Genomic DNA, 63460 nt, shown 5'->3' on the forward strand with positions numbered 1-63460 from the left:
TTTTCACCTGTCTGACCTCTTGGATGATGACGAGTTTCTCACACGACTGGCCTATCTGGGTCATGTTTTTCACCTGTCTGACCTCTTGGATGATGACGAGTTTCTCACACGACTGGCCTATCTGGGTGATGTTTTTCACCTGTCTGACCTCTTGGATGATGATGAGTTTCTCACACGACTGGCCTATCTGGGTGATGTTTTTCACCTGTCTGACCTCTTGGATGATGACGAGATTCTCACACGACTGGCCTGTCTGGGTGATGTTTTTTCTTGCCTGAATGATCTGAATCTAGGATTACAGGGACTCTCCGCAACTATATTCAATGTGTGGGACAAAATTGAGGCTATGATTAAGAAGTTGGAGAAGTTTTTCTGTCTGCATTAAAACAAGGACAACACACAGGTCTTTCCATCATTGTATGATTTTTGTGTGTGCAAATGAACTCAAGCTTACAGACAATGTCAAATGTGATATAGCGAAGCACCTGAGTGACCTGGGTACGCATTTACGCAGGTACTTTCCCGAAATGGACGACAAAAACAACTGGATTCGTTATCCCTTTCATGCCCCGTCTCCAGTCGACTTACCGATATCTGAACAAGAGAGCCTCATCGAAATTGCAACAAGCGGTTCTGTGAAAATGTCATTTTAAATCAGAAGCCACTGGCAGATTTCTGGATTGGGCAGAGTATCCTCAGAGTTTCTTGCCTTGGCAAATCGTGCTGTTAAGACACTGATGCCCTTTGCAACCACGTACCAATGTGAGAGTGGATTCTCGGCCCTCACTAGCATGAAAACTAAATACAGGCACTAATATATATATATATATTTTACACTCAACTCCCACTCCTCTATTTTTTATATATACACATATAACCCTCAACTCCCACTCTTCTATATTCTCCTCACCATCTCTTCCCTAGAGTGAGTATCATAAGTATTCACTTCCCTTGTATCAAAAAATAAACATTTGCATCACAAAGTGGGGAAATTAAATAACTCAAATATAGTTTCTGCATAAGAATTCCACCTCCTTGTTCAGGCAAACATAAATTAGGTCAGGAGTCAAATTTGGTTGAACAAATTACATAATATATGTTACACGGACTAGAGGTGGGAAAGGTTATAATCGAATGGACATTAGTATTCAATTACATGGGAGAGTTTTTCCTTTTTTTTTTTAAATAGATGTTTTTTAAAAAAAAGGTCAGAGGTTCCATGTGTAGCAAGTGAAGTGAGAGATGTATAAATCAGTGCAAAATGGAATTAAATGTACAGAATTAAGTTGGCTAAATGAGAAGGAGTATACGACAATGATCAACCAACAGGAAGGCTGTTGTTTCATTTCACAAGTTGCCTACAGGGAGCATAGCAAAATAGCCTCAATTAGCCTTGCTACTTTAGCTAGCTTATTAAGAGAGCTACCGTAGCCAGCTAGCTTATTAAGAGAGCTACCGTAGCCAGCTAGCTTATTAAAGACAGCTACCGTAGCCAGCTAGCTTATTAAGAGAGCTACCGTAGCCAGCTAGCTTATTAAAGACAGCTACCGTAGCCAGCTAGCTTATTAAAGACAGCTACCGTAGCCAGCTAGCTTATTAAGAGAGCTACCGTAGCCAGCTAGCTTATTAAGAGAGCTACCGTAGCCAGCTAGCTTATTAAAGACAGCTACCGTAGCCAGCTAGCTTATTAAGACAGCTCCCATTGCCAGCTAGACAGGCACTACCAGATGTTATGACCTACGGCAACAACAAGTTTGTCTAACTAGTACGAGTTAGTTTGTTAGTTAGGCTTTCTCTCTCGCCCCTCCCCCTCCCCCTCTAGCCCCTCCCGCTCTCTCACCCCTCCCCCTCTCTCGCCCCTCCCCCTCTCTCGCCCCTCCCCCTCTCTCGCCCCTCCCCCTCTCTCGCCCCTCCCCCTCTCTCGCCCCTCCCCACCCTTCTGCTGGAACAGAGAAGTGCAGTACACCGGTTCGGGTGAGGCTCCATTGACGTATTTAAAATAAAAAAATAACAATTATATTTTAAATTGTTAAACAAAGCTCTACTACTCCTTTAAACCACACTTATTTCAGCTATCTGAAAAACATGGACTTACTTTGTGTGAATAATAGGGATTGACATGATTTTTGAATGACAAGGCTACCCCTTCCTCAGTCCTGCATAGATACAACATCTGTAAGGTCCCCAAGTATTGAATTAATTTGAAGCACAGATTCAACTACAAAAGACCTGGAAGCTTTTTTGAAAGTCTCATAAAGAAGGCCAGTGATTGGTAGTTGGGTAACAATAACAAAATCAGACCATGAATAAGCACGGTCTAGTTAATAACGATGCTGTGGGTGATGTATTAAACCCCCCCAGACACAACAAAGATACAGTCGTTCTTCTGAAATTAACTGCGGGACTGGAAGGAAACTGTTCAGGGAGTTCACCATGAGGTCATTGGTGATATTAAATAAGCTACAGAGTTTAATGACTGTGATGGGAGAAAACTGAGGCTGGATCAACAACATTGTAGCTACTCCACAATAACGACCTAAATTACAAAAATAATACAAAATATTCCTATACATGGATCCTGTTTGAAACAAGGAACTTAAGTTAAACTGCAAGAAAACACATCAAATAAAATACACTTTTTGGCCTGAATGCAAAGCTTTATGTTTGGGGCAAATCGAACACATCTCCTTATATGGTAAATCACTGCATCACGATATGGGTGGTTATGCTTGACATCAGCAAACGACTGTGGATTGTCAGGATAAACAGAAAGGGGACAGAGCTAAGCACAGGCAAAATGCTATAGGACAACCTGCTTCAGTCTGCTTTCCACCAGACACTGGGAGAGGAATTCCCCTTTCAGCAGGACAATAACCTACAACACAAGGCCAAATCTACACTGGAGTCGCTTACCAAGAAGACAGCGAATGTCTTACAATTTATTTATTTAAAAAAAAAAAAAAATTTAAATGGACAAATATTTCACAATCCAGGTGTACAAAGCTCTTAGAGACTCAATACCAAAACGTTGTTTCTAACATCAAATATCATTTTATTTGTCACGTTTCATAAACAACAGGTGTAGACCAATAGTGAAATGCTTACTTACCAGTCCATTTCCTTTGACGGTGATCAGTCCCCACCAGCCGTGGGTGAACAGAGACTAACCACATATCCCTGAGGGGCCCCTACGTTGAGGGTCAGCATGACAGAGGTGTTGTTGCCTACCCTCATCACCTGGGGGCAGCCCGTCAGGAAGTCCAGGATCCAGTTGCAGAGGGAGGTGTTTAGTCTCAGGGTTCTGAGCAAAAGTCAAAGAACAGCATTCTTACATAGGTATTCCTTTTGTCCATGTGGGTGAGGGCAGTGTGGATGCAATAGAGATTGTTTAATGTGTATCTGTTGGGACAGTTGGAGTGGGTCCAGGGTGTCTAGGATGATGAGCCATGACCACCATTTCAAAGCATTGCATGGCTATAAATGTGAGTGTATGGGGCAATAGTCATTCAGGCAGGTTACCTTGGCGTTCTTGAGCAGTGACTAAGGTGGTCTGCTTGGACTACAGAGCGGGTCAGGGATAGGTAGAAAATGTCAGTGAAGGCGCATGCTGAGTACGTGTCCTGGTATTCCGTCTGGCCCCGCGGCCTTGCGAATGTTAACCTGTTTAAAAACGTCTTACTCACATCGGCTACAGAGATCGAGATCACACAGTCATCTGGAACAGCTGGTGCTCTCATGCATGGTTCAGCGTTGCTTGCGGGTGAAGCAAGCATAGAAGGCATTTAGCATTGCTGGGCAGTTCGCGGCTGGGTTTCCTTTTGTAATCCGTGATAGTTTGCAAGCCCTGCCACGTCCGTCGAGCATCAGTGCCAGTCCAGTAGGTTTCGATCTTAGTCCTGTATTGACGCTTTGCCTGTTTGATGGTTATTCGGAGGTCACAGCGGGATTTATTATAAGTATCCGGATTAGTGTCCAGCTCCATGAAAGCGGCAGCTTTAGCCTTTAGCTCAGTGCGGATGTTGCCTGTAATCCATGGCTTCAGTGTACAGTGCATTCGTAAAGTATTCAAACCCATTATTCTAAAAATGTATTGTTTACCCCGCCCTCATCATTCTACACTTAATACCCCATAATGAGGTTTAGAAAAGCGATGACAGCCTCAAATATTCTTGGGTATAAAGCTACAAGCTTGGCACACCTGTATTTGGGGAGTTTCTCCCATTCTTCTCTGCAGATCCTCTCAAGAGCTGTCAGGTTGGATGGGAAGCGTTGCTGCACAGCTATTTTCAGGTCTCTCCGGAGATGTTTTGGCTGGGCCACTCAAGGACATTCAGAGACTTGTCCCGAAGCCACTCCTGCGTTGTCTTGACTGTGCGCTTAGAGTCGTTGTCCTGTTGGAAGGTAAACCTTCGCCCCAGTCGGAGGTCCTGAGTGCTCGGGAGCCGGTTTTCATCAAGGATCTCTGTACTTTGCTCCATTCATCTTTCCCTTGATCCTGACTAGTCTCCCAGTCCCTGCCACTGAAATACATCCTCCCAGCATGATGCTGCCACCACCATGCTTCACCGTAGGGATGGTGCCTGGTTTCCTTCAGATGTGACGCTTGGCATTCAGGCTAAAGGAGTTTATTCTTGGTTTCATCAGACCAGAGAAACTTGTTTCTCACGGTCTGAGAGTCTTTTAGGTGCATTTTGGCAAACTCCAAGTGGGCTGGCATGTGCCTTTTACTGAGGAGTGACTTCCACATGGCCACCCTACCATAAAAAGGCATGATTGGTGGAGTGCTGCAGAGATGGAAGAACCTGCCAGAAGGACAACCATCTCCAGAGAGGAACTCTTGAGCTCTGTCAAAGTCACCATGGGTTCTTGATCACTTCCCTGACCAATGCCCTTCTCCCCCTACTGCTCAGTTTGGCCAGATGGCCAGCTCTAGGAAGAGTCTTGGTGGTTCTAAACGTTTTCCATTTAAGAATTATGGGGGCTATTGTGTTCTTGGGGACCTTCAAGGCTGCCGACATTGTTTGGTACCCTTCCCCAGAGCTATGCCTCGACACAATCCTGTCTCGGAGCGCTACAGACAATTCTTCAACCTCATGGCTTGGTTTTTGCTCTGACATGCACTGTCAACTGCAGGACCTTATATAGACAGGTGTGTGCCTTTCCAAATCATGTCCAATCAATTCAATTTACTACAGGTGGATTCCAATCAAGTTGTAGAAACATCTCAAGGATGATCAATGGAAACAGGATGCACCTGAGCTCAATTTCGAGTCTTATAGCAAAGGGTCTGAAACCTTGTTTCCAGGTAGCCTAGTGGTTAGAGCATTGGACTAGCAACCAAAAGGATGCAAGATCGAATCCCCGAGCTGACAAGGTAAAAAAAAAAAAAAAAAATCTGTCCTTCTGCCGTTGAACAAGGCAGTTAACCCACTGTTCCTAGACCAGTTAACCCACTGTTCCTAGACCAGTTAACCCACTGTTCCTAGACCAGTTAACCCACTGTTCCTAGACCAGTTAACCCACTGTTCCTAGACCAGTTAACCCACTGTTCCTAGACCAGTTAACCCACTGTTCCTAGACCAGTTAACCCACTGTTCCTAGACCAGTTAACCCACTGTTCCTAGACCAGTTAACCCACTGTTCCTAGGCCGTCATTGAAAATAAGAATTTGTTCTTAACTGACTTGCCAAGTTAATAATTGTTATACTGTATTATTAACTGTATGTTTTGTTTACTCCATGTGTAACTCTATGTGTTGTTGTATGTGTCGAATTGCTACGCTTTATCTTGGCCAGGTTGCAGTTGTAAATGAGAACTCGTTCTCAACTAGCCTCCCTGGTTAAATAAATACAAATAAAAAATAAAAGGTAAAATTAATTAAAAAGCAATCCGTTTGTGTTTTTATACATTTGCAAAAATTTGTAAAAACCTGTTTTCACTGTCATTATGGGGTATCGTGTGTAGATTGAGTGTAAAACATATTTTATACATTTTAGAATAAAGTTGTAATGTAACAAAATGTGGTAAAAGTCCAACGGGAAGGGGTCTGAATACTTTCTGAATACACTGTATGTGAAGTCACTCTGGGGACGAAGTCGTCCATTCACTTCTTAATGAAGTCGGGGACTGATGTGGTAAACTCAATGTTAAATCGGATGAATCCCAGAACATATTCCAGTCTGTACTGGCGAAACAGTCCTGTTGCTTAGCATCCGCTTCATCTGACCACTTCTGTATTGAGTGCGTCACCGGTACTTCCTGTTTGAGTTTTTGCTTGTAAGCAGGAAGCAGAAGAATAGAGTTATGGTCTGATTTGCCAGAAATATATTGATTTACTCCGTGGGGAAATGGAAGCAAGCATTTTTGTTCGACGGTGTATGCCATGTGTATCCCGTACATACAACTAATCCATCTTAAAACTTGGGGGTGAATACTTATCTAAATCACTGTATATTAGTGTTTTGTATGTAGATTGTGGGGGAAAAAAAATACAAAATTCAATCCATTTTTTATCCCACTTTGTAACACAATGTGAAGAAATCTAATGGGGGTACTTATGATACCCCATGCATCTCTCTTCTCCTCATTCCTTGACCCCTTCCCCCCCCCCCCCTTCCCCCTCTCTTCTTGTGTTATGCTGCCATGTCATCCACATTTACCCTCCAGCCATAAAAATCTCCCGTCCTCACGGAGTACGGAGGTTAGGGAATGGGACGTCTCTACTGTAAATGCTTATAGTTTCTGGGTGGCTCGGCAGTGGAGTGGCTACAGAGGAGATCCTCTTTGTACAGTATCATTTAATAGGCCCTCTTATCCAGTTTTAAACTCTTGAGAAAAAAAAAAAGATTATCTTGCTCCTTTTTTTTTAAATCAACAGTCTCTGTCAAGTAACCGCAATTGAGGGAAGAGTTACTGTAGGAGAGATTATAATAAAATCAGAAGATGTGTTAACTGCTCCTGCTCCGTTCTTTGTAAATTGGTTTTGTGGTCTGATTATGTTAACGTTATTGGGTTTTTTTTGGGGGGGGGGGGGGGGGGGGGGGGGTCAGCCATGTAGACAATTATGATTATAGGTTATGGATTGTGTGTCACAGTGGTATGGAATGTGTACTGTATGTGGATGGTGATGTAAGGCCATGTTTAAAATCTTCCTTCCCACAATGGCTGGTCTGAACCCTGACTTAACGAACCCAGACATGCAGTCCGAGCCGGCATAAAGCAAAAATGTTGTTGCCGCTGATGCACACCCCAAATTTTCAAATATGCACCATGTGTATTCTACTATTCTAACTCTCAACAGGAAGTGGAGACCGTGACTGAGAACCTTTAGATGTGTGTACACACACACACACACACTTGAGAAAATTATTCATACCCCTTGACATTTAGTTGTGTTACAGCGCGAATTCACAATGTATTAAATATATATTTTATCACTCATCGACACACAATACATCATAATGTCAGTGAAAACGTGTTCAGACATTTGCTAATTTATTGAAAAAAAATGAAATACAGAAATATCCCAGTATTCACAGCCCGAGTCAATACAAGTTAGAATCACCTTTGGCAACGATTACAGCTGTGAGTCTTTGTGGGTAAGTCTCTAAGAGTCTCCCTTTACCTCCCTCATCTCACCTCCTCTGCTCACATTGTATATAGACTTATTTTTCTACAGTATTATTGACTGTGTTTGTTTTACTCCATGTTGTTGTTTGTGTCTAACTGCTTTGCTTCATCTTGGCCAGGTCGCAATTGTAAATGAGAACTTGTTCTCAACTTGCTTACCTGGATAAATAAATGTGAAATAAAAATAAGAGCTTTGCACACCTGGATGTACAATATTTGTACATTTCATTTTATTCAAGCTATGGTTGTTGATCATTGCTGGACAAATCACTTTCAAGTCTTGCCATAGATTCAAGCAGATTTAAGTCAAACAGAAACATTCACTGTCTCATTGGTAAGCAACTCCAGCGTATATTTGGCCTTGTGTTTAAGGTCATTGTCCTGCTGAAAGGGGAATTCATCTCCCAGTGTTTGGTAGAAAGCAGACTGAAACCAGGTTTTCCTCTAGGATTTTGCCTGTGATTAGCTCCATTCCATTAATGTTTTTATCCTGAAAAACCTGGATACAGTCCTTAATGAGTACAAGCATACCCATAACATGATGCAGCCACCACTATGCTTGAAAATATGGAGAGTGGTACTCGGTAATGTGTTGTATAAAACACTTTGTACTCTGGACAAAGAGTGAATAGCGTTGCCATTTTTTTGCAGTATTACTTAGTGCCTTGTTGCAAACAGGACACATTTTGAATATTTTTATAAAATGTAAAAGCTTCCTTTTCAGTCTGTCAATTAGCTTAGTATTGTGGAGTAACTACAATGTTGTTGATTCATCCTCAATTCTCCTATCACAGCCATTAAACTCAGTAACTGTTTTTAAAGTCACCATTGGCCTCATGGTGAAACCCCTGAGTGGTTTCCTTCCTCTCCAGCAACTGAGTTAGGAAGGACACCTGTACCTTTGTCGTGACTGGGTGTATCAATTAGGCTTTGGCAGTATACCATATATATATATATTGTATACTTGGATATTTGGAAAAAGCCACAGGATGTTTTTTTTTTTTTTTTTAAGTGGAAAAAGGGGTGTGAATACTTAAGGCATTGTATTATTATTATTTTTGTAATTTTACGTGGGCCGACCAGTTGCCCATCCCTGTCATAGGTTTGCCATTTGGGACAAAGCCCAGATCTCAGGCAGCCTTGGCATTATGAGACTGACGACAGCAGAGAAGATGAGATGTTCACTTGCAAATGTGTTAGGATTTTGACGCAAACAGGCAGCACGACAGACGGCATCTAAAAGCTATCTATCTGTTGCCTGAAATTAATCTAATGTTGTTTTTCAATCCTCTCTCAAAACCAGACATGTTGAACCAATCACTGCTGAACCAACCACACCACTCAACCACTAGTCTGACAAATGAATGCAGATGGGCTCCTGTTGACATATCCATTTAGAGGCTGTTACGACCGCGTGTGTCCATCCCCTGAGGAGAGAGGCTGCACGCCACAGGTGGACGACCCACCAGCAACACACGGGGGGGGGGGGGGGCAAGGCACTGGCGGGAGGGGGGGCTAACAAATTACCGTTCTGGGCCGTTGTGGTGATTACGTCATCCCCCTAACCATCACAACCAGGTGTAAGCATGACACACACATGAAAACACCATGAGAACAAGCAGTGCCTTGTGGAATGTATTCCTATAAATAACAAGTCTATTTTGTGATTTTTGAGCAACAGTATCCACTACTGTAAAACAAGTCTCATCTGACTGAAGTGACTGCTGCTTATTCACTCCTACATTCCAATGATTTTAGAACAACCTACTCCCCCCCCCCCCCCCCCTCAAAGACCAGCCCCTCAAAAAAATAAAATCACCCACACTCCCTTCTGCTGCCTTGGCTCGTCTTCTCAACAATGCATGAGAACACCACCCACGCACCCTGCAGACGAGAAATAGTGATGCAAAAATGGTCAACCATCATATCCATCAAAGTTCCGCCTTCAATGAAGAATGATGTCTTAAAAAAATAAAGGGGGGGGGGGGGGTTGACACAAACAGAAGTGACAACAAATAAGGAGGCTAAATAAGTGATGTCAAATGGAGAGATCAAGTAGTTTGTGATGTGGATGTTTCCATAGAGAGTCTACTAAATTACTACTAGTATTATTAGTAGTATTCTAATTATATGGTTATTTCCCTATACAAATCTTCTTATTCCATACCTACCTACAGTACGGGCTTTAGGGGTGCCTGGGGGTACGTTGTAACACCCATACCAGTGATGGCCAGGTGAGGTGGCCAGGTGAAGCTATGTAAACCCAAGAAGAGGCCCTGTGGCAATGTTCCATTACCCAAAAATCACTATTAGGCATCAAACAAATGGTTATGACGTTTATCTAATCTCTGGTTCCTGTTATTGTCAACGGCCATCGTTGTCCACATTTCTGACTGACACAAACAAAATGAATGGGGGTAAACTTTCCTGCGAGCATGATATAACTTGGACTAAAGGGTTCGGAAATGTGCTATATGAATTTTCTGGGAAGATTTTCAATTCAATGAATATACAAAGACGTCATACCTATTCTTTCAATATCACTAACGTTATTATATATGATTGGCATTAAACAAAACAAATCTACCTGCTAGTTATTATGAGCAATCAAATTGTGCTAAACAATATCGAGTTGCCCCCACATGCCAAGATTCCCAAACCAAGGGGACAGCTGGTTCAAGTCAGCCAGCAGCAACGCGTGGTCATCTTGTTGTGGAGGGGAGAGAGAGAGAGAGAGAGATGGGAAAACAACTGTCGCGAAAATCAGATTATTCAACTTGATTCGATGTGCGAAGGTCTGCTTCAGGAGACACGTCAAAAATATATCTGCATCGGTGTGTCTCCGATAGATTTGATGTTATGCATGGCTAGCAAATGAATGAATACAACACAACGTGCATCTTTCGTCGTAACTAAACTTTTCACTCCAGCTGCTCCGCAACTTAACGTTTGTTGTATCTACCTTTATTAACCGATTTCAATTGAACAGTAATTGTATGTATATTTATATGAGCTAACTGTATAGCCCATACCACAAAGACACATCCGTGGGTTTTCTGAAAATAACGGAATATTTTCTCCACCTCGCCACAGCACAGTGTGCATCATGGCATGCGATGTCATTAATAAAACCGGAGCAGAAAACTCACCTTTCCTCTCCCCACCTCCGCCGTTCTCAGAGACACAGATTCCAGGAAAACCTCTATCACAATGTTTGGCCACAAGGTGAGCGTCGAGTCTCTAGATTTTCACCACGACAAAAACGTCAAAATAGTATTGTCTTTTCTTATCCGTTGTTCCCTTTACTCCAGTTTCTCCTTCCTTTTGCTATCGTTCAAAACTTGGAAGTTCATACACAAAGTTGCTTGACAGCCTCCGCCTCGGTCGCGCTGCAGCTGCTGGAGAGATGAGGTCACTGCAAGTCAACTCTTTAACGCTGCAGCAACTCTCGCGATAAACAGGAAGGGAAATAACGCGGAAAAGGATGGAGAGAGAGAGAGAGAGCGAGCGAGAGAGAAAGAGAGACCGTTCCGTTGCTCTGGCAACAGCAGCCAGCTAAACTGCTGTGTAACGCAGAAGGCAATGAATCCCACCAATTCAATGGCAACTGGGGTGGTATTTCAGATTTCTTCTTAGTTAAAATCAAAGACATTTCTGGTGGGTGGGGTTCTGTCGTAGTAGTTTTAGCGTTTCTTCATAGTTAAAATAAAAGACATTTCTGGAACATTTTCGGGCAGAATTACAAACAGCTGATATTTCAGTCAACATCACCCCGTTGCTTTCACTTTCCACTGGGGTGATGCCATTCATCTCATCTCAGCAGTTTCACTGGTAGGCCTAATGTTGCAGCTAGCTTAATTAGCAGGTAAACAGACTTTGACACACAATCTTACCATCAGGTAAAATACTTCCTACATGGTAAATGTTGCATTCTGTTGTACAACTTTCAGCACCAGTATGTCTTTGTCTGTGAATTTGCCTAAAGTTATCAAACGTATCGGTGGCACATTTTGCAAATGATTGGTCCATCTACCCAGGCTTGTTTTTCCACTTCCGGATTTAAATATTTTGTTGTTACAAATTTGGATTAAAATAAAAATTCAACAAGTACTCTGTAATGTCAACGTGGATTTTTATTTTTACAATTTGTTAAAGATGAATGAATAATAAAACACTAATATATATTGATTAGATAATTATTTAACACACTGAGCCAATACATGTTAGAATGATCTTTGGCAGCAATTACAGCTGTGAGTCTTTCTGGGTAAGTCTCTAAGAGTGATTACAGCTGAGTCTTCTGGGTAAGTCTCTAAGAGTGATTACAGCTGTGAGTCTTCTGGGTAAGTCTCTAAGAGTGATTACAGCTGTGAGTCTTCATGGGTAAGTCTCTAAGAGTGATTACAGCTGTGAGTCTTTTGGGTAAGTCTCTAAGAGTGATTACAGCTGAGTCTTCTGGGTAAGTCTCTAAGAGTGATTACAGCTGTGAGTCTTCTGGGTAAGTCTCTAAGAGTGATTACAGCTGTGAGTCTTCATGGGTAAGTCTCTAAGAGTGATTACAGCTGTGAGTCTTCATGGGTAAGTCTCTAAGAGTGATTACAGCTGTGAGTCTTTCTGGGTAAGTCTCTAAGAGTGATTACAGCTGTGAGTCTTTCTGGGTAAGTCTCTAAGAGTGATTACAGCTGTGAGTCTTCATGGGTAAGTCTCTAAGAGTGATTACAGCTATGAGTCTTTCTGGGTAAGTCTCTAAGAGTGATTAGAGCTGAGTCTTCTGGGTAAGTCTCTAAGAGTGATTACAGCTGAGTCTTCTGGGTAAGTCTCTAAGAGTGATTACAGCTGTGACTTCTGGGTAAGTCTCTAAGAGTGATTACAGCTGAGTCTTCTGGGTAAGTCTCTAAGAGTGATTACAGCTGTGACTTCTGGGTAAGTCTCTAAGAGTGATTACAGCTGTGCCTTCTGGGTAAGTCTCTAAGAGTGATTACAGCTGTGCCTTCTGGGTAAGTCTCTAAGAGTGATTACAGCTGAGTCTTCTGGGTAAGTCTCTAAGAGTGATTACAGCTGTGCCTTCTGGGTAAGTCTCTAAGAGTGATTACAGCTGAGTCTTTTGGGTAAGTCTCTAAGAGTGATTACAGCTGAGTCTTCTGGGTAAGTCTCTAAGAGTGATTACAGCTGTGAGTCTTTTGGGTAAGTCTCTAAGCGTGATTACAGCTGAGACTTCTGGGTAAGTCTCTAAGCGTGATTACAGCTGAGACTTCTGGGTAAGTCTCTAAGAGCTTTGCACATCTGGATTTGTATTTGTTGTTTTTTCAACTTTTCAAGCTCTGCCAAATTGGTTGTTGATCATTACTAAACAGCCATTTTCAGGTCTTGCCATAGATTTTCAAGCCGATTTAAGTTAAAACTGTAAGTTGGCCACTCAGGAACATTCAATGTCGTCTCGGTAAACAACTCCAGTGTACAGTACCCCTCTGAACCAGCAGTCAGTGTAGGAAAAAAGCCAATGCTATATTGTAATCTATCTTCCAGTGCCAACAGTGTTGTGATAAGACGTAGGCTAGACTTTAAAAAACAAAATTAATGTGATGGACTTGTTTTTGTAAATATGCAATGACATGTGCCTTGAATCACTGACTTGTTTCTGCACTGTACACAACGCCGACATGAAACAAGCAAGGCAACATGCAAGGTCAGGGCCAGAACACACAAAGGACTAGTTTGTGTAAAAATTACTTTGGGCCTAAAGTATCTATGGTTGATTATGTCACAGCCAAGTCAGGTCTCTCTCTCCCTTTCTCTTGTTTTTTCTCTCTCTCATTCGCTCTCTCACTCTCTCTCTCTCTCATTCTCTCATTCTCTCTATCTCACTCACTCTCTATCTCTCTCATTCTCTCATTCTCTCTCACACTCTCTCTATCTCACTCACGCTAGTTGATCATTGCTGACTTCACAGATAAAGCAGAGACTGAATGGGCAGGCCTATCTCTTCTCCACTGAGCTGCGGAACAGCCCAGAATTACATAATAATCTGATAGAAACAAAGGGAGACAGACTATGTTCATTAAAACCCACACCATTCCAGTATTATTACCGTGAATATTGATAACACTCACTTCAATCTGTCATGGGGGGGGGTGGGGGGGGGACCAGAAGTTCTCAAGGATACAAAAACAAGGACAATTCAGACAAGTGGGGACATTTTACCCACAAGGAAAAAAGGCTATTTTAGGGTCAGGGGTTAGGAGTTGGGGTTAAGGTTAGGGTTAGGTGTAGGGTCAGCTATCGGGTAAGCCACCCGGCTGCTTGGGATTAAGTTATCTTGGAGCATAATAATTATGAAACAATAAATATTATGAGTGGTTAGAGCGTTGGACTATTAACCGGAAGCTTGCAAGTTCAAATCCCCGAGCTGACAAGGTACAAATCTGTCGTTCTGCCCCCTGAACAGGCAGTTAACCCACTGTTCCTAGGCCGTCATTGAAAATAAGAATTTGTTCTTAACTGACTTGCCTAGTTAAATAAAGGTAAAATACCTACCCCTACAATGCTATCTATACCATCACCAAGGGGACACACATGGATAGTTCATTACACTGAATCTTGTGCTAAATCCATTACACTACAATAATCCATGTAATTTTACTTCCTCAGTGTGGTTGGTTACTGAACGTTTGAGGGGTTTGACCATGTTACAAGATGGACAAACCATGAGAACAAAAATGTATTGTTGTTGTTGTTGTTTTCTTTCTAGCATTAGAAGTAGCCTATTCTGCACAATCTGTATGTTCAGACATATTATTAGGTTCTAGTCTGATTTTTACACCAGAGCACTATGAATACTGTCAGAATGTACAGCGTTATAATGGGGCTCTGAGTGGAGCCAAACAGTTGCCCCTCTTTTAGAGAAGGATCAAACTAATATACGACCCTATTGAATTATCACTGTTTTAATTTATTTTCTTTTAATTTACCCTTTATTTAACCTTTATGATCACTGAGAGGAGTTAGAGAATGACCCTGTAGAAAATGACCAAATGATCACTGTTGAGAGGAGTGAGAGAATGACCCTGTAGAAAATGACCAAATGATCACTGTTGAGAGGAGTGAGAGAATGACCCTGTAGAAAATGACCAAATGATCGCTGTTGAGAGGAGTGAGAGAATGACCCTGTAGAAAATGACCAAATGATCACTGAGAGGAGTTAGAGAATGACCCTGTAGAAAATGACCAAATGATCACTGAGAGGAGTTAGAGAATGACCCTGTAGAAAATGACCAAATGATCGCTGTTGAGAGGAGTGAGAGAATGACCCTGTAGAAAATGACCAAATGATCACTGTTGAGAGGAGTGAGAGAATGACCCTGTAGAAAATGACCAAATGATCACTGTTGAGAGGAGTGAGAGAATGACCCTGTAGAAAATGACCAAATGATCACTGAGAGGAGTTAGAGAATGACCCTGTAGAAAATGACCAAATGATCACTGTTAAGAGGAGTGAGAGAATGACCCTGTAGAAAATGACCAAATGATCACTGTTGAGAGGAGTGAGAGAATGACCCTGTAGAAAATGACCAAATGATCACTGTTGAGAGGAGTGAGAGAATGACCCTGTAGAAAATGACCAAATGATCACTGTTAAGAGGAGTGAGAGAATGACCCTGTAGAAAATGACCAAATGATCACTGAGAGGAGTTAGAGAATGACCCTGTAGAAAATGACCAAATGATCGCTGTTGAGAGGAGTGAGAGAATGACCCTGTAGAAAATGACCAAATGATCACTGTTGAGAGGAGTGAGAGAATGACCCTGTAGAAAATGACCAAATGATCACTGTTGAGAGGAGTGAGAGAATGACCCTGTAGAAAATGACCAAATGATCACTGTTAAGAGGAGTGAGAGAATGACCCTGTAGAAAATGACCAAATGATCACTGTTGAGAGGAGTGAGAGAATGACCCTGTAGAAAATGACCAAATGATCACTGTTAAGAGGAGTGAGAGAATGACCCTGTAGAAAATGACATAAGGACAAACTCCCCTCAGCAGCCTCCACTGGTTGCAATACCCCAGCACATATTTGAATCGATAACCTTCGGCGTGTCATTGGCTGAATTTGCTTGGGCCTCTCGGTGCTAGACCAATAAACACCAGTCATAGAGAAGGCCCAATCAGCTCTATTGAAACATGCCTTAAACTCTTACCCCATCAAAGTGCACAAACAAATATTGGAAGGCAAAGGGAGAATGGAGAGTAAATCATCAATTATTTACTAGGTGTATTTTAAGGCTGTAGCTCCACTTGAGGTACGAGTTGCATCACAGATCTACTGCAACACAAATCATAGATGAGGAAAATATTGTTGAGTTGAGTCCGAAGGAGTTCATTCTAAGTGACCTTGTTTTATTGGGTTTGAAGGTTGTGTGTGTCTGTTAAAAAAAAAATATATATATTTTATACCGCTATACTGCTCTCTCAATTCAATTTAAGGGCTTTACTGGCATTGGGAAACATATGTTAATGGGAAACATGTGTTTACATTGCCAAAGCAAGTGAAACAGACAATAAACAAAAGAGAAATAAACAATAAAAAAATATACAGTAAACATTACACATACAGAAGTTACAAAATAATAAAGACGTTTCAAATGTCTATATTACAGTATGTGCAAATAGTTAAAGTACAAATGGGGAAAATAAATAAACATAAATATGGGTTGTATTTACAATGGTGTTTGTTCTTCACTGGTTGCCCTTTTCTCGTGGCAACAGGTCACAAATCTTGCTGCTGTGACGGCACACTGTGGTATTTCACCCAATAGATATGGGAGTTTATCAAAATCGGATTTATTGGTTGTGGAATTTAACAACTCTTTTCTGGATTTTGATAATTAGCGTGTATCGGCGTAATTCTGTTCTGCATGCATTATTTGATGTTTTACGTCATACAGAGAGGATATTTTTGCAGAATTCTGCAAGAAGAGTCTCAATTTGGTGTTTGTCCCATTTTGTGAATTCTTGGTTGGTGAGCGGACCCCAGAGCTCACAACCATAAAGGGCAATGGGTTCTATAATTGGTTCAAGTATTTTTTGCCAGATCCTAATTGGTATGTCGAATTTATGCCAGATCTCAGACTGGCCAATAAAAATCAAAGCTTAAGATGGGCAAAAGAACACAGACACTGGACAGAGGAACTCTGCGTTGTACAAGATCTTCAGTCTTTTAAGAAGTTTTATTGCTTCTTTAATCAGAACAACAGTTTTCAGCTGTGCTAACATAATTGCAAAAGGGTTTTCTAATGATCAATTAGCCTTTTTAAAATAATAAACTTGGTTGAGCTAACACAACGTGCCGTTGGAACACAGGAGTGATGGTTGCTGATAATGGGCCTCTGTACACCTATGTAGATATTCCATAAAAAATCTGCCGTTTCCAGCTACAATAGTCATTTACAACATTAACCATGTCTACACTGTATTTCTGATCAATTTGATGTTATTTTACTGGACAAAATGTGCTTTTCTTTCAAAAACAAGGACATTACTAAGTGACCCCAAACTTTTGAACAGTAGTGTATGTACAGTTTGTGTGCTCTTGGGCAACGGTGTCTAGATGGAATTTGTATTCGTGGTCCTGGCAACTGGACCTTTTTTGGAACACCATTATTTTTGTCTTACTGAGATTTACTGTCCAATCAAATCAAATTTTTATTGGTCACATACACATGGTTAGCAGATGTTAACGTGAGTGTAGCCAAATGCTTGTGCTCCTAGTTCCGACCGTGCAGTAATATCTAACAAGTAATCTAACAATTTCTCAACAACTACCTTATCCACACAAGTGTAAAGGAATTAATAAGAATATGTACATATAAATATATGGATGAGCAATGGCCGAACGGCATAGGCAAGATGCAGTAGATAGTATAGAGTACAGTATATACATATGAGATGAGTAATGTAGGGTATGTAAACATTATATAAAGTGGCCTTGTTTAAGTGACTAGTGATACATTCATTACATCCAATTATTAATTATTAAAGTGGCTAGAGATTGAGTCTGTATGTTGGCAGCAGCCACTCAATGTTAGTGGTGGCTGTTTAACCGTCTGATGGCCTTGAGATAGAAGCTGTTTTTCAGTCTCTCGGTCCCTGCTTTGATGCACCTGTACTGACCTCGCCTTCTGGATGATAGCAGGGTGAACAGGCAGTGACTCGGGTGGTTGTTGTCCTTGATGATCTTTTTGATCTTCCTGTGACATTGGGTGATATAGGTGTCCTGGAGGGCAGGTAGTTTGCCCCCGTGATGCGTTGTGCAGACCTCATTACCCTCTGGAGAGCCTTACGGTTGTGGGCGGAGCAGTTGCCGTACCAGGCGGTGATACAGACCGACAGGATGCTCTCGATTGTGGATCTATAAAAGTTTATGAGTGTTTTTGGTGACAAGCCAAATTTCTGTTGCGCCTTCTTCACAACGCTGTCTGTGTGGGTAGACCATTTCAGTTTGTCCTCCCCCTCTAGGTCAGGGCCCAGGTCTGACATAATCTGTACAGAAGATCTAGGTGCTGCTCTTGGTGCCTCCTTGGTTGGGGACAGAAGCACCAGATCATCAGCAAACAGTAGACATTTGAGGCCGGGTGCTGCAGACTTTGCTAGTGCCCTCGCCAATTTGTTGATATATATGTTGAAGAGGGTGGGGCTTAAGCTGCATCCCTGTCTCAACCCCCGGCCCTGTGGAAAGCTGCATCCCTGTCTCAACCCCCGGCCCTGTGGAAAGAAATGTGTATGTTTTTTGCCAATTTTGACCGCACACTTTTTGTTTGTGTACATAGATTTTATAATGTCGTATATTTTACCCCCAACACCACTTTCCAACCATTTTGTACAGCAGATCCTCATGCCAAATTGAGTCAAAAGCTTTTGTGAAATCCCCAAAGCATGAGAAGACTTTGCCTTTGTTTTGGTTTGTTTGTTTGTCAATTAGGGTGTGCAGGGTGAATACGTGGTCTGTCGTATGGTAATTTGGTAAAAAGCCAATTTGACATTTTTTTTTTTTTTTGTGCTCAGTACATTTTTTTCACTGAGGAAATGTACGAGTCTGCTGTTAATGATAATGTAGAGGATTTTCCCAAGGTTGCTGTTGATGCATATCCCACGGTAGTTATTGGGGTTAAATTTGTCTCCACTTTTGGGGATTGGGATGATCAGTCCTTGGTTCCAAATATTGGGGAAGATGCCAAAGCTGAGGATGATATTCAAGAGTTTAACTATAGCCAATTGGAATTTGTGGTCTGTATATTTTATAATTTCATTAAGGATACCATCACCAACACAGGCCTTTTTGGGTTGGAGGGTTTGTATTTTGTCCTGTAGTTCATTCAGTGTAATTGGAGAATCCATTGGGTTCTGGTAGTCTTTAATAGCTGATTCTAAAATGTGTATTTGATCATGTATATGTTTTTGCTGTTTGTTCTTTCTATAGAGCCAGAAAGTTTGGAGAAGTGGTTTATCCATACAACTCCATTTTGGATATATAGCTCTTTGTGTTGTTGTTTGTTTAGAGTTTTCCAATTTTCCCAGAAGTGGTTAGATTCTATAGATTCTTCAATTACATTGAGCTGATTTCTGACGTTCTGTTCCTTCTTTTTCCGTAGTGTATTTCTGTATTGTTGTAGTGATTCACCATGGTAAAGGCGTAGTCTCAGGTTTTCTGGGTCTCTATGTTTTTGGTTGGATAGGTTTCTCAATTTCTTTATTAGGTTTTTGCATTCTTCCACAATCAATTGTTGTTAATTTTCTTAGGATGTCTGCTTGAAATGTTTAGATTTGATAGGGAAGTTGATATATTGTTTAGGTTTTCTACTTCCAAATGTACAGTTTATAGTTATTTTTTTGTCCAGGAAAATGTCTAGAAGAGATTGAATTTGTTATTGCCAAATTGTTTTTTGGTAGATTTCCACACTACATTCCTTCCATCTATAGCATTTCTTAATATTATTCAGTTCATCTGGCTTTGTTGCCTCATGACTGAGTATTGCTCTGTTCCAGTAGACTGTGATTTTGCTGTGGTCTGATAGGGGTGTCAGTGGGCTGACTGTGAACGCTCTGAGAGACTCTGGGTTGAGGTCACTGATAAAGTAGTCTACATAATTACTGCCAAGAGATGAGCTATAGGTGTACCTACCATATATGAGTCCCCTCGAAGCCTACCATTGACTATGTACATACCCAGCGTCCGACAGAGCTGCAGGAGTTCTGACCCATTTTTGTTGGTTATGTTGTCATAGTTGTGTCTAGGGGAGCATATGGGTGAGGGAATACTGTCACCTCCAGGTAGGTGTTTGTCCCCCTGTGTGCTGAGGGTATCGGGTTCTTGTCCAGTTCTGGCATTTAGGTTGCCACAGACTAGTACATGTCCCTGGGCCTGGAAATGGTTAATCTCCCCCTCTAGGATGGAGAAGCTGTTATCGTTAAGGTATGGGGATTTTATTGGGGTATTATAGGTATTATAGGTAGCACACATTTCTCTGTTGAGATGATTTCCTTATTGTTTTCTAACCAGATGTAAAATGTTCCTGTTTTGACTAATTTAATGGAGTGAGTTAAGTCTGCTCTATAACAAGTTAGCATACCCCCTGAGTCTCTTCCCTGTTTCACACCTGGTAGTTTGGTGGATGGGACTACCAGCTCTCCGTAACCTAGAGGGTAACCAGTGGGTCTGTCTCCTCTATACCACCCACCTGGTAGTTTGGTGGATGGGACTACCAGCTCTCTGTAACCTAGAGGGCAACCAGTGGGTCCGTCTCCTCTATACCACCCACCTGGTAGTTTGGTGGATGGGACTACCAGCTCTCTGTAACCTAGAGGGCAACCAGTGGGTCTGTCTCCTTTATACCATGTTTCTTGTAGGATGACAATGTCTGTATTTCTAATTTCTTTGATGAATTCTGGGTTCCTGCTCTTTAGGCCACAGGCAGATGACCTCAGTCCGTGTATATTCCAGGTTGAGATAGTAGAAGCTTTGTGTTCCATAGTGTCTGGTGTTGTTTCTGTTGTTGGTTTAGGCCCCGGACCATCACAGTGAGCAGAGCATGTTGAGCATCTCTCTCTCTCTCTCTCTCAATTACTCTCACTCATTTAGTCTCTCAACCACACAAGAAGCAGTTTAGTTAAATTGTGGACAATCGTTTCAGCAGTCTTTCCCATACATTTCCAATAAGCAGCTCTTAGCCATTACTATTTAGCCACATTCTTGACACTAATCTAGACTTTGGCTGAATGAAGAATACGTTTGTTTTAACAATTGGCAGCCTGTCTAGTTTACAGTTCTGCCTCTCTCACTTCCAATTATGCACCCACCTGTGTGTGTGTGTGTGTGTGTGTGCATGCATGCGAGGGTGTGCATGCATTCATGCGTGCCTGTGTTTGTATGCATAGGTATGTATGGAGGGACTGGAGGAATATAAAAAATAAGATCTATTTTAACATATATAAGATATATATATATACATATATAAGTAGAAGAAAAAGACTGTAGCTTCAAAACTGTCCTGTTTATCATTCAGCAGTGAGGGAGATCTGGCCTGTTTATCATTCAGCAGTGAGGGAGATCTGGCCTGTTTATCATTCAGCAGTGAGGGAGATCTGGCCTGTTTATCATTCAGCAGTGAGGGAGATCTGGCCTGTTTATCATTCAGCGGTGAGGGAGATCTGGCCTGTTTATCATTCAGCGGTGAGGGAGATCTGGCCTGTTTATGATTCAGCGGTGACAGAGATCTGGCCTGTTTATCATTCAGCAGTGAGGGAGATCTGGCCTGTTTATCATTCAGCAGTGAGGGAGATCTGGCCTGTTTATCATTCAGCGGTGATGGAGATCTGGCCTGTTTATCATTCAGCAGTGAGGGAGATCTGGCCTGTTTATCATTCAGCGGTGAGGGAGATCTGGCCTGTTTATCATTCAGCGGTGAGGGAGATCTGGCCTGTTTATCATTCAGCGGTGATGGAGATCTGGCCTGTTTATCATTCAGCAGTGAGGGAGATCTGGCCTGTTTATCATTCAGCGGTGAGGGAGATCTGGCCTGTTTATCATTCAGCGGTGAGGGAGATCTGGCCTGTTTATCCTTCAGCAGTGAGGGAGATCTGGCCTGTTTATCATTCAGCAGTGAGGGAGATCTGGCCTGTTTATCATTCAGCGGTGAGGGAGATCTGGCCTGTTTATCATTCAGCGGTGACAGAGATCTGGCCTGTTTATCATTCAGCGGTGAGGGAGATCTGGCCTGTTTATCATTCAGCGGTGACGGAGATCTGGCCTGTTTATCATTCAGCGGTGACAGAGATCTGGCCTGTTTATCATTCAGCGGTGACAGAGATCTGGCCTGTTTATCATTCAGCAGTGAGGGAGATCTGGCCTGTTTATCATTCAGCGGTGATGGAGATCTGGCCTGTTTATCATTCAGCGGTGACAGAGATCTGGCCTGTTTATCATTCAGCGGTGAGGGAGATCTGGCCTGTTTATCATTCAGCGGTGAGGGAGATCTGGCCTGTTTATCATTCAGCGGTGACAGAGATCTGGCCTGTTTATCATTCAGCAGGGAGGGAGATCTGGCCTGTCTATCATTCAGCAGTGAGGGAGATCTGGCCTGTTTATCATTCAGCAGTGACAGAGATCTGGCCTGTTTATCATTCAGCAGTGAGGGAGATCTGGCCTGTTTATCATTCAGCAGTGATGGAGATCTGGCCTGTTTATCATTCAGCAGTGATGGAGATCTGGCCTGTTTATCATTCAGCAGTGAGGGAGATCTGGCCTGTTTATCATTCCGCAGTGAGGGAGATCTGGCCTGTTTATCATTCAGCAGTGAGGGAGATCTGGCCTGTTTATCATTCAGCAGTGCACACCTCTCCTCCTCTCAGGGAGCTCTGGAGGGGAAGGAGAAGAGTGACTCACTCTGGAGTGAACGCACCGCGGAGAAGAGAAGAGGTGGGAGGATGACATCACTACAGTCATAACACTGAAGAGTTGCCTTAAAGCTGCTGCTGATCACACACACACACACACACACACACACACACACACACACACACACACACACACACACACACACACACACACACACACACACACACACGAACACAGAGAGACAGACAGACAGAGAAACAGACACAGAGAGAAACAGACAAACACAGAGCGAGAGATAAACACAGAGAGAGAGATAAAGACACACACACACAGAGCGAGAGAAACAGACAGAGAGAGAAACAGACACATGCACACACACAGAAACAGACACACACACACATTCTCCCTCCCCATCTCCACCCACCACCAATGTCAAACTCCTCCTCCACATGCACACTGAGCCCTCCTCTCCTCCCTTCATCATCCCTCTTCCCATAACAGCACAGAACATCGCCCTCCTCTCCTCCCTTCATCCTCCCTCTTCCCATAACAACACAGAACATCGCCCTCCTCCCTTCATCCTCTCTCCTCCCATAACAAGAACATAGTTTTCTTGATGTACTGTAATGAGGAAATGTTTCAGATGTTTGTTTTTGGTTTGTCACCAGGCTAACTAGAGGAGGGTTAGGGGGAGGAGGGGGGAGAGTGGTGGCCAGGCTAACTAGAGGAGGGTTAGGGGGAGGAGGGGGGAGAGTGGTGGTCAGGCTAACTAGAGGAGGGTTAGGGGGAGGAGGGGGGAGAGTGGTGGTCAGGCTAACTAGAGGAGGGTTAGGGGGAGGAGGGGGGAGAGTGGTGGTCAGGCTAACTAGAAGAGGGTTAGGGGAGGAGGGGGGAGAGTGGTGTTCAGGCTAACTAGAGGAGGAGGAGAGTGGTGGCCAATGGGTGGCTAGGACACGGTCACACTCTGACAAGATTTTTGGGATGGGGGCTAAGGTGTAGAAATGGTGGAGCGGAGGGGATTTCAAACTGTGGCCCTGTGCTGTGACCACAACAGTGTGTGTGTTTGCTTGTGTGTGTGTGCGTGTCTGAGTGCGTGTGTGTGTGAGCTGTCTTCCCTGAAGGCACAGCTTGGTCCCAGCTCCCGGCCCTGGGATGCCATGATAGCACAGAGGGACGAGGGGAGTGTGATTAATCTGTAGCCCCCCCCACACACACACTTTCACAAATACACTCTCTATCACAAACACACACACACTCTCTCTCACACACACACACACTCCCTCCTGCTGTTCCTAATGCGATTGAATGGGGCCTGATGAAAGGCAGTTGGATTAGTTCTAGAAGCATCTGTGAGATGGTGTAGGTTAAAGATGCAGACAGTGTTTCTTTCATAACATCCGAACTGTATCCCAAATGGCACCCTATTCCCTATATTTTGCATTACTTTTGACATGGGGCCAACTGGGAATTGGGTGCCATTTGTGACAGCCCCAATCCCATGTATCTTCCTCTAATCTCTATAAATAACCACTAGGGCCTCTGGACATCGAAGACACCTAATCAGGGACTGATTTAGACCTGGGACATTAGGTGGGTGATTCCCCTCTAATCAGGGACTGATTTAGACCTGGTACACCAGGTGGGTGATTCCCCTCTAATCAGGGACTGATTTAGACCTGGGACATTAGGTGGGGGATTCCCCTCTAATCAGGGACTGATTTAGACCTGGGACATTAGGTGGGTGATTACCCTCTAATCAGGGACTGATTTAGACCTGGGACATTAGGTGGGTGATTCCCCTCTAATCAGGGTCTGATTTAGACCTGGGACATTAGGTGGGTGATTCCCCTCTAATCAGGGTCTGATTTAGATCTGGGACATTAGGTGGGGGATTCCCCTCTAATCAGGGACTGATTTAGACCTGGGACACCAGGTGGGGGATTCCCCTCTAATCAGGGTCCGATTTAGACCTGGGACACCAGGTGGGTGATTCCCCTCTAATCAAGGACTGATTTAGACCTGGGACATCAGGTGGGGGATTCCCCTCTAATCAGGGACTGATTTAGACCTGGGACACCAGGTGGGGGATTCCCCTCTAATCAGGGACTGATTTAGACCTGGGACATCAGGTGGGGGATTCCCCTCTAATCGAGGACTGATTTAGACCTGGGACATTAGGTGGGGGATTCCCCTCTAATCAGGGACTGATTTAGACCTGGGACATTAGGTGGGGGATTCCCCTCTAATCAGGGACTGATTTAGACCTGGGACATCAGGTGGGTGCAATTTAATGATAAGGTAGAACAGAGAACCAGCAGGCTACAGACCTGGTAGGGTCAGAGTTGAATACCCCTGCACTAGAGGATGAGGATCCTCTCTCTCTCAAGCATCTATGTTTCCCTCTGTCTTCACACTAAGCAGAATTGGACCTACTTGAGATATGGTAGCTACTCTCCTCATGGCGCCAACTGTGTGTGTATGTTTGTGTGTGTGTGTGTATGAATGAAAGGAGGAGTGGTGTGTGTTTCCGAGAGAGAGAGCGAGAGAGATGCATGGGGGAGAGGGATATTTCAGGTCGGGGAGGGTCTTCTCTATCTCACAGAACTGCTATAGCAGCCCCCCCTCTCATTCTCTCACCCAGAGGCGGCAGCTCAGGGTTCTGTGTGATGTGCTCTGATCACTGCTTTCTCTGACACGCCACTCCACGGATTAGACTAGTGGACTAGTTCCCACCAAATTATAGAGAGTACGGTCTCTCCATCTGTGTGTGTGTCTGCCAGAGAGAGAGAGAGAGAGAGAGAGAGAGATGAATAAAGAGTGAAGAGTGAGAGAGAGAGAGAGAGGAGAAAGAGAGGAGAGAGAGATGAATAAAGAGTGAGGAGAGAGTGAGAGAGAGAGGGGATACATCCCAATAATATCTCCTTTCTTCTGAAGTGTGTACTCATTCACTACTTCCCCACAAATCTAAAAGCATTGCATTGCTGGTTGCATATATCTTAGACCATTTATTTCCTTTGAAAGCAGTGAGGGGATTGACCAGGTGCACACGATGGAGAGAAGGGGACGATGGAGACGTAACCAGAGAGACTGGTTGTCACACAGATACAGAGATATATCCCAAAGCTGCCATTTCAGTCAGGAACACTTCACAGCAATACCTCTGACACATCATCATTATGCAGATTCACGTGTTAGTCATTTAGCAGACGCTCTCATCCAGAGTGTTTTACAGGAGTTGACTGCATGCATTTTCCCCATATTTGTTCGCCGTGGGAAAAACGAACCCGTAACCCTGGCATTGTAAGCGCCATGCTCTACCAACTGAGCCTCACGGGACACCATAGGCTGCCATTCACCCTCGCTGTCACCTCGGACTGAGGAATCGTTGCCTGTGTTTCGTCGTGATCCTCAGTCTTGCCAGGATAAATGAAAACAGATTTGGAGTTGAAGGAGAAGATCCTCCTAGAACTACATGTACTTGTAAACACAAAACAGCCCACAACATTCATCCGGATACAATTATTTAAACGTTCAGGTTCTCCCAAGTTCTCTTACGGGGATATATGGATGCAACGAGATCATGTGAGGTAAAACATGAGTTATCCAACTATTCCACCTACTGGTAAAACAAAAAAAAGAGAGAAGAAGAAGAAGCAAAATACTTTTATATTCCAGACTACTTTCTGAGACACAGGAGCTGATGTCCTACTGGTCTTTCCATTTTACACCCAGGTCTAAATTAGTCCCTGTGAAACAGGCATCAATAAAAACAACAAACAAAAAAGTCATTCATGAAAGCCATTGGGCGCTGTTTGCCCGGAATTCAATCCAATTCATGCTTTATTGATTCCTATTGGTCCATGACATAGGCCAATCGTACCCTTCTATTTCATCAAGTTACCACACAGCATGATGAGTCATACATCTGCCAGTATTTATTCAATAAACATCTGAAAGTATTACAACGTTGCTCGTTATGTATTTCCACCAAATGTAATTCAAGTAGTCATGATCAAACAGCACAGATATACATTTCATCAGCACAGATCATAGTCCTGTATTTCACCCTTATAGATCATAGTCCTGTATTTCACCCTTAGAGATCAGTCCTGTATTTCACCTGTATCTAGAGATCATAGTCCTGTATTTCACCCTTAGAGATCATAGTCCTGTATTTCACCCTTAGAGATCATAGTCCTGTATTTCACCATTAGAGATCATAGTCCTGTATTTCACCTGTATCTAGAGATCATTGTCCTGTATTTCACCCTTTGAGATCATAGTCCTGTATTTCACCTGTATCTAGAGATCATTGTCCTGTATTTCACCCTTAGAGATCATAGTCCTGTATTTCACCATTAGATATCATAGTCCTGTGTTTCACCATTAGAGATCTTAGTCCTGTATTTCACCCTTAAGAGATCATAGTCCTGTATTTCACCCTTAGATATCATAGTCCTGTATTTCACCTGTATTTAGAGATCATAGTCCTGTATTTCACCCTTAGATATCATAGTCCTGTATTTCACCCTTAGAGATCATAGCCCTGTGTTTCACCATTAGAGATCATAGTCCTGTATTTCACCCTTAGAGATCATGGTCCTGTATTTCACCTGTATCTAGAGATCATTGTCCTGTATTTCACCCTTAGAGATCATAGTCCTGTGTTTCACCATTAGAGATCATAGTCCTGTATTTCACCATTAGAGATCATAGTCCTGTGTTTCACCATTATAGATCTTAGTCCTGTATTTCACCCTTAAGAGATCATAGTCCTGTATTTCACCTGTATTTAGAGATCATAGTCCTGTATTTCACCTATATTTAGAGATCATAGTCCTGTATTTCACCCTTAGATATCATAGTCCTGTAATTCACCCTTAGAGATCATTGTCCTGTATTTCACCATTAGAGATCATAGCCCTGTATTTCACCCTTAAGAGATCGTAGTCCTGTATTTCACCCTTAGAGATCATAGTCCTGTATTTCACCTGTATCTAGAGATCATAGTCCTGTATTTCACCTGTATCTAGAGATCATAGTCCTGTATTTCACCTGTATCTAGAGATCATAGTCCTGTATTTCATTCAAAACGACATACCTTATTATCACTTGCACACAAACAGTAGTTTTTGACAGTAGCGGTAGTAACATTGAGTCAGTAGCTGCAGACAGTAGAGGTCAGTCCTATGATCAGTTCCTATAGCCAATCTGGTCAAAAGGCTAAACGAGGGGTATCATGAACAGTTAAATAATTAACTTCATTGAAGTTGCAAGACAGAAGAAGATGAGGACGGACGTTGGACACATGACAAATCTCTTGCTGGGCCCTTTGCTAGTCTGGATGATACGTTTCTAAGTTTCCATTCGATGGGCTACTCCGGAAACAGCAGCTATCTAGTGGATAATATGGCGTAAACCTGAAGTATGTCATCATAGATAGAATCACAGATGGAATATTTCTAGAGCATCGAAATAAAAAGTCAACACCTTTTTCCAGGCCTTGTTAATGCTCATAGCTTTAAAAACTAACATTAAACTAATGTACATTATCATGGAAAGTTGTATTGAGAAACACAATTTGTAAAGCTAAAACTAAACGGAACATTGTCTGCTCTACAAACGACACCCTATCCCCTACAGTGCAGTAGGTCTGAGCAGAGCCGAGCAGTGCACTATGAAGGGAATAAGGTGTGATTTGAGACTCACTACAGTAGAACAGTGTGTGTAATGTGTCGCGACCCTTTCATCAACAGCTCTGCAGTGTATCGGCTTCATATAGCAACGCAGCATGTATCAGTAGCACCGTCTGGTGCCGAAATCTATGAACTACAATGAAAAATACCATGAAAAACCACTATGCTTTCTATATACACTAGATGACTGATAAAGGGGCACTGTTTTGAAGCCACCGCGCCTCCATCTTGGTACTCCCCCACCAGTGTAAAAAAAATTACCTAGGAAGATATAGAAATGCATTTATAAATGTCTATATTTGTTTTTGCCACATTTATTCTTTTACAGACAACTTAAAGCATACTTTTAAATTATATTGTGTGAACTAAACATACAAAAGAATATATAGAATTTAAAAAATTTAAAAAAATTAAGTACTGATATTACTGTTCCCACTATAACAAAAAATACTTAAATACATGTAATTTTGTCCTTGAAGCATTTCAATGAAATACTGTAGAATTCCATTCATTCCTAGAGGACTGCTTTTCTGAGGAGAGCCAATATGGCCGACCGGTGACTTCAAAGCATCTCATTGGCCAATACATAGCATTAGCAATCCAGGGTTTACATACATCATTGGTAAAAACCTATCAAACACCAGTACACCCCCTACAATGGTAGAAAGGCAATCAGCTACGAGAAGTGTCACCCCCCCCCCCCCCCACCATCCATATTCCCTACATAGGGTATCACCTTTGTCACTCTATTCCCTACAAAGTGCACTACTTTCAAGCAGAGCTCACATAAGGAATAGGGTGTGATTCAAGACGCAGCCAGACCCAGTCCTTACATAAGGAGAAGTGGCACCCTATTCCCTATATAGTTCCTTACTTCTCTCACCCTATTCCCTATATAGTTCCCTACTTTTCTCACCCTATTCCCTATATAGTTCCCTACTTTTCTCACCCTATTCCCTATATAGTTCCCTACTTTTCTCACCCTATTCCCTATATAGTTCCCTACTTTTCTCACCCTATTCCCTATATAGTTCCCTACTTTTCTCACCCTATTCCCTATATAGTTCCCTACTTCTCTCACCCTATTCCCTATATAGTTCCCTACTTTTCTCACCCTATTCCCTATATAGTTCCCTACTTTCCTCACCCTATTCCCTATATAGTTCCCTACTTTCCTCACCCTATTCCCTATATAGTTCCTTACTTCTCTCACCCTATTCCCTATATATTTCCCTACTTTTCTCACCCTATTCCCTATAAAGTTCCCTACTTCTCTCACCCTATTCCCTATATATTTCCCTACTTTCCTCACCCTATTCCCTATATAGTTCCTTACTTCTCTCACCCTATTCCCTATATATTTCCCTACTTTTCTCACCCTATTCCCTATAAAGTTCCCTACTTTTGACCAGGCCCTTAACACCAGCAACTCTTCTGTGAGGCGGCGGCCCCGTCTGTGATGCCCTCCTCCTCCTCCAGGGCGGTGAGGTTGAGCTCGTCTGTGACTGACGCCCTCAGGAGGTCCAGGTCCTTCTTATTGGCCGACAGGACCTGCTCAGCCAATCGCGTGAAGGACTGGGTGAAGGACAGCAAAGTGTTTTGCAACAACGATCATTAATTTAACTGGTTAGTGCAGTATATATATATATATTACCGTATATATGTCACTGTATATGTCACTATATATAATCACTGTATACAGTGCATTCAGAAAGTATTCAGACCCTTTGACTTATTCTAAAATGGATAAACTGGTTTTTTCCATTCATAAATCTACAAAAAAATACCCCATAATGACATCACAATACCCCATAATGACATCACAATACCCCATAATGACATCACAATACCCCATAATGACATCACAATACCCCATAATGACATCACAATAATGACATCACAATACCCCATAATGACATCACAATACCCCGTAATGACATCACAATACCCCATAATGACATCACAATACCCCATAATGACATCACAATACCCAATAATGACATCACAATACCCCATAATGACAAAGATAAAACAGGTTTTTAGATGATCATGTTTTACATAAGTATTCAGACCCTTTACTCAGTACTTTGTTGAAGCACCTTTGGCAGCGATTACAGCCTCAAGTAATCTTGGATATGACACTACAACCTTGGCACACCTGTACTTGGGGAGTTTCTCCCATTCTTCTCTGCAGATCCTCTAAAGCTGTCAGGTTGGATGGGGAGCATCGCTGCACAGCTATTTTCAGGTCTCTCCAGAGATGTTCGATCGGGTTCAAGTCCGGGCTCTGGCTGGTTCACTCAAGAACATTGAGACCTGTCCCGAAGCCACTCCTGCGTTGTCTTGGCTGTGTGCTCAGGGTCGTTGTCCTGTTGGAAGGTGAACCTTCACCCCAGTCTGAGGTATTGAACGCTCTGATGCAGGTTTTCATGAAGGATCTCTCTGTACTTTGCTCCGTTCATCTTTCCCTCTATCCTGACTAGTCTCCCAGTCTCTCCCGCTGAAAAACATCCCCAGAGCATGATGCTGCCACCACCATGCTTCACCGTAGAGGAGGTGCCAGATTTCCTCCAGACGTGACACTTGGCATTTAGGCCAAAGAGTTCAATCTTGTTTCTCATGGTCTGAAAGTCCTTTAGGTGCATTTTGGCAAACTCGAAGCGAGCTCTTATGTTCCGTTTACTGAGGAGTGGCTTCGGTCTGGCAACTACCATAAAGGCCTGATTGGTGGAGTGCTGCAGAGATGGTTGTCCTTCTGGAAGTTTCTCCCATCTCCACATAGGAGCTCTGCAGCTCTTTCAGAGTGACCATCGGATTCCTGGTCACCTCCCTGACCAAGGCCCTCCTCCCCTGATTGCTTAGTTTTTTCAGGCGGCCAGCTCTAGGAAGAGTCTTGGTGGTTCCAAACTTCTTTCATTTAAGAATGATAGAGATCACTGTGTTCTTGGGGACCTTCAATGCTGCAGAAATGTTTTGGTACCCTTCCCCAGATCTGTGCCTCGACACAATCCTGTCTGGGAGCTTTACAGACAATTCCTTCGACCTCATGGCTTGGTTTTTACTCAGACATGCACTGTCAACTGTGAGACCTTATATAGACAGGTGTGTGCCTTTCCAAATCATGTCCAATCAATTGAATTTACCACAGGTGGACTCCAATCAATAATTTAGCCCAAACAACTACCTCTTTCCCAACTGTATTTAATTTATTTATTTATTTTGCTCCTTTGCACCCCATTATTTTTATTTTGCACATTCTCCCATTGCAAATCTACCATTCCAGTGTTTTACTTGCTATATTGTATTTACCTTGCCACCATGGCCTTTTTTGCCTTTACCTCCCTTCTCACCTCATTTGCTCACATTGTATATAGACTTGTTTATACTGTATTATTGACTGTATGTTTGTTTTACTCCATGTGTAACTCTGTGTCGTTGTATCTGTCGAACTGCTTTGCTTTATCTTGGCCAGGTCGCAATTGTAAATGAGAACTTGTTCTCAACTTGCCTACCTGGTTAAATAAAGGTAAAATAAATAAATAAATAAAAAAGTTGTAGAAACATCTCAAGGATGATCAATGGAAACAGGATGCACCTGAGCTTAATTTAAAGTCTCATAGTAAAGGGTCTGAATACTTATTTTAATAAGGTATTCGTTTTTTAAAGTTTTAATACATTTGCAAAAATGTATGAAAACCTGTTTTCACTTTGTCATTATGGGGTATTGGGTGTAGAAAAAATATAATTTAATTAATTTTAGAATAAGGCTGTGTCGTAACAAAATGTGGAAAAAGTCAAGAGGTCTGAATACCTTCCGAATGCACTGTACCTGTCACTGTGACTGTCATTCACAGGAGGTTGATGGCACCTTAATTGAGAAGAACGGGCTCGTGGTAATGGCAAGAATGGAATCAGTGGAATGGAATCAAATACAAGGTTTCCATGGTTTCCAGGTATTTGATGCCGTTCCATTTACTCCGTTCCGGGTCTTTTTTATTACGAGCCAGTTCTCCCATCAGCAGATTCCACTGATGTATGTCAACTGTATTCTAGAGTTGCATGTGTTTTTTTAATGTTTGTTTTGGACTGATGTTCGGCTCACTGCATCTTTAATGAGCGCGGCTTTGAAATACAATGACATTCTGAAGGAGACAAATAATAGGTAGGAAAAGCTTTTGATTTCGCCAGATTGACTTTAGATGCCGTTTGACTTTAGATGCCGTATAACGTTAGCTAGCTAGCGAAGATTGAGGGGAAGTCGCCGGATTTTAAATAGCTAATGTTAGCATTGCTAGCTATTTTTGATTAACTTTGCAAGCTAATGACAACATTGCCATCTGTCTAAAGTAAATTTGACGACATGATAATGCTGACAAGTTGTTTCCTACTAAATATTTGACCACTTTAGCAATTTCATCGTATTTCCAGCCACTATAGGGTAATTTAGACTAAACAGTAGTTAAACTCTGAATGAGTTTATCACCACTTTAGGGCACCACTATTGTGCCGCCGGTATAACCTATGAATATATATCACTTGGACTCTGGGAGATACAGAATAAGACGAAGTGACTAAGGATGAAATGTTGTTCCATTATATCGTCATCAGTAGTTCACATACCGGTAGTCTGGCCGTGGTGTTTGCCTTTGGTCCTGTGACAGACAGACAGACAGGCAGCCAGCCTTACAGTGTTTCTACGGGAGCTGTCAGCCACTCACCTCTGTTATGTTATGGTTGGTGAAGGCACTTGTCTCAAAGAAGTCCATCCCATAATCCTTGGCCAGCTTGTTGCCCTGTTCTGTAGCAACCTGCCTCTTCTCCTCCTCGTCTGACTTGTTCCCTATGAGGATCCTCTGGATGTTATCAGGAGCATACTGAGAGGGAGGGAGGGAGGGAGAGTCATTAAGTCTGATTTGACAAAAGCACCCTGTGCCGCTATATAAAATAAGTTGGCCTGACCCTTGTTCCCCTTGATCTCACCTCGTCCACATCGCTGGCCCACTTCATGATGTGCTGGAAGGATCGCTCACTTGTGATGTCGTAAACCAGGAAGATTCCCTGAAGAGAGGCGAGGGTTGGAGATAAGGGGAGGGAAGAGGAGAGAAGAGGGTAGGAGATGAGGGGAGGGAAGATGAGAGAAGAGGGTAGGAAATGAGGGATGAGGAGAGGAGATGAGGGGATAAAAGAGGAGAGAGTAGGAGATGAGGGGATGGGAGGAGAGAGTAGGAGATGAGGGGATGGGAGGAGAGAGTAGGAGATGAGGGGATGGGAGGAGAGAGTAGGAGATGAGGGGAGGAAAGAGGAGAGGGTAGGAGATGAGGGGAGGGAAGAGGAGAGGGTAGGAGATGAGGGGAGGAAAGAGGAGAGGGTAGGAGATGAGGGGAGGAAAGAGGAGAGGGTAGGAGATGAGGGGAGGGAAGAGGAGAGGGTAGGAGATGAGGGGAGGAAAGAGGAGAGGGTAGGAGATGAGGGGAGGAAAGAGGAGAGGGTAGGAGATGAGGGGAGGAAAGAGGAGAGGGTAGGAGATGAGGGGAGGAAAGAGGAGAGGGTAGGAGATGAGGGGAGGGAAGAAGAGAGGGGAGGAGATGAGGGGAGGAAAGAGGAGAGGGTAGGAGATGAGGGGAGGAAATAGGAGAGGGTAGGAGATGAGGGGAGGAAAGAGGAGAGGGTAGGAGATGAGGGGAGGGAAGGGAAGAGGAGAGGGTAGGAGATGAGGGAAGGGAAGAGGAGAGGGTAGGAGATGAGGGGAGGGAAGAGGAGAGGGTAGGAGATGAGGGGAGGGAAGAAGAGAGGGTAGGAGATGAGGGGAGGAAAGCGGAGAGGGTAGAAGATGAGGGGAGGGAAGAGGAGAGGGTAGGAGATGAGGGGAGGGAAGAGGAGAGGGTAGGAGATGAGGGGAGGGAAGAGGAGAGGGTAGGGAAGAGGAGAGGGTAGGAGATGAGGGGAGGGGAGGGAAGAGGAGAGGGTAGGAGATGAGGGGTGGGAAGAGGAGAGGGTAGGAGATGAGGGGAGGGAAGAGGAGAGAAGAGGGGAGGGAAGAAGAGAGGGTAGGAGATGAGGGGAGGGAAGAGGAGAGGGTAGGAGATGAGGGGAGGAAAGAGGAGAGGGTAGGAGATGAGGTAGAGGGAAGAGGAGAGGATAGGAGATGAGGAGAGGGTAGGAGATAAGGTAGAGGGAAGAGGAGATGATAGGAGATGAGGGGAGAGAAGATGAATTGTCAGCTAATTCAGTTATGGTTGTCACAGCAACCCCACGTGGCTTAGAACCCATGGGTGATAAGGGTGGTGAGTGATAAGGGTGGTGAGTGATAAGGGTGGTGAATGGACAGGAGGAAACCAGCCCCAAGAAACTGTGCTACCAACCATAACTACAGTACATATTTAACATACGACTGCAGCTTTAGCTACAAGTGCAATGCCTGTTCAGAAGGGAGAGCACCCTCGTCTCCAGGCTAATGACCAGACGGATTAGACTAAAGAAAGAGTGGAGCTACAGTAAAATAATCTCACCTGATCTGACCTCTTACCTACAATATCTTGAGGGAAGAGTAGCGTTCGTTACCTTACCTGTGCTCGTCTGTAGTACTGCTTAGTGATGGTCTGATATCTCTCCTGTCCTGCTGTGTCCCTGGAAGAAATCAAATGTCAAACACCCTCTCTTAGAAAATGACAAAACAGGTAGGGAATAGTGATAATATCAGGCAATGTTTCAATCCAATGTGGATCTTCAAGAGTTCAAACTGTTTTTTAAATCTTGAGATAAGAGTCCTTGCAGGGCAGGGGGAACTGGTTTAGTGTCCAGTCTGAGTAAACAACAGTATGGAGTAAGACTGAACATCCCTGACAGAATAGCATGGGGTTAGACTGAACATCCCTGACAGAATAGCATGGGGTTAGACTGAACATCCCTGACAGAATAGCATGGGGTTAGACTGAACATCCCTGACAGAATAGCATGGGGTTAGACTGAACATCCCTGACAGAATAGCATGGGGTTAGACTGAACATCCCTGACAGAATAGCATGGGGTTAGACTGAACATCCCTGACAGAATAGCGTGGGGTTAGACTGAACATCCCTGACAGAATAGCATGGGCTAAGACTGAACATCCCTGACAGAATAGCATGGGGTTAGACTGAACATCCCTGACAGAATAGCATGGGGTACCCTGAACATCCCTGACAGAATAGCATGGGGTAAGACTGAACATCCCTGACAGAATAGCATGGGGTACCCTGAACATCCCTGACAGAATAGCATAGGGTAAGACTGAACATCCCTGACAGAATAGCATGGGGTTAGACTGAACATCCCTGACAGAATAGCATGGGGTTAGACTGAACATCCCTGACAGAATAGCATGGGGTAAGACTGAACATCCCTGACAGAATAGCATGGGGTTAGACTGAACATCCCTGACAGAATAGCATGGGGTTAGACTGAACATCCCTGACAGAATAGCATGGGGTAAGACTGAACATCCCTGACAGAATAGCATGGGGTTAGACTGAACATCCCTAGCATGGGGTAAGACTGAACATCCCTGACAGAATAGCATGGGGTAAGACTAAACATCCCTAGCATGGGGTAAGACTGAACATCCCTGACAGAATAGCATGGAGTAAGACTGAACATCCCTAGCATGGGGTAAGACTGAACATCCCTGACAGAATAGCATGGGGTTAGACTGAACATCCCTAGCATGGGGTAAGACTGAACATCCCTGACAGAATAGCATGGGGTAAGACTGAACATCCCTAGCATGGGGTAAGACTGAACATCCCTGACAGAATAGCATGGGGTTAGACTGAACATCCCTAGCATGGGGTAAGACTGAACATCCCTGACAGAATAGCATGGGGTTAGACTGAACATCCCTAGAATGGGGTAAGACTGAACATCCCTGACAGAATAGCATGGGGTAAGACTGAACATCCCTGACAGAATAGCATGGGGTTAGACTGAACATCCCTAGCATGGGGTAAGACTGAACATCCCTGACAGAATAGCATGGGATAAGACTGAACATCCCTAACATGGGGTAAGACTGAACATCCCTGGCAGAATAGCATGGGGTAAGACTGAACATCCCTGACAGAATAGCATGGGGTTAGACTGAACATCCCTAGCATGGGGTTAGACTGAACATCCCTGACAGAATAGCATGGGGTTAGACTGAACATCCCTGACAGAATAGCATGGGGTTAGACTGAACATCCCTAGCATGGGGTAAGACTGAACATCCCTGACAGAATAGCATGGGGTAAGACTGAACATCCCTAGCATGGGGTAAGACTGAACATCCCTGACAGAATAGCATGGGGTTAGACTGAACATCCCTAGCATGGGGTAAGACTGAACATCCCTGACAGAATAGCATGGGGTTAGACTGAACATCCCTAGAATGGGGTAAGACTGAACATCCCTGACAGAATAGCATGGGGTAAGACTGAACATCCCTGACAGAATAGCATGGGGTTAGACTGAACATCCCTAGCATGGGGTAAGACTGAACATCCCTGACAGAATAGCATGGGATAAGACTGAACATCCCTAGCATGGGGTAAGACTGAACATCCCTGGCAGAATAGCATGGGGTAAGACTGAACATCCCTGACAGAATAGCATGGGGTTAGACTGAACATCCCTAGCATGGGGTTAGACTGAACATCCCGGACAGAATAGCATGGGGTTAGACTGAACATCCCTGGCAGAATAGCATGGGGTAAGACTGAACATCCCTAGCATGGGGTTAGACTGAACATCCCTAGCATGGGGTAAGACTGAACATCCCTGACAGAATAGCATGGGGTTAGACTGAACATCCCTGACAGAATAGCATGGGGTTAGACTGAACATCCCTAGCATGGGGTTAGACTGAACATCCCTGACAGAATAGCATGGGGTAAGACTGAACATCCTTAGCATGGGGTTAGACTGAACATCCCTAGCATGGGGTTAGACTGAACATCCCTAGCATGGGGTAAGACTGAACATCCCTAGCATGGGGTAAGACTGAACATCCCTGACAGAATAGCATGGGGTTAGACTGAACATCCCTAGCATGGGGTTAGACTGAACATCCCTAGCATGGGGTTAGACTGAACATCCCTAGCATGGGGTAAGACTGAACATCCCTAGCATGGGGTAAGACTGAACATCCCTAGCATGGGGTTAGACTGAACATCCCTAGCATGGGGTAAGACTGAACATCCCTAGCATGGGGTTAGACTGAACATCCCTAGCATGGGGTAAGACTGAACATCCCTAGCATGGGGTAAGACTGAACATCCCTAGCATGGGGTAAGACTGAACATCCCTAGCATTGGGTTAGACTGAACATCCCTGACACTGAACTAGGACATCCACTATATTCAAAGGGGTGATCCCCATGTTTGACCTACTTTAGTAGAATGCTCTTGCTGCATCCACTACTTACCATATCTGTATCCTAACTTTGATGCCGTCTATCTCCAGTGTCTTCATTTTAAAATCGACTCCTGCAAAAAAAGAGAAGAGTCAAATATTGTGAATATGAAAACCTGTTGATTAATTCATCCTATTTAATGTGTGGAGAGGCGAGGCGAGGCGAGGCGAAGACAGTCCTGCTGTTTATTCTCCTCAAGGTACCTTTTATCTCAGTTTCGTACAGCTTTTTTAACAGCAAAGATACTGAGAGCCATTTCATTCCATATCTATCAGGCCTTTTTTAAATTACGACTGAATGCTCCTTTAAAGATATAGAGCTAATGGTGATGGATCAGTGAGATGAACTTAGTTTAGACCTGGATCGATCACAGGGGGGGAAAGATACTGGAGGGGAGGAGGGAGAAGATACTGGAGGGGAGGAGGGAGAAGATACTGGAGGGGAGGAGGGAGAAGATACTGGAGGGGAGGAGGGAGAAGAGGGAGAGGACTGGGTAGTAAAGCAAGAGGTTTTTTAACCTGTGTAGATGGGCACTCTTGTGAACCACCAGAGAAAGAGGGAGGCAGGGAGGGACAGACAGACAGACAGACAGACAGACAGACAGACAGACAGACAGACAGACAGACAGACAGACAGACAGACAGACAATAAGCAAGAGAGAAAAACAGAGAGATCGAGGGAGAGAGGTGGGTTATGCTCCAATGATCTATGGCCAGACAGCAGCATGGAGAGGCCCAGAGAGACTGACTTGTCAGGCCAATCAGAGCACTGAGTTACTGTATATAAGAGCCATTGTAGGCCGTCGTTGTAAATAAGAATTTGTTCTTAACTGACTTGACTAGTTAAATAAAGGTTAAATCAATTAAATACATAAATAAAATACTATGGAGGTAAACAGACTGTCGGGTATACTGTATATTATACTATAGATTATACTATACAGTATACCTGTTTGTGTAGTTTCTAAACAGACTACTAGATGAATACTATGGAGGTAAACAGACTGTCGGGTATACCGTATATTATACTATACATTATACTATACAGTACTATACCTGTTTGTGTAGTTTCTAAACAGACTACTAGATGAATACTATGGAGGTAAACAGACTGTCGGGTATACTGTATATTATACTATAGATTATACTATACAGTACTATACCTGTTTGTGTAGTTTCTAAACAGACTACTAGATGAATACTATGGAGGTGAACATACATGGCATTTAAACAACACAACAATCCCAGATAAACCAATAACCAGCTCTATCCGATGAGACCAACCCCCCCCCCCCCCCCCCCCCGCAGCTAAAATTCCATTACTCAGTATGTTGGGCTCCACTCTACTCCGCTGTAGGGTAAACTGTTGGCAAATCAATACTCAGTCCCTCCGATTCTCAGACTGAAACGCTGAGAGAGACGCGAGTCATCCGTGTTTTTCTTCCGTTATATTCCTGAGCCTGAGCGTGCTCTCCCATGAGAATGAGCAGAGTAGATCACAGAAATACTGCGCTCCAACTGCAGTGTGTTCTCTTGATAAGGGCCTTGGTACTTTAACCCGTCTGTAGAGCCTGTAGACACACTGTCAGACCCTCAGACTTAACCAGGGACATGACCTTTAACCCGTCTGTAGAGCCTGTAGACACACTGTCAGACCCTCAGACTTAACCAGGGACATGACCTTTACCCTATCTGTAGACACACTGTCAGACCCTCAGACTTAACCAGGGACATGACCTTTACCCTATCTGTAGACACACTGTCAGACCCTCAGACTTAACCAGGGACATGACCTTTACCCTATCTGTAGACACACTGTCAGACCCTCAGACTTAACCAGGGACATGACCTTTAACCTATCTGTAGAGCCTGTAGACACACTGTCAGACCCTCAGACTTAACCAGGGACATGACCTTTAACCTATCTGTAGACACACTGTCAGACCCTCAGACTTAACCAGGGACATGCCCTTTACCCTATCTGTAGACACACTGTCAGACCCTCAGACTTAACCAGGGACATGCCCTTTACCCTATCTGTAGACACACTGTCAGACCCTCAGACTTAACCAGGGACATGACCTTTAACCTATCTGTAGACACACTGTCAGACCCTCAGACTTAACCAGGGACATGACCTTTAACCTATCTGTAGACACACTGTCAGACCCTCAGACTTAACCAGGGACATGACCTTTACCCTATCTGTAGACACACTGTCAGACCCTCAGACTTAACCAGGGACATGACCTTTACCCTATCTGTAGACACACTGTCAGACCCTCAGACTTAACCAGGGACATGCCCTTTACCCTATCTGTAGACACACTGTCAGACCCTCAGACTTAACCAGGGACATGACCTTTAACCTATCTGTAGACACACTGTCAGACCCTCAGACTTAACCAGGGACATGACCTTTAACCTATCTGTAGACACACTGTCAGACCCTCAGACTTAACCAGGGACATACCCTTTACCCTATCTGTAGACACACTGTCAGACCCTCAGACTTAACCAGGGACATGCCCTTTACCCTATCTGTAGACACACTGTCAGACCCTCAGACTTAACCAGTGACATGACCTTTACCCTATCTGTAGACACACTGTCAGACCCTCAGACTTAACCAGGGACATGACCTTTAACCTATCTGTAGACACACTGTCAGACCCTCAGACTTAACCAGGGACATGACCTTTACCCTATCTGTAGACACACTGTCAGACCCTCAGACTTAACCAGGGACATGACCTTTAACCTATCTGTAGACACACTGTCAGACCCTCAGACTTAACCAGGGACATGCCCTTTACCCTATCTGTAGACACACTGTCAGACCCTCAGACTTAACCAGGGACATGCCCTTTACCCTATCTGTAGACACACTGTCAGACCCTCAGACTTAACCAGGGACATGCCCTTTACCCTATCTGTAGACACACTGTCAGACCCTCAGACTTAACCAGGGACATGCCCTTTAACCTATCTGTAGACACACTGTCAGACCCTCAGACTTAACCAGGGACATGACCTTTAACCTATCTGTAGACACACTGTCAGACCCTCAGACTTAACCAGTGACATGCCCTTTACCCTATCTGTAGACACACTGTCAGACCCTCAGACTTATCCAGGGACATGACCTTTACCCTATCTGTAGACACACTGTCAGACCCTCAGACTTAACCAGGGACATGCCCTTTACCCTATCTGTAGACACACTGTCAGACCCTCAGACTTAACCAGGGACATGACCTTTAACCTATCTGTAGACACACTGTCAGACCCTCAGACTTAACCAGGGACATGTCCTTTACCCTATCTGTAGACACACTGTCAGACCCTCAGACTTAACCAGGGACATGCCCTTTACCCTATCTGTAGACACACTGTCAGACCCTCAGACTTAACCAGGGACATGCCCTTTACCCTATCTGTAGACACACTGTCAGACCCTCAGACTTAACCAGGGACATGACCTTTAACCTATCTGTAGACACACTGTCAGACCCTCAGACTTAACCAGGGACATGTCCTTTACCCTATCTGTAGACACACTGTCAGACCCTCAGACTTATCCAGGGACATGACCTTTACCCTATCTGTAGACACACTGTCAGACCCTCAGACTTAACCAGGGACATGCCCTTTACCCTATCTGTAGACACACTGTCAGACCCTCAGACTTAACCAGGGACATGACCTTTACCCTATCTGTAGACACACTGTCAGACCCTCAGACTTAACCAGGGACATGCCCTTTACCCTATCTGTAGACACACTGTCAGACCCTCAGACTTAACCAGGGACATGACCTTTAACCTATCTGTAGACACACTGTCAGACCCTCAGACTTAACCAGGGACATGTCCTTTACCCTATCTGTAGACACACTGTCAGACCCTCAGACTTAACCAGGGACATGCCCTTTACCCTATCTGTAGAGCCTGGGGCTGATATACTACAGTATTTACCTTGTGTGTTGAATGGGTCCTCTGACTGGGCCCTCTGACTGGGCCCTCTGACTGGGCCCTCTGACTGGGCCCTCTGACTGGGTCCTCTGACTGGGTCCTCTGACTGGGCCCTCTGACTGGGCCCTCTATGACTGGGCCCTCTGACTGGGCCCTCTGACTGGGCCCTCTGACTGGGCCCTCTGACTGGGCCCTCTGACTGGGCCCTCTGAAAGATGTGACATACTGATTTTATACTTCTGCGTGTTCATTTGAAACAAGCCTTATCTCGTTACGCATATCTCATCTAAAATACTATCGACGACGAGAGGCACTCTCAGAGGCCAACTGATTCAAACTGCCGCTTGAATCAGTCTCAGGCACTCATCTCATCTAAAACACTACAGACATGCTCTCACAGTCCTGGGCCAAGACTGGAGTTCACTCCACTTCAGTGAGAGACGGAGCGACTGAGAGGCCTTTGAAAACAGTGAAGCGGCCTGCTGTCTGACCAGGACTGTGTGACTACTAGAGAGTAAAGGCGTAGATGCACTAGGTTTTGGTTTGCTCCTAGCAGATCTCGGCTTGGCAAAACTAACATCTGTGCCTCACATACTCCCTTAAAAAACCTTTCGGTTGAAAAACTAAATTCCGGCTACCGAACTTCGACCATCCTTAAAAAAATAAAACAATAATGCTTGCCTGAACACTACCGAACAAAAATGTACCAAATGTTGTCATGATATATGCGCAAACTGTTTCGACTGGGAAGCATACGGTAAGCTTAAGGAGGGAGGGAGTATGCAGACAGTGGCACAGTGAAAGGCCATCAACATCATCACAGTCACTGGCCTGCATTGCCTGGGGCTGGGAAGCATCTCCCTCTCCCTTTCTAGGATGCTTCTCTCCAAGCACCTCTCTTCTCCTCCCTCTTTCTATTCTTATCGATCCACCCCTTGAATCTCTCTCTCTTCCCTACCCTCTTTCTATTCTTATCGATCCACCCCTTGAATCTCTCTCTCTCTTCTCCTCCCCTCTTTCTATTCTTAACGATCCACCCCTTGAATCTCTCTCTCTTCCCTACCCTCTTTCTATTCTTAACGATCCACCCCTTGAATCTCTCTCTCTTCCCTACCCTCTTTCTATTCTTATCGATCCACCCCTTGAATCTCTCTCTCTACCCTACCCTCTTTCTATTCTTATCGATCCACCCCTTAAATCTCTCTCTCTACCCTACCCTCTTTCTATTCTTATCGATCCACCGCTTGATTCTCTCTCTTTCTCTCTCTCATACCCTCTCGCTATGTTTCTCGTTCTCCCGATCTTTCTCTGTCCCTCTTTTCTATGCCTTTTGCTTCTGTCCTGGAGTCATCCATGCGTTCAGTGATTTGGAAATGAGTGAAGTTCAGGTTTCAAAGTAAACGTAGCTTCTACGACGTCATCTAAATGAATGGAAGTCTTGGCCCAGCTATCTTTTTTTATTTTTTTATATTATTTTTAAGGGTAGATCAGCTTTAATATTGCAGATAGATTGTAGCTTCCATCAATGTAATTGTCTGCGTCATTTCCAATCCCCCATATATTTATTTTTTTTTTTTGGGGGGGGGGTAAATATATACGTTTTGAATCCGGCATTGTTTTGCGTATCAGTTCATAAACCATGTGTCATGGGATCAGTGCATCCAAGATCCTTCCACTTGCATCTTTCATTTTTACAGTAATGCTGCAATAGTTGGTTGTAATTTTGGATAGATCAGACATTTCCATATATTTGTGTTAGCTGCATGTGTGACATAACTCCACCAGTCCTATTTATGATATCATTGACAAATATATATATATAATATAATATATATATATAAAAATAAAAAAACATTTAAAAAAATTATATATATATAATTTTTTTAACGTTTTTTTTTTTTTGCATAATTGCATTTAAAAAAAATATAAATTAGTATATTTGAGTTGAACCACAATATGTGTTGTAATATTTGTTCATTCTTTTCAGGTGGATTCAACTAAAATTGCAACCAACTTTCTAAGGCTTGTTTTAAAAATAGCAATATTTTTTAGATTGTTTCATTTTCAAATAATGGAAAGTGACAGGTTGTAATGTGAATAAAGGGGGAAAGGCCATTCTTGAACCTAGGGTGAGACATTCTTCCTAATCTGCTAGAGAACCTGTTCGGATTTAAGTATAACTTTTGTATGACTGAAGTCTTTAGTGAGAGGTCTAATGATTTAATATTTAAGAATTTCTGCCCTCCGAATTCATATTTATTATATAAATAGGTCTGTTTAATTTAGTCTTGCTTGCCGTTCCAAATAAAATGGAATTGGCCCACCTATTTTAGCAAATTACAGACCTCAAGGAAATGAAGGAATACCTCAAAGCAATGTAATTCTCAAGCATACGGTATAAAAAAAGCTTCTTACAATCATATACACTCACAAAGTAGGTTTATGTGAGAGTGGTCTTAAGGTAGTGCAGCTTGGTCCCAGATATGTTTGTAATAACATGTCAACTCCATGTGAGTGGCATGATGGTACAAACAGACTGGTACCCAGGCTAGCCTAAAGGTTGACTTGTAGTCCAAGAATTCTTAAAGACGAAACAGTCAAAGAGCCGGTGAGCCGATGACCATCGTTGTCTTTCTTTCTTTTCTATCTACCCCTTTTTCTCCTAAATCGCTGCAACTCCCCAACGGACTTGGGAGAGGCGAAGGTGGAGAGTCACGCGTCCTCCGAAACACCACCCAGCCAAGCCGCACTGCTTCTTGACACACTGCTCGCTTAACCCCGGAAGCCAACCGCACCAATGTGTCGGAGGGAACACCGTCCAACTGACGACCGGAGTCAGCTTGCAGGCGCCCGGCCCGCCACAAGGAGTCACTTGATCGCGATGGGACAAGGTAATTCCGTCCGGCAAACCCTTCGCTAACCCAGACAACGCAGGGTCAATTGTGCGCCGTCTCATGGCTCTCCCAGCCTGGGATCGAACCCGGGGTTGGAGGGACGCTGCAATTCAGTGCCTTAGAACCATCAGACCTATTAAGTGTTAACAGCAGCCTATATTTACCCAGTAGCCTATAGTTGTATCAAAGTATATGTACACCTAAGTTCATTGTTTTGCAACAGTTTAATTCAACACACTACTTAGCGTAGCTATTAGCTAACCGTTGTTCTATGAATGGATAAGTATCTGTGCCCACTACCGTGTCCAGGTAGGCATCTCCCTACTGTAGCTATACCATAACGAGCAGCACTTAACCCTTACAGTGAGGGGGCTGATGGGCCAGGGACATAGTAGCTGTGGTTCAGGGCTATAAGGAGGAGAGCAGCTTATTGAGCCAGGGGTAGACACACGAACACAGACCTCCCACTATCCCTCACAGACCTCCCACTATCCCTCAAAGACCTCCCACTATCCCACAGACCTCCCACTATCCCTCACAGACCTCCCACTATCCCTCAGAGACCTCCCACTATCCCTCAGAGACCTCCCACTATCCCCTACAGACCTCCCGCTATCCCCCACAGACCTCCCACTATCCCCCACAGACCTCCCACTATCCCTCACAGACCTCCCACTATCCCTCACAGACCTCCCACTATCCCCCACAGACCTCCCATTATCCCTCACAGACCTCCCACTATCCCTCACAGACCTCCCACTATCCCTCACAGACCTCCCACTACCCCCCACAGACCTCCCACTACCCCTCACAGACCTCCCACTACCCCTCACAGACCTCCCACTACCCCTCACAGACCTCCCATAGACCTCCCACTACCCCTCACAGACCTCTCACTACCCCCACAGACCTCCCACTACCCCTCACAGACCTCCCACTATCCCTCACAGACCTCCCACTATCCCCCCACAGACCTCCCACTACCCCCTACAGACCTCCCGCTATCCCCCACAGACCTCCCACTATCCCCCACAGACCTCCCACTATCCCTCACAGACCTCCCACTATCCCTCACAGACCTCCCACTATCCCCCACAGACCTCCCATTATCCCTCACAGACCTCCCACTATCCCTCACAGACCTCCCACTATCCCTCACAGACCTCCCACTACCCCCCACAGACCTCCCACTACCCCTCACAGACCTCCCACTACCCCTCACAGACCTCCCACTACCCCTCACAGACCTCCCATAGACCTCCCACTACCCCTCACAGACCTCTCACTACCCCCACAGACCTCCCACTACCCCTCACAGACCTCCCACTACCCCTCAGACCTCCCACTACCCCCCACTACCCCCCACAGACCTCCTACGACCCCCCACAGACCTCCCACTACCCCTCACAGACCTCCCACAGACCTCCCACTACCCCCCACAGACCTCCCACTATCTCCCACAGACCTCCCACATCCCCCAAACCCACTACCCCTTACATACCTCCCACAGACCTCCCACTACCCCTCACAGACCTCCCACTACCCCTCACAGACCTCCCACTACCCCCCACAGACCTCCCACTACCCCACAGACCTCCCACTATCCCCCACAGACCTCCCACTATCCCTCACGACCTCCCATAGACCTCCCACTACCCTTCAGACCTCCCACTACCCCTCACAGACCTCCCACTACCCCCCATAGACTTCCCATTACCCCTCACAGACCTCCCACTATCCCTCACAGACCTCCCATAGACCCCCCACAGACCTCCCATAGACCTCCCACTACCCCTCACAGCCAACCTATCTGTTGTGGATGGAGACACACTGTTTCTGTCAGGCTGTGGAAACCCAGGGAAGAGTGTTATTGACCTATTAATCACTGTCTCTAACCTTTACTGTGTGTGCCTGTGTGTGTGTGCCTGTGTGTGCCTGTGTGCCTGTGTGTGTGTGTGCCAGTGTGTGCCTGTGTGTGTGTCTGCCTGTGTGTGTGTGTGCCAGTGTGTGCGTGTGTGTGTGTGTGTGTGTCTTAGACATCTCCCTAACTGACTGCAGGCATTATTATTACTGGAGACTCCCATCTATAGAGCCCTGTCTGTGTGTAGAGCCCTGTCTGTGTGTAGAGCCCTGTCTGTGTGTAGAGCCCTGTCTGTGTGTAGAGCCCTATAGAGCCCTGTCTGTGTGTAGAGCCCTATAGAGCCCTGTCTGTGTGTAGAGCCCTGTCTGTGTGTAGAGCCCTGTCTGTGTGTAGAGCCCTATAGAGCCCTGTCTGTGCGTTTCTGAGATGATACCATGGTGAGGACAGCTTGATGAGGACAGCTTGATGAGGACAGCTTCATGAGGACAGCTTGATGAGGACAGCTCGATGAAGACAGCTCGTTGAAGACAGCTCGATGAAGACAGCTCGATGAGGACAGCTTGTTGAAGACAGCTCGATGAAGACAGCTCGATGAGGACAGCTCGTTGAAGACAGCTTGATGAAGACAGCTCGATGAGGACAGCTCGTTGAAGACAGCTCGATGAAGACAGCTCGATGAGGACAGCTCGTTGAAGACAGCTCGATGAAGACAGCTCGATGAGGACAGCTTGTTGAAGACAGCTCGATGAAGACAGCTCGATGAAGACAGCTCGATGAAGACAGCTCGATGAAGACAGCTTGATGAAGACAGCTTGATGAAGACAGCTCGATGAAGACAGCTCGATGAGGACAGCTCGTTGAAGACAGCTTGATGAAGACAGCTCGATGAGGACAGCTCGTTGAAGACAGCTCGATGAAGACAGCTCGATGAAGACAGCTCGATGAAGACAGCTCGATGAAGACAGCTCGATGAAGACAGCTCGATGAGGACAGCTCGTTGAAGACAGCTCGATGAGGACAGCTCGTTGAAGACAGCTCGATGAAGACAGCTCGATGAGGACAGCTTGTTGAAGACAGCTCGATGAAGACAGCTCGATGAAGACAGCTCGATGAAGACAGCTTGATGAAGACAGCTCGATGAAGACAGCTCGATGAAGACAGCTTGATGAAGACAGCTCGATGAAGACAGCTCGATGAAGACAGCTTGATGAAGACAGCTTGTGGTCAAAAAGCATCACTACTAGAGTAGGGCTGTCAAACAGACGGCCAGAGAGAGGGTCCAATCTGGCCCAAAGGTGGTTTGGGTAAACAAAATATATCTGCACATGCACACTTTTTAAATACATTATTTGAATACACCAATCAAATGTACATAAAAAAAAGGATACAAACAGATGGTGAAGCCATCCAGAGAACGTGTTTCCATTGCTCCAGAGTCCAATGGCGGCGAGCTTTACACCACTCCAGCCAACGTTTGGCATTGCACATGGTGATTTTAGACTTGTGTGCGGCTGCTCGGCCATGGAAACCCATTTCATGAAGCTCCCGACGAACAGTTCTTGTGCTAACGTTGCTTCCAGAGGCAGTTTGGAACTCTGTAATGGTCGTTGCAATTGAGGACAGACGATTTTTATGCGCTACACGCTTCAGCACTTGGCGGTCCCGTTCGGTGAGCTTGTGTGGCCTACCACTTACCAGCTGAGCCGTTGTTGCTCCCAGACGTTTCCACGTCACAGTAACAGCACTTATAGTTGACCGGAGCAGCGCTAGCAGGGTGGAAATTTGATGACCTGACTTGTTGGAAAGGTGACATCCTATGACGGGTGCCACGATGAAAGTCATTGAGCTCTTCAGTAAAGCCATTCTACTGCCAATGTTTGTCTATGGAGATTGCATAGTTGTGTGTTCGATTGTATACACCTGTCAGAAACGGGTGTAGCTGAAATAGCCGAATCCACTCATTTGAAGGGGTGTCCACATACTTTTGTATATAAAGTGTACATTTATAGTCGTGGCCAAAAGTTGAGAATGACACAAATATTAATTTCCACAAAGTCTGCTGCCTCAGTTTGCATGATGGCAATTGGCATATACTCCAGAATGTTATGAAGAGTGATCAGATGAATTGCAATTAATTGCAAAGTCCCTCTTTGCCATGCAAATGAACTGAATCCCCCCAAAAACATTTCCACTGCATGTCAGCCCTGCCACAAAAGGACCAGTTGACATCATGTCAGTGATTCTCTCGCTAGTGAGTGTTGACGAGGACGAGGCTGGAGATGACACTGTCATGCTGATTGAGTTTGAATAACAGACTGGAAGCTTCAAAAGGAGAGTGGTGCTTGGAATCATTGTTCTTCCTCTGTCAACCATGGTTACCTGCAAGGAAACAAGTGCCGTCATCATTGCTTTGCACAAAAAGGGCTTCACAGGCATTGCTGCCAGTAAGATTGCACCTAAATCAACCATTTATCAGATCATCAAGAACTTCAAGGAGAGCGGTTCAATTGTTGTGAAGAAGGCTTCAGGGCGCCCAAGAAAGTCCAGCAAACGCCAGGACCGTCTCCTAAAGTTGATTCAGCTGCGGGATCGGGGCACCAGCAGTACAGAGCTTGCTCAGGAATAGCAGCAGGCAGGTGTGAGTGCATCTGCACGCACAGTGAGGTGAAGACTTTTGGAGGATGGCCTGGTGTCAAGAAGGGCAGCAAAGAAGCCACTTCTCTCCAGGAAAAACATCAGGGAAAGACTGATATTCTTAAAACAACTACAGGGATTGGACTGCTGAGGACTGGGGTAAAGTAATTTTCTCTGATGAATCCCCTTCCCGATTGTTTGGGGAATCCGGAAAAAACCTTGTCCAGAGAAGACAAGGTGAGCGCTACCATCAGTCCTGTGTCATGCCAACAGTAAAGCATCCTAAAGCATCCGGAGACCATTCGTGCGTGGGGTTGCTTCTCAGCCAAAGGAGTGGGCTCACTCACAATTTTGCTTAAGAATATAGCCATGACTAAAGAATGGTACTAACACATCCTCTGAGAGCAACTTCTCCCAACCATCCAGGAACAGTTTGGTGACGAACAATACCTTTTCCAGAATAATGGAGAACCTTGCCATAAAACAAAAGTGATAACTTAGTGGCTCGGGGAACAAAACATCGATATTTTGGGTCCATGACCAGGAAACTCCCCAGACCTTAATCCCTTTGAGAACTTGTGGTCAATCCTCAAGAGGCGGGTGGACGAACAAAAATCCACAAATTCTGACAAATTCCAAGCATTGATTATGCAAGAATGGGCTGCCAGTCAGGATGTGGCCCAGTAGTTAATTGACAGCATGCCAGGGCAGATTGCAGAGGTCTTGAAAAAGAAGGGTCAACACTGCAAATATTGACTCTTTGCATCAACTTCATGTAATTGTCAATAAAAGCCTTTGACACTTATGAAATGCTTGTAATTATACTTCAGTATTCCATAGTAACATCTGACAAAAATATCTACAGACACTGAAGCAGCAAACTTTGTGGAAATTAATATTTGTGTCATTCTCAAAACGTTTGGCCACGACTGTACAGCTGGTTCTCAAGGTCTTGCACACTAATGAGATGCTATTGAGCCCACACTACTACACTGTCTGAGCCAAAGACGACATGCTTTCTGGTAAGTTTTGATTACAATACTGGGTTGGGTGAAAATATTTTATGACATACATGATATTTTGTTAACTAGTAATTAGTAGCCTACAGCAAAGTGTGTTAAAATCAAAAAATAAAAACTTGTTAACATTTTCTGCTAGTTATTTTTTGCTACCATGTGGGTTTTAGCTTGCTTGAGCCTGCTAACTGAAGAGTGTTAATTCACCTGTTTCCATACATGTTTCATTCTAAAACATTTATCTTACAAAGCAGTTGTTTAATCTAACTGCTTAACTATTTAACTGTACATGGAATTGTATTTTTTATTTGTATTTTTTACAATTTCTTGTCTTATTTTGAAAATGCCACAGGCTGATGTGTGGAGACATTTCACTGCAGCTAACGTAGAAGGAAACGCTGTGTACATTTGCAAATACTGTGCCAAATCATATGTGAAGAACGCAACAAAGATGCAGAATCATCTGGCCAAGTGCATAAAGTTCCCTCCGCGCTCACAACAAGCAACCTCTGACAAAAGTCTCTCCTCTACTTCTATTCATGGTGAAAATGATGAATCAGACACCTTATCGATAGCAACAGCTCATGGTCCTCCTGGAATCAGAAGTTTTTTTTGAGTCAATGAAGGAACGTGTATGAAACTGGTTCACCTCTGATGCTCACAGGCAATGTGTATTGGAAGAGATTTCTGAATGTTCTTGGCCCAGCATACACCCCTCCAACCAGACATGCTTTATCTACTAATTTGCTGGATGCAACAGAGTTCAACAGAGTTCAAATGATGGTCAAGCAAATCAAAGACAAAGCAGACTGTATTGCAATCATCTCTAATGGGTGGTCGAATGTTTGTGGGCAAGGAATAGTTAACGGCATCATCTCCACCCCTTAACCAGTATTCTACAAGAGCAGACACACTGGTCTCTACATTGCAGATGAGCTGATGGCAGTCATCAATGACCTTGGACCACAGAAGGTATTTGCACTGGTGACAGACAATGCTGCGAACATGAAGGCTGCTTGGTCTAAAGTGGAGAAGTCCTACCCACACATTAAATTGGCTGTTCATGCATTTAATCTGCTCTTCACGGACATCATGGCACTGAAAACAATGGATACACTTTACAAGAGAGCCAAGTAAATGGTTAGGCATGTGAAGGGTCATCAAGTTGTAGCAGTAATCTACCTCACCAAGCAAAGTGAGAAGAATAAGAGCACCACATTGAAGCTGCCCAGCAACACCCATTGGGGTGAGGTTGTCATCATGTTTGACAGTCTTCTGGACGGGAAGGAGTCTCTCCAAGAAATGGTCAGATCACAGTCTGCCGATATGGACAGCCCCATCAAGGGGATTCTCCTGGATGATGTATTTTGGGAGAGAGTAGTAAGCAGCCTGAAACCTATAGCAGTAGCCATTGCACAGATTGAGGGAGACAATGCCATCCTGTCTGATGTTCAGACTCTGCTTGCAGATGTAAGAGAAGAAATCCGTACTGCCCTGCCCACTTCACTGTTGCTCCAAGCAGAGGAAACTGCAGTTCTGAAATACATCAAAAAGCGTGAAGACTTCTGCCTGAATCCAATACATGCTGCAGATTACGTGTTGGACCCCAAGTATGCTGGCAAGAGCATCCTGTCTGGTGCAGATATCAACAAGGCCTATGGTGTCACCACTACTGTGTCTCGCCACCTTGGCCTGGATGAGGGCAAGGTTCTTCGCAGTCTGGCGAAATACACTTCCAAGCAAGGGCTTTGGGATGGAAATGCAATATGGCAGTCATATCTCATCAGCCACCTGGTGGAAGGGACTTTGTGGATCATCCTCAATCATCCTCCAAATACCACCAACATCAGCCCCCTCAGAGCGCAACTGGTCCTCGTTTGGGAACACACACACCAAAGCACGCAACAGGCTGACCAATACAAGGGTGGAACAATTGGTGACCATCCGGGCAATTTTGAGGTTTTTTGAGCCTGACAACGAGCCATCCTCAACAAGGTTGGAAAGTGACAGTGAAGACGAGGCCTCAGAGTCTGATATTCAAGAGACATTGAGGAGGTCCATGGAGAAGACATGGAAGCCTGAGAGGAAGACAACCAAAGCTTTAGTTCCTAGACTATCATTTTACAGATGTATGTTGAAAACGTGTTTGGGAGATGCGATGGATCATTGGGGATCATTCAATATTCCCTTTCTTTTGCTGTTCAGTGAAATTATCCCATGTGAAGAGTCAACTAATTTACTTAAAGTTCAATTCTTAACTAAATATTTTTTTCATTTCTATTGGAAGGATTTAATCATTTGCAATTATGTCTACTTATGATAAGGTAAAAGGTTTATGTGTCTGTCTCCAAATGATATGGCAAATATATCCAATGCAAAAAACATCTACATATTATATGGTTTTAATATTAATTTGCATATATTCCTGTTAATTCCCATATTCCCGTTAATTCCCACAGAAAGTTTCCACCTCTGAATATTCCCCAAAATGTGCAACCCTAAGTGGGCCAATCATTTGTTTTTCAACAGGACAATGACCCAAAACACACCTCCAGGCTGTGTAATCGCTATTTGACCAAGAAGAAGAGTGATGCATCAGATGACCTGGCCTCCACAATCATCTGACCTCAACCCAATTAGGATGGTTTGGGATGAGTTGGACCGCAAAGTGAAGGAAAAGCAGCCAACAAGTGCTCAGCATATGTGGGAACTCCTTCAAGACTGTTGGAAAAGCATTCCAGGTGACTACCTCATGAAGCTGGTTGAGAGAATGCCAAGAGTGTGCAAACTTGTCATCAAGGCAAAGGGGGTCTACTTTGAAGAATCTCAAATATATTTTGATTTGTTTAACACTTTTTTTGGTTACTACATGATTCCATATGTGTACTTTCATTGTTTTGATGTCTTCACTATTATTCTACAATGTAGAAAATAGACAGAATTAAGGAAAACCCTTGAATGAGTAGGCGTGTCCAAACTTTTGACAGGTACAGTATATTTTGCTGCACATTTTGTTACGTTACAGCCTTATTTTAAAATGGATTACATTCTCATCAATCTACACATAATACCCCATAATGACAAAGCAAAAACAGGTTTGTAGAAATGTTTGAAAATGTATAAAAAAACAAAAAACATAAATACCTTATTTATATACTGTAAGTATTCAGACCCTTTACTCAGTACTTTGCTGAAGCACCTTTGGAAGCGATTACAGCCTCGATTCTTCTTGGGTATGACGCTACAAGCTTGGCACACCTGTATTTGGGGAGTTTCTCCCATTCTTCTCTGCAGATCGTCTCAAGCTCTGTCAGGTTGGATGGGGAGCGTCGCTGCACAGCTATTTTCAGGCGTCTCCAGAGATGTTCGATCGGTTTCAAGTCTCTGTACTTCGCTCCGTTTATCTTTCCATCGATCCTGACTAGTCAGAAGAGGAGTGGGAAAACATTCCACACTCAACAGCCTGATCAACTCTATGCGAAGGAGATGTGTCGCTCTGCATGAGGTAAATGGTGGTCACACCAGATACTGACTGGTTACTCCACACACCTATTTTTTTTTAAAAGGTATCTGTGACCAACAGATGCATATCTGTATTCCCAGTCATGTGAAATCTATAGATTAGGGCCTAAATAATTTACTTAAATTGACTGATTTCCTTATATGAGGTTAAAGTGCAGACTGTCAGCTATAATTTGAGGGTTTAGAAATTACAGCACTTTTTCTCCCCAAAAGCATTGGGACCAATTCACTTATATGTGTATTGAAAGAAGTCAACAATTTTGTATTTGGTCCCATATTCATAGCACGCAATGACTTCATCATTTGACACCATTCTGTATACTTCTGGCCCCTCTTTGGACACTGTGTTAACTAACCTCCAGACAAGCTTCAATGCCATACAACTCTCCTTCCGTGGCCTCCACCTGCTCTTAAATGCAAGTAAAACTAAATGCATGCTATTCAATCGATCACTGCCCGCACCTGCCCGCCCGTCCAGCATCACTACTCTGGACGGCTCTGACTTAGAATATGTGGATAACTAAAAATACCTAGATGTCTGGTTAGACTGTAAACTCTCTTTCCAGACTCACAATAAGCATCTCCAATCCAAAATTAAATCTAGAATCAGCTTCCTATTTCGCAACAAAGCATCCTTCACTCATGTTGCCAAACATACCCTCGTAAAACTGACTATCCTACCGATCCTCGACTTCGGCGATGTCATCTATAAATTAGCCTCCAACACTCTACTCAACAAATTGGCAGTGCCATCCGTTTTGTCACAAAAGCCCCATACACTACCCACCACTGCGACCTGTAAGCTCTCGTTGGTTGGCCCTCGCTTCATACTCGTCGCCAAACCCACTGGCTACAGGTTATCTTCAAGTCTCTGCTAGGTAAAGCCCCACCTTATCTCAGCTCACTGGTCGCCATAGCAGCACCCACTCGTAGCACGCGCTCCAGCAGGTATATCTCACTGGTCACCCCCAAAGCCAATTCCTCCTTTGGTTACCTTTCCTTCCAGTTCTCTGCCGCCAATAACTGGAATGAACTGCAAAAATCACTGAAGCTGGAGACTCATATCTCCCTCACTAGCTTTAAGCACCAGCTGTCAGAGCAGCTCACAGATCACTGCACCTGTACATAGCCCATCTGTAAACAGCCCATCCAACTACCTCATCCCCATACTGTATTTATTTATTTATTTATCTTGCTCTTTTGCACCTCAGTATCTCTACTTGCACATTCATCTTCTGCACATCTACCATTCCAGTGTTTAATTGCTATATTGTAATTACTTCGCCACCATGGCCTATTTATTTCCTTAACTTACCTCATTTGCACTCACTGTATATAGACTTTTTGTTTTCTTTTGTTCTACTGTATTATTGACTGTATGTTTTGTTCATTCCATGTGTAACTCTGTGTTGTTGTATGTGTCGAATTGCTACGCTTTCTCTTGGCCAGGTAGCAGTTGCAAATGAGAACTTGTTCTCAACTAGCCTACCTGGTTAAATAAAGGTAAAATAAATAAAAAATCAAGCTTGTGACTGTACACATTTGCTGTTTGTTTTGGTTGCGTTTCAACAGTTTTGGTTGTGCCCAATAGAAATGAATGTTAAATAATGTACTGAGTCATTTTGGAGTCACTTTTATTGTAAATAAGAATAGAATGTTTATAAACCATTCTACATTAATGTGGACTCACAAATATCATACCCCCATGCCATTATAATGGTGAAAGGTCAGCATATCTTGGGGGTATGATATTTGGCATCCTGTAAAGCATTCTCAATCACCATTATTCTAGAAATTGGAACTTTCCCCAAATATTTCCTCAATGCTATTCTAGAATGGTTGCTAGTGTATGATGTACTCAAGGACGACTCAAGGACGATTTATGTACTCGAATTCAAGGACGATTTATCAACACATGAAAAGCTGGCACAGGCAAACACATTGAATTACACTAATCCCTATTGTGTCCCTGTTTTGCAGTCAGATGTCCTTGTCTAGTAGACCCACATGCCTGTACAGTATTGGAGGGCCAGTAGGAGGCACTCTTTCCTCTGGTCTAAAAAAATACCCCAATGCCCCATGGCAGTGATTGGGGACACTGCCCTGTGTAGGGTGCCGTCTTTCGGATGGGACGTTAAACAGGTGTCCTGACTCTCTGAGGTCATTAAAGATCCCATGGCACTTATCGTAAGAGTAGGGGTGTTAACCCCGGTGTCCTGGCTAAATTCCCAATCTGGCCCTCAAACCATCACGGTCACCTAATAATCCCCAGTTTACCATTGGCACATTCATCCCCCTCCTCTCCCCTGTAACTATTCCCCAGGTCGTTGCTGCAAATGAGAACGTGTTCTCAGTCAACTTACCTGGTAAAATAACGGATAAATAAAAATGTCACACCCACTACTAGTTAAAGTCTCCTCTTCCCAATCAATGCGTAGAGGTGAGAGACCAGGGATGCCCGGCTATAGATGCACCCTTAATCCAACCAATGACTTTCTCTAATACTGCCTTCCTCTGCAGTGGGTGATGTGTGGATGCCTCCCAGGTCGCACCCTATTTAATATATTATCAAAAGTAGTGCACTACATATGGAATAGGGTGGCATTTGGGACACCGTCTGGAATTTCTCTGCGATGGGAGGTGGAGTTCAATGAGCAGTCACTAACCAAGTTCCCATCCATAGTTTTTATGCGAGTAAAGTCATACCTTTATAACAAATAAATCACGGCAGCTGTGATGGAAACAGGAAGTTTTATTATAAATGTATATACATTTTATAAATGGCGACATTCATTTGTTTTTTTTTTGTTTGCCACGGTGGGATCTTTTTGTATCTGTCAAATGAATTATGCGAGAAAGGGCAGTGGAAATGCCTTTATGCGGAAATAGTGATATAATAACCATCATATCGAAGTCAACTTAAGAGTCTTGTGATGACATGGCGTGTGGTCCTCCCACTACGACTCGAGAAAGCATGCAGCTTATTAGGCTACAGGTTAAATAAATGATGATGAGCTTCACAGGGTGAGGAGCTTCACAGGGTGGTGAACGAGCACAGTGATGAGCTTCACAGGGTGAGGAGCTTCACAGGGTGGTGAAAGTGCACGGTGATGAGCTTCACAGGGTGAGGAGCTTCACAGGGTGGTGAGCTTCACAGGGTGGTGAAAGTGCACGGTGATGAGCTTGATGCTCCTTTCCAATAAATATTGAGGGTCTTATTCTGGTGACATGATGATCGATGCTTGAGATTGGTAAAGGGGGGAAGAAGGCTGTTCTGAGAGAGAGATTGGTAAAGGGGGGAAGAAGGCTGTCCTGAGAGAAAGATTGGTAAAGGGGGAAGAAGGCTGTTCTGAGAGAGAGATTGGTAAAGGGGGGAAGAAGGCTGTTCTGAGCGAGAGATTGGTAAAGCTGGGAAGAAGGCTGTCCTGAGAGAGAGATTGGTAAAAGGGGAAGAAGGCTGTCCTGAGAGAGAGATTGGTAAAGGGGGGAAGAAGGCTGTCCTGAGAGAGAGATTGGTAAAGGGGGAAAGAAGGCTGCCCTGAGAGAGAGATTGGTAAAGGGGAGAAGAAGGCTGTCCAGAGAGAGATTGGTAAAGGGGGGAAGAAGGCTGTTCTGAGAGAGAGATTGGTAAAGCTGGGAAGAAGGCTGTTCTGAGAGAGAGATTGGTAAAGGGGGAAAGAAGGCTGCCCTGAGAGAGATTGGTAAAGGGGGGAAGAAGGCTGTTCTGAGAGAGAGATTGGTAAAGGGGGAAGAAGGCTGTCCTGAGAGAGATTGGTAAAGGGGGGAAGAAGGCTGTCCTGAGAGAGATTGGTAAAGGGGGGAAGAAGGCTGTCCTGAGAGAGAGATTGGTAAAGGGGGAAGAAGGCTGTTCTGAGAGAAAGATTGGTAAAGGGGGAAGAAGGCTGCCCTGAGAGAGAGATTGGTAAAGGGGGGAAGAAGGCTGTCCTGAGAGAGATTGGTAAAGGGGGGAAGAAGGCTGTCCTGAGAGAGATTGGTAAAGGGGGAAGAAGGCTGTCCTGAGAGAGATTGGTAAAGGGGGGAAGAAGGCTGTCCTGAGAGAGATTGGTAAAGGGGGGAAGAAGGCTGTCCTGAGAGAGAGATTGGTAAAGGGGGAAGAAGTCTGTCCTGAGAGAGAGATTGGTAAAGGGGGGAAGAAGGCTGTCCTGAGAGAGATTGGTAAAGGGGGGAAGAAGGCTGTCCTGAGAGAGAGATTGGTAAAGGGGGGAAGAAGGCTGTCCTGAGAGAGATTGGTAAAGGGGGGAAGAAGGCTGTCCTGAGAGAGAGATTGATAAAGGGGGGAAGAAGGCTGTTCTGAGAGATATTGGTTTCAAGCTCCAGAGTGGTGCAGTGATATAAGACACTGCATCTCAATGCAAGAGGCATCACTGCAGTACCTGGTTCAAATCCAGGCTGCATCACATCTGGCTGTGATTGGGAGTCCCGTAGAGCAGTGCACAATTGGCCCAGTGCCGTAAGGGGTAGGCTGTCATTGTAAATAAGAATTTGTTCTTAACTAACTTGACTGATTAAATAAAAATAAAGGGGGGGAAGAAAGCTGTCCTGATAGCTAAATTTGCTGGTCTCAATAAGAAAGCTGTAGATGTACTGAATTCTAACTAGTGAAAATCATTATGACTGTCCATATTAACTCTAGGGGCCGAGCCTGGCTGGTTGGGTCCATAGGTTACTGCTTTAATGTTTTCTCTATACAAGGTGGAAGAGGGGAAATTAGACGATTTTCTGCTGTAAAGACTTGTATGTGTTGTTATGACTGTCCATATTAACTCTAGGGGCCGAGCCTGGCTGGTTGGGTCCATAGGTTACTGCTTTAATGTTTTCTCTATACAAGGTGGAAGAGGGGAAATTAGACGATTTTCTGCTGTAAAGACTTGTATGTGTTGTTATGACTGTCCATATTAACTCTAGGGGCCGAGCCTGGCTGGTTGGGTCCATAGGTTACTGCTTTAATGTTTTCTCTATACAAGGTGGAAGAGGGGAAATTAGACGATTTTCTGCTGTAAAGACTTGTATGTGTTGTTATATTAATTCGAGCTACTGTAATATGAATGTTATGGCAGCACAGTAAAAGGGTATATACAGGATTATAACCCACATAAAAAGTTTAATTCCACTTTAGTTCATTTTGCACATTTTTCCAGTAGAGGAAGCACTATGACAGTGACACAGGTGCCCCAAATCTTTCTGACAGTTGCTAACATTTGACGTTAACATGTATTCATGCATTGTGTTATTTTCAAAATTGAATATTGTGTTTATAGTTTGCATATAGCAACTAAAGTAGCATTCCATTTATCACAGGATCCAGGTAGCAACTGTGGCTCTTTTAATTACGCTACTGGACATCGTATGAACAGTTGTATCTTTTGCCAAGTGGATGCCCTCACAAGTGGTTATTTGAATTTGTCCTGCACCTGTCCTTTTGTTTTCGATTAAATAAAATCTGTATTATTTTAATCCGAGTTTAGAGCTGAATAACAATGCAAATATATAGTGCCTTGAAATAGATAGCGCCAAATAATTTTAATATAATAGGCTATTTGTAAATGTGTAATATCAAATTGCGAACAACATTCTGCACAAAGGAAGTGTAGGCCGTACATAATAATATAATTTCAATAGGCTAATGATATAGCACCAGTAGCATATTCCATAAGACTATTTAGCCTAGAGATAATCAGATCGTATTAGGTGTATTCTGATTTCCTCAAATAATACATGCATCAAAGAAGCGGTCTTACCGATTGTGGAGATGTGAGACGGGTGAAATTCGTTGTCCGTGAATCTGCATAATAAACACGTTTTCCCAACCCCCGAATCACCGAGAAGCAGGAGTCGGAAGAGCACATCATACTGCTTAGCCATAGCGTCTTAGAAATAAGAACAGCAAGCCAGCTAACTCAGCAACGAATTACCAAACCCAACACACCTACAACCCAGCCCATATCTACCCTAAACCCAACCCACCTACAACCCAGCCCATGTCTGCCCAAAATATAAAGTAGTCTTTTAATTTTCTTTCGAGAAACGGGAGAGAAAGCTCGAACCTCTCTTTTCTTCTATCAAACCAGGAGCGGTCTCTTTTGGTAACAAAGAGTAGTTATATGAGAAGGGACCAGATTCCCTCCATCCACAGCCCTCTCCTCCTTTCTGATGGGCGCGGTAACGGGGGATGCGCGCTCCGCAGCATCCTATTTCCTCTCTCGATATTACCGTCAACGCACGAGGATGGGGGTCAAATCCGGTTTCAAAAGTCTAACGGGCACTAGATAGAGCGCGCGAGCAATATGAAACATTGCGTGAGTAAACATTGGAGCTGTGTTCGACTACCCATACTAACATACTGTATACTACATACTTAATGAGTATATACACTACATAGTGTAACGACCCTGCCGCACGAGCATGCTTTTGCGGCACAGTAGATAGCGCGCCGGGCCTCGGGCTCAAAGGTCGAGGGTTCGAGACCTGCCACCTGCCTGGTTCATTACAATATGTATTAGTTTATTTTAGTATACTGTCAACGAACAGTATCCTTTCAGTTGAGCGTACTAGCTCTTCGCCTGTCTACCGGAAGTTGATGCTGTTGCTACGCAACCTCTTGCTAGCTAGTTAGCATAACAAATGACTAGTTAGACATTTTACGACTTTGGGTGTGGAGTGCCAGAGTGCACTTGTAAACTCAGAGCATTGTCAGATTGTCCTTTTCCCCATTTTCTTAAAATCTGAAAATGATTTGAAGCAACCCCCATTTCCTGAAGAATTGCATTATGGGCCCTAAAGTACGGAAATAGTGGCCTCTGTGTGTATACCTCATATTTTGGCGATGTACAACATCCGGGAACTTTTGGCATACTAACTATATCCATACTGTGACCAATAAGCATACTATATACTCAATTTCACGTCACAAATTGTACAGTTAGTGCGGTTAGTATGTGTATTTGAACACAGTTTGAGTCTAGAGAGAAGAAAATGGTCGAGCAAGTGCAAATTAAACCCAAGAGCTTGCAAGTGTGACTTTGAGCGAGCAGAACATCATTCCCAGCGATCCCCCCCAAAAATATGTTAAAGCAACTTGTCATTGTCAAGTTTTTGCTCTAAATTTCAAATTCGTCTCTCTCAAATTTGTGCACCTTTGGGTTTGGATTTCAGACTGATGGGGGAGGGACTTAATGGTGGGCACTTGTCTAGAAACATTCAATTGGTCACTTTCACTGGAGTGATGGACGAAGTAACAAGTAACTGGCAAGTCCAGTGTTGTGATTGGCTCTTACGAGCCTGTTGTTTGCGATGCACTGCAGTACCGTCTGTTTAGCTAGCTAGCTCGCCGGTTTGAGTAGAAAGCCTAAGATGTTTATAACTAACCCACCAATCTCATTGTTCTGTCTGTGAGTAAGCGCTGAACAATTTATGAAACACAGCAGCTTGATAACCAAATTAATTGGCAAATACATTCTAATAGTTATACAAAACCTTGAGTTGAGTTTACTAGCTAACTTATTTTATTTATTAACTAGGCAAGTCAGTTAAGAACAAATTCTTGTTTTCAATGACGGCCTAGGAACAGTGCCTGTTCAGAGGCAGAACGACAGATTTGTACCTTGTCAGCTCGGGGGTTTGAACTTGCAACCTTTCGGTTACTAGTCCAACGCTCTAACCACTAGGCTACCCTGCTGTCAGCCAGCAACGTTTGTCTGTAAAATGAAAAGTAGACAGTCAAGCAAACACCGTAAAACAAGTTCCTCTAATTGCAGGCAGGAACTCATATTTAGTGTATTAAGCCCAATGACACAAACACGCAGCACATGGGGGGGTTAGCTCCCTGAGGTACATCCCACTGGGTGTAACGGATGTGAAACGGCTAGCTTAGTTAGCGGTGCGCGGTCCCTGGTTCGCGCCCGGGTATGGGCGAGGGGACGGTCTAAAGTTATACTGTTACATTGGTGCCGTGACCCGGGATCACTGGTTGCTGCGGAAAAGGAGGAAGGTCAAAAGGGGGGTGAGTGTAACGGATGTGAAACGGCTAGCTTAGTTAGCGGTGCGCGCTAAATAGCGTTTCAATCGGTGACGTCACTTGCTCTGAGACCTTGAAGTAGTAGTTCCCCTTGCTCTGCAAGGGCCACGGCTTTTGTGGAGCGATGGGTAACGATGCTTCGTGGGTGACTGTTGTTGATGTGTGCAGAGGGTCCCTGGTTCGCGCCCGGGTATGGGCGAAGGGACGGTCTAAAGTTATACTGTTACACATGCAGCACATGGGGGATTTTGAATGGAACTCACTAAGGGGAGAATCTGCTACCTGCAAGTTCATTCAGTACATAATCAGTCCCTAATAATATAATGTAAACTGATATGATAAACCAACTCAGCAGGCTAACTAACATGTTAGCATCAGCTTTATTCAACAAATACATTTGCATGTACGGGAATTTGACTCTGTGAAATGGTGCTGCCACAATAAACAGAATATAGAGATGATAGACAGAATATACAGACAAACAATTATATCGTATTTACCAGTCAAAAGTCTGGTCTGCTGATGCAGCACTCTGTCACTCTCAAATAGCCCTTACTAAACCCGGAGGTGTGTTGGGTCATTGTACTGTTGAAAAGGCCAGCATCCCGGAGTCGCCTCTTCACTGTTGACGTTGAGACTGGTGTTTTGCGGGTACTATTTAATGAAGCTGCCAGTTGAGGACTTGTGAGGCGTCTGTTTCTCAAACTAGACACTCTAATGTACTTGTCCTCTGGCTCAGTTGTGCACCGGGGCCTCCCACTCCTCTTTCTGTTCTGGTTAGAGCCAGTTTGTGCTGTTCTGTCAAGGGAGTGGTACATAGCGTTGTACGAGATCTTCAGTTTATTGGACATTTCTTGCATGGAATAGTCTAATTTCTCAGAACAAGAATAGACTGATGAGTCTATTTCGAGCCTGTAATTGAACCCACAAATGCTGATGCTCCAGACACTAATCTAAAGAAGGCCAGTTTTATTGCTTCTTTTATTAAGCAGAACAACAGTTTTCAGCTCTGCTAACAAAATTACAAAAGGGTTTTCTAATGATCAATTAACCTTTTAAAATGATTAACTTGGATTAGCTAACACAATGTGCCATTGGAACACAGGAGTGATGGTTGCTGATAATGGGCCTCTGTACCGCTATGTAGATATTCCATTAAATATCAGCCATTTCCAGCTACAATAGTCATTTACAACATTAACAATGTCTACACTGTATTTCTGATCAATTGTATGTTATTATAATGGATAAATGTGCTTTTCTTTCAAAAACAAGGACATTTCTAAGTGACCCCAAACTTCTGAACGGTAGTGTAAATATGAGAGGAGTAAAGCAGTATGTAAACATGATTAAAGTGACTAGTGTTCCATTATTAAAGTGACCAGTGATTCCATGTCTATGTATATAGGGCAGCAGCCTCTAAGGTGCAGGGTTGAGTAACCGGGTAGTAGCTGGCTAGTTATGGCTATTTAACAGTCTGATGGCCTTTTTCAGTCTCTCGGTCCCAGCTTTGATAAACCTGTACTGACCTTGCCTTGTGGATGGTAACGGGGTGAACAGGCCGTGGCTCGGGTGGTTGATGTCCTTGATGATATTTTTGGCCTTACTGTAGCATCGGCTGCTGTAGGTGTCCTGGAGGGCAGGCATTGTGCCCCCAGTGATGAGTTGGGCAGACCTCACCACACTCTGTAGAGCCCTGCGGTTGCGGGCAGTGCAGTTGCCGTTCCAAGCGGTGATACAGCCCTACAGGATGCTCTGAATTGAGCATCTGTAAAAGTTTGTAAGGGTCTTAGGGACCAAGCCAAATTTCTTCAGCCTCCTGAGGTTGAAGAGATGCTGTTGAGTCTTCTTCACCACACTGTCTGTGTGGGTGGAACATTTCAGAT

At 44.1% G+C, this 63460-nt stretch overlaps 2 protein-coding genes across 2 annotated transcripts in view; both read right to left on the reverse strand.

Moving 5' to 3' along the window:
* sipa1l1 (signal-induced proliferation-associated 1 like 1) overlaps positions 1-11067 on the reverse strand; it is a 219796-nt gene extending 208729 nt beyond the window's left edge. The window contains 1 exon segment of the mRNA XM_090242469.1: positions 10779-11067. The gene's annotated coding sequence lies outside the window, so the exon portion shown is untranslated.
* A 17437-nt stretch (positions 11068-28504) lies between these two features.
* On the reverse strand, positions 28505-59733 carry LOC110529175 (ras-related protein Rab-15-like). Its single transcript, XM_036984640.2, has 6 exons — positions 59299-59733; positions 37652-37712; positions 34779-34839; positions 33193-33270; positions 32931-33086; positions 28505-29787 (listed from the first exon to the last, which is right to left on the reverse strand). The coding sequence occupies exons 1-6, from the start codon at positions 59420-59422 to the stop codon at positions 29629-29631; spliced, it is 639 nt and encodes a 212-aa protein (XP_036840535.1). The 5' UTR covers positions 59423-59733; the 3' UTR covers positions 28505-29628.
* Between the last annotated feature and the right edge of the window lie 3727 nt (positions 59734-63460).

The sequence above is a fragment of the Oncorhynchus mykiss genome, chromosome 8 (assembly GCF_057628025.1).
Source record: "Oncorhynchus mykiss isolate SJ-2025 chromosome 8, ASM5762802v1, whole genome shotgun sequence".
NCBI lineage: Eukaryota > Metazoa > Chordata > Actinopteri > Salmoniformes > Salmonidae > Oncorhynchus > Oncorhynchus mykiss.

Coding starts and splice junctions, on each gene's coding strand:
- LOC110529175 (XM_036984640.2), bottom strand. CDS start 59,422: ATGGCTAAGCAGTATGATGTGCTCTTCCGACTCCTGCTTCTCGGTGAT. Junction 33,271..34,778: donor AGTACTACAGACGAGCACAG/GTAAGGTAACGA, acceptor GCCTCTCTTCAG/GGAATCTTCCTGGTTTACGA. Junction 33,087..33,192: donor GGGCCAGCGATGTGGACGAG/GTGAGATCAAGG, acceptor CCTCCCTCTCAG/TATGCTCCTGATAACATCCA.